The sequence below is a fragment of the Heterocephalus glaber genome, unplaced genomic scaffold (assembly GCF_053883595.1).
Source record: "Heterocephalus glaber isolate CG9 unplaced genomic scaffold, H.glaber_assembly_v1.0 deba00001561, whole genome shotgun sequence".
In the NCBI taxonomy this organism is placed as follows: domain Eukaryota; kingdom Metazoa; phylum Chordata; class Mammalia; order Rodentia; family Bathyergidae; genus Heterocephalus; species Heterocephalus glaber.
Genome location: NW_028258349.1, coordinates 9,650,502 through 9,707,960, shown reverse-complemented (window position 1 = coordinate 9,707,960; position 57,459 = coordinate 9,650,502). Strand labels below are relative to the sequence as shown.

General features: G+C 40.7%; 2 protein-coding genes and 1 pseudogene across 2 annotated transcripts; 1 reads left to right on the top strand and 2 right to left on the bottom strand.

The window, feature by feature from the left end:
- Nucleotides 1-2,828: 2,828 nt before the first annotated feature.
- Pdcd5 (programmed cell death 5) lies at nt 2,829-11,994 on the bottom strand. The gene is made up of 6 exons (XM_004858796.4): nt 11,802-11,994; nt 10,641-10,678; nt 5,299-5,360; nt 4,337-4,428; nt 3,308-3,379; nt 2,829-3,001 (listed from the first exon to the last, which is right to left on the bottom strand). Exons 1-6 carry the CDS (start codon nt 11,865-11,867, stop codon nt 2,954-2,956), a joined length of 378 nt encoding a protein of 125 aa, XP_004858853.1. The 5' UTR covers nt 11,868-11,994; the 3' UTR covers nt 2,829-2,953.
- A 21,108-nt stretch (nt 11,995-33,102) lies between these two features.
- LOC101716896 (UPF0547 protein C16orf87-like) lies at nt 33,103-35,182 on the top strand. The gene is made up of 2 exons (XM_087191369.1): nt 33,103-33,263; nt 34,594-35,182. Exons 1-2 carry the CDS (start codon nt 33,103-33,105, stop codon nt 34,712-34,714), a joined length of 282 nt encoding a protein of 93 aa, XP_087047495.1. The 3' UTR covers nt 34,715-35,182.
- Nucleotides 35,183-43,215: 8,033 nt separating this feature from the next.
- Nucleotides 43,216-47,485, bottom strand: LOC101712916 (small ribosomal subunit protein uS2 pseudogene; annotated as a pseudogene).
- Nucleotides 47,486-57,459: the final 9,974 nt, after the last annotated feature.

Here is a 57,459-nt window from a genome sequence, read left to right as displayed (position 1 = left end):
TATTTTTCTACAAGATAATTTATGATTTCTAATTTTCTAATGTGCCTTGGGTATGTGCCAAACGATGGAAACGAAACAGTAAACTTTATGATTCCTGACTGTGTCGTGGTTTGCTTTAATGTTTTCTTATGGAGATAGGCTTCTGTCTGCTGTGAACTGCTTTGGGTGTGGAAAACAGTCCCTAGTGGGTGGATGGGTGTCATACTTCCCAGGTATGGTGTGTGAAGATCACTGCACTCACCACTCAGCAGACCCTCTCCCAACAACCTAACCACACGGGATCACTGTAGGTGAATAAACAATAAATGAGTTTAACCACCAAGAACAATTGTTTTTAAGAAGCAAGACTGTTACAGAATAAAATTTGTTCAGGGATTTTGAAAAAAATCCCAATTACAGGTAAATTTTCCTTTTGGCTTTATTTATAGTGCTGAGGGCACAAAATTATTTGAGGGCTCCACAAAGAGGTTTTACTTTAAAACTATAAGGGTAACTATAATACAGCTTCTTAGCACAACCAGAAAATAAGCACTGTTGCTTTGCTAATTTCTTTTTTCTTTGTTCTAATTTCTTTTTCCTTTTTCTCATTTTATTAATTTGCAGTACTAGGTATTGAATCCAGGGCCTTTGTACTGAGCTACATCTCCAGCCCATTTTAAAAATTTTAACACAAGGTCCTCTTAAGTAACTAAGTTGCCAGGCTGGGCTTGAACTTTCAATCCTCCTGCCTCAGCCTCCCAGAGTGCTGAGTTTACAGGTATGCACCACCACACTGGGCTCTTTTCCTGCTTTTAAATAAAATAAACTTACTGACTTAAGTTGCTGAATTCTGTAGCATCTTAACTAAGGAACTATGTCCTATATAGTTTTTCAGGATAGATATTCTTAAGATGGAAATAGAAACATTTGATGTTACCTAACTATTTGGCTGGGCCAATATAATTTTGAAAATACTGTCAATGTGTCCCCATCACACTGGAGAGAACTGCCTCATGAGGAAACAGGTTCTGCAAATTAAAGGACTTATTTTCTTGAGATCTCAGAACCAAGGTCAAGGCCTGCTTGGCAGTGGCACTGAACTGGCACTTTCAAGCCTGGTGTGCTGTGCACAAGGGGACTGCCCATCTTTGGGGAAAGCTTCCTCTTGAGCTACTCTGCTAACTGTAGTGAAGGGATCTCAAGGGACTATCTCGACTGTTTTTTAAACTACTTAATGTGTTTTTCAGTTGCTTTCCCTACATGAAAGAAAAACCAAACTTGATTCAATAGTTCAAAAATTGGTGATACCAAAATTTCTATTATTATATAAAAAATGAGTTTGAATTCAAAGTATTGCCAGCCACTGAATTAGAAACTCTGGAATTACCATCCCTGGAGATTCCCTAACTGAGATGTCCTCCACCCTTTGTAGCCTTCAGAAACCTCTGTCCTTGTATATACAACCACTTTTCATTCTCAAGTACCTTTCAAAGAAAAGTCTGATAATACTGAAATATGTTAGTAGCTGGCATTGGAATAGTTTTTGGTTTTTCCTCTTTCCAGTATGTTGTTTGAACTTAGGGTCTCACACATGCTAGGCAACCATTCTACAACTAAGCTACATTCCCAGCCCTTTCTAAAAATTTTTGAGGCAAGTCTTGCTAAGTTGCCAAGAAAAACCATGCAAGAAAACCTGCTGAGAATTGTCTACTGTCCTAGCATTTTTATGTAAATAAAGCCAAAAGCAAAATTTACCTGTAACTGGGATTTTTTCAAAATCCCTGAACAAATTTTATTCTATGACAATCTTGTTTCTTAAAAAAGAAACTGCTGTTCTTAATGGTTATACTCATTCACTGGTTTATTGGGGGATGTTGAGGCGCTTGCTCTAAAAGTGACACTGCAGTGCTGGGTGGAACCCAGAGCCTCCCACATGCGAAGCAAAGGCACCGCCACTGGGCTGCACAGCACTCCCACCCCCTCCACTGACTTCCTTCACTGACTGTGCTGACAAATTTCAAGTACAGTAAAATCTCAAATAGTTTTAAACAAATGTCAGCTGTGCTGACCAAAGCAGAGATTAGAATTATAAACCACATGCCCATCGCTTTTCTGCTATACTAAGCCTATTTATCTTACTGTTACGGAATTGCTCCTGGGCTGAGTTTCACAGGACTAAAACATTTAAAAGTTTTAACAACAGACCACTTAGTTGGTACTTGTTTATGATTTAAATGTGTGAGCAAAGGTTTTCATAACCTGGTGGAAGGAAAGCCCAATATGAGATGACTTTTGCCGGAAGTCTCCTGCATCTCCATCACTGAAGAACCCAGAACTTTTCTACCAAAATATGTAACTGCTAAACTGTCACAAGCTGGATTGTAATCATTAGAAGCCACTTCTCTCACAAACATGTTTACCACTGAATACTACTGCCAGTATCTCCTTGTTGTTTTGATTTTATCAACAGAAATATCACACTAGTTATTTTGGATGGGAGTGATAACTTACTAGATAACCTAATCTCAGTACCTTTCAAAAACAGATTATGGGAGAAACCAAAGCTAGGAATTTTCTTCCATTATATACGAAAGCTTCTATTTTTCTTTATGATGTTTTCCCCTACCTAGTAAAATATCACACTTGCAAAGGACATATGTATTCAGACTGCTACATGTTTAAAAGTTATTGGTAGAAAGGGAAAACAATTTTTTTTTTTTTTGTACCAGGGATCGATCTCAGGACCTTGCGCTTGTGAGGCAGGCGCAGTGTCACTGAGCTAAATCCCCAGTGGGAAAACAATTTTAAAAGCAAATCTTCTGGTCACTTGGCTGTGATACTAAAACAACTTTATTTTGCATAACAAGTTTATTTTTTTAAAGGCATATAGACAAAACAAAGTAAACATTTAAACAGATTTTAACTTCTGCCCTAAAACTGTTCCATTAAGTGTCAGTCTCTAAACATTTTTAGTTCAGTAATCATCATCTTCATCAGAGTCCATTACTTTTCTTCTGTTGAACTAGGGGGGAAATAAATGAGTGTCACCACATGTTTAATAATGCAAACTCAGATTTTCTGAAAATTTTTATGTACTTAAGCAAGACTGTTTTTTGAACAACTTAGTGAGCAAAGTGGAGAACAGCTGGAGGGCAAAAACTTTATTATACCCCCTCACTGGATTCAGCCTTCCTTCCCAAACTTCTATGTGTTACAGCATGAAACTCGCCTGGGAGCTGCCCTGACACACAGCCGCAGATGTACAGTCAACACTTAACATTTAAAATAGCAACCTTTTCTTTTGCCACATGCATTTGGGGAAACTTACTTTAACTGTTGTTTTCTTTTCTGTTTGTTGGCTTACTTTTTCAAGGATTTCTATTAAACCTTGTTCTGAGACCTAGGACACCAGAAAGAACAAGGTTTTTAAGCAAACACTATGTCTTAGCAAAACAAATCATGTTCTAAGTCTTTCTAGGGTGTGGGAGAAGAGGTCAAGAGGGAGAGAAGTAGGGGAGGAGGTTCAAACTACTGGTTACAACTACTGGTGTAAGTTCCAAATAAAACTGACTTTGCTATTGGTCATTTGAGGAGGGGGGAAATATCTATTAAACATCTTTATCACCACTAGCAGACAATGAAAACCACAGCTGTTACTGTACTAAATGACAAGGGTAGATACCACTTCTGCCCATGAGACGCTTAAACAATACCTCAGCAGAGATGTCACCCTCAAAAGATCCAATGGTTGTGTCTCCCAGTGCAAGGGTTCTTAGTGTAAGGGATTCAGTGGGGCGCAGGGGGCTCTGCAGGACCGATGGGGCCTGTGATGTTTTTTGGGGTTTTTTGGTACTGGGGATCAAACTCGGGTCCTTCTGCTTGTGAGGCCGGCAACACAACCACTGAGCTAAATCCTCCACCCAGGCCTGATGTTAAAGGAAGGGTGAGCTTGCCAGAATACTACCCCCCTAAGGGCATTACACACCTAATAATGAAAGGATTTTAGTGCCTCATTTGCAAAACAAGCCTAATTTCTACTAGACTGGTAGAATTTTAATTGGTACTACTGGTAATCTTTGTTTCCAGTGCACGAACAATTTAAGCCATCTGATTGTAATACTGTAGTCACTGGGTCTGAGACACCAACGAGGTTTCACAGCAATGCCAGGACAGAACAGAGCATTTTAGGAAAGGCAATTATCCTGTAGAATTTATGGTACATTATAACTTTTTTCTCCTTTAAAAATTTCTTCAAAGAGACAACTATTGTGTAATGAGATATGATTTGGCCTGGTGAAGCCATGTCATGGTAAAAAGTAGGTAACAATGAAGTTCTCTCAAGGCAGCCCAAGCTTACCTTCCCACTTAGCTGTCCATACTTTGCCATCTGTATAAGGTAATTCTCTACTGCTTTCGTTTTTTCAGGCTTTACAAGTGCTAAGTTACTTACTAAAAAGAAAGAAAAAATACATGTGCAAAAAGGTATCAAAACTAAATGTGCTTATCCTTTAAAATTAAGCACTGGCATTTCCAAAGCACTTCTCAAGCTTGTTTGTCTACGGCTCTCAACCAGGATAGCGGGTAGGCCAGATGGTACTACCACCCCTCTTACAAATGAGAAAACCAAAATTGAGCCATCTCAGTGTCAGGCAGAGTTACACAGAAGTGTTGTTGAGCCCAGATTAAACTTGGGTTCTCAGGTTCTAAACCCCATACTTCCCTCTTTCTTAAAATGTATGATTGCCTTCTGAAAAGACTTTATCCACAGTGCATCTTCTCAACTCAAATGGGCTTCAAGTTACAAGAGAAGAGTTTATGCTGACTGGCTCATTTTAATATTTTTCTTTCTACACTTTGCCTTTTTAAATTTTTTTGGTACCGGAGATTGAACTCGGGACCTTGTGCTTGCAAGGAAGATGGTGGAACCACTGAGCTAAATCCCCGGCCCACTTTGCCTTTTTTTAAAATGGAAAACTGAACTCAACACTAAAACAATATAATCAATCCCCAAGTCCTCATCACCCATGTCAACTACCAGCAATGTAGTGACTCTCTTTTAAGAGTGGTTCCCTATAAATTTTACCGGAATGCCCTAGGGGAGAATATCTTGGTAAGAAGAGAACTAAGCTGGCAATTTTAATAATGACTTAAACATACTTCTCTGAGTTTATAAACTCCACATTTCTTACAGGTAATGTGTATCTCAAGTGTTTTTAGGTTAAACAAATATTTAATCTATAGATAGTAATAACTGTATTCTTCCCAACCAACTCAAGCCCATTTTATGGAAATAACTTAGAGGAATTTGAAGATGCTTACACCTGGCCCGGGCTGACTGATCCAGAACTTGCGCTAAGATACTGTTTCTCATTTCTGCTTCCCTACAACAAAAACATAGGGGAAGCAAAATTAGATCTAAGCTGTCAACATGCCTATTAAACACACACAAAAAAATAACTCATTCAATATGTTTCTTAAGAGATGCCTGTGCTACATCAGGTGCTTTTCCCTTCAAAGAGTCAGCTTTATATGATATGAGTGAAAACCTACCAGACTGGCAGGAAACCTTATCTTTGTCACTAGAGATTCAGTTCAACTACCATTACCAACATTTAAGTACCTAGTGTGCTATGTCCTAGAAATTTGTAGTGGGATTTCAAGCAACTAGAAGGACCAACCAATTCATCTGTGTAATTTCCTCAGTGGTGAACCTGAGTCCCAGGGAGGCTATGTTAAAGAAACAAAGTTAGTCGCCCTGCTATAACCAGATCCAATGTTTAAAAGATTCTCAGTTCTGCTTGTTGAGTGGGGAAGGGGAATTAAATTCTAACTCTGCAACTACCCTATTTATCCAAGTGGGAAACTAGTACATGTTCATAGGGTAGTGGTTTCAAACTTTTTTAAAGTAGATTTTTTTCTTCTTTTCAAATGAAGCCCGCTAGGTAGTAACCTAGTAACACAAAACACAACAGCAGAGATGCTTGGGTTGAATTAGAGGGAGTGCTGGGATGGGTTGTGCCCACGATCCATCCCAGCTTAGGAGCAGTTAGGGCTTATGGAATTACAACATAGAACTAAAGTCCATTTCCTTATAGAATCTGAGTACTTTACCTCTGCCACGAACTAATGAACTGCTGCTGTATTTAATAAATCTAAGATGCCCCATAGTTTTATATATGTCTGAGAATGAAAATAAACAACTCATAGACTGGGGACCTATTAAAAGAGACCCAAGTCAAAGCTGGGATATGTATCAAAGAGAAACAGCACAAGCCAAACAAAAAACAAGAAAGGAACAGTTGGGAGGCTTGCATGCATCTTCGAGGAAGAAAAAAACCAAAAAGTTTCTCTGAGAATTTGAACTTGAAGCTAATTTAGTTTTGCAGCATTGCTGTCTGAATTCACACTACTTGGAAGGAGGCAGGGGAAAATCTCAAGCAAAGAATTTTAAAAGATTTCAGATTCAAAATCTGCTCAAGAGATGGCAGAGGCTAAAGTAAGCCTTCTCTGGAAGGATCCAGGATAAGAGCAATTGATTATAAATGTATTCCAATTTCTGGTTTTAAATGTAAGAAAACGCACCTCTTAGAATCAATGAAACTCAAGTAGTTTTACTGTCTTTGTAGTGCTCCTCCAGGTTCTCACATCATGACCCTGCTCTGCCTTGCATAATTCTGTAGATCCAGTACAATGCCTGACCCAAAGCAGGTACTCAATGGAATAGAGTTAAAAGACAGCATGAGGGGGAGGGGGGAGATGGGGAGTTGGTCAATAAATGTAGCTTCTGTTTTGCAAAATAAAATTTAGAGCTGGCAAACAATGACATGAACGAAGTGAACACTACTGAACCATACACTTAAACATAGTTGTGACAGTACATTGTTATTTTTTTAACCACAATTTAAAAAAAGGGTAGTAGGACATAATCAGATACTCATTCAGTAAACCTGCTACTGGGTGTGGGGCGCTCTGCCATGTATATTCTGGGATAAAACAAGAAAAGTGTAAGTTAATATCTGTTGAACACTTACTGTGAGGTACCGCACCCATGTAACTCTCACAAAAGCCCTACAGTAGTTCCATTATTATGCTCATTTTAAGGCAATCACAGAGACAGAAATAAACGTTAACCAGTAACTGTAATTCAGGGAGTTAAGTGTGGCTCCACACATTTATTTAGCTAACAAAACCCAAAAATAACCTGATGACAACTCAGGGGGAGATCACTATGCCAAGAAAACCTTTAAGATTTGCACACTTAAGGAAACTTCCCCACCGCCATTCTAAGCTCCTAGGGCAGAGAAGCTGAGCCAGTCCCAGAACCCGGAAGGAAGCTCTCCCACTGCCATCCCAAGCTCCTAGGGCAGAGAAGGTGAGCTGCTGGGGGCGGGGGGCAGAAACACACCCACACACTGCCCCCCCACCCCCGGCCGTGGTAATGAGAAGACACATAACCAAGCCTCAAAAACAGACTTCTGGATTACCTACAGCAACCCCAAAGGGAAACGAGATGGAACAATCTGATACTCAACCACCTGGACTCTCTGAACTGGCAACAAAAGAGGATCTGAGAAAAATGAAATCAAAAATAATTACTCAGATAACAGAAAAGATTTTGCTCATGGTGCAAGACATGATTAATAAATCTAGAGAGGACACAGATAAAAAAATAAGGGATCTAAGGAACATGATGGAATCCCAACATAGGAAACAAATGGAATCCATAAAACAGATGCAAAGAGATTTCCAGGAGATTAAAAACTCCATTGAAAGTGCGCAGCAGAATGAACCAATGTGAGGACAGAATTTCAGATATAGAAGAAAATATTGCAATTAGTGACCAGGAAAAGAAAAATTGCTTTAAAATTGTAAAGGAACACAAGAAATCAATCCAGCAGCTGCTAGATGATGCAAAGAAGAATAACATAAAGACTGATTGGTGTCGATGAAAGAGGAGAGAGTGCAGATGACATAAAAAAACTGTTCACAGAAGTGATGGCAGAAAATTTCCCAAGGAGGGGAAAAGAACTTGACATACAGATAAGTGAGGCATATAGGACTCCAAATAACCTTGATCAAAATCTACACATAGGCATATAATAGGATTCCAGAAATCCAACAGAAGAACAAAATTCTACAAGCAGTGAGAGAAAAGAAACAAATCACATACAAAGGAAAGGCCATCAGAATCACAGCAGACTTCTCAATGCAAACCCTCAAGGCAAGAAGAGCTTGGAGTGATGTATTTCAAGTCCTAAAGGAAAACAGCCTCCAACCCAGATTGATGGACCCTGCAAAACTATCTTTCAAAATTGATGGAGAAATAAGATACTTTCATGATAAAGAGCACCTCAAGAACTTCATGAATACCACACCAGCACTCCAAAAAAGTTTGGACAGTACCCTAGGAAAAGACAATGAGGATCACAACCCCAGGAAACCCAGCAGAATGAATCCATTGGGCGTGACAAATTAAAGGCAAAGGGGGAGAATCCAACAAAAAGAAAAAGTCATGACAAGGCTTTTAAAACTTTTTAACTTCGTCTCCCTAATGAGTGTATAATTCAATCTTGTTATTGTACTGATTAGTATTTTTCTGATTCTACAGTTGCACACCTTTCCTTGTGCTGTACTGGCTATTTATCATCTTCTTATGTCTACTTTTTAATTGGGTTGTGTATTAATGAGCTCTAAGTATTCTTTATATATTCTGGTCATAGGTTATATGCATTGTAAATATGGTCTGTTTAAGGACTACTTTTCATTTTAATGATGTCATTTAAAGTTCTAAATTTTGATGGAATCTCATTTTTTTTTTTTTATACATGTTTTTTGTTTCCTAGGTAGTTCTTGCCTACCCTGAATTCATAAACATTTTCCCTTCTAATTTCTTCTTAAAGTTTTATACTTTTAGGCTTTCATATTTAGGTTCATAGATCCCTTCAAGTTATTTTTATGTATGGAAATAAAGGGTTGAGGTTAATTTTTTATATACGGATACCAGATGTTCTAGTGCTATTTGCTGAAAACACTATCTCTTCCTCGGCTTCTGAATTGAGTTTATATTCTATAAAATGCTAATGTTAAATAATCTTTCAAAACTCAGTGGACCATATATGTGTGGTTCTATTTCTAGATTCTGTTTTATTCCAATGATCTATATGTCTTTCCTTACACCAACAATGCCTTGATTACTGTAGCTTTAGAAGAAGTCTTAAAATTAGGTACTAAACGTCTTCCAGCACTGTTTTTTTTTTTTTAACTTTTCTAGGTCCTTTGTACTCCTACATAACTTTTAGATTTCAATATCCAATTCTTCATTTATAGCAAGTATACATAGACCTGAATTTTTATATATACCTTGTGTTTTCTAATCCTGCTAAATTCAAATACAAGTTCTAGGGGCTCCTAGAGATTTCTTAGTATTTTCTCTGTAGATGATCATTTCATCTACATATAAAGATTTTGCTTCTACCTTGCCAATCCTATCCTAATTGTGTCATTTTATTGCCAGACTCTTTTGGTGGGGCCTAGGTTTCAAAGTTTAAGGGACAGATAAAGAGTAAGCATATCTGCTCTTGTTCCCCACCTTAAGGAGAAAGCATTGTATCTTCTCCATTCATATAAGGCGTTCTCGCTGGAAGTATGGAGTACATGTCTTTAATCTGTTGAGAAGGTTCTGTTCTACTTCTGGTCTCCTGATAGCTCTTACCATGAACAGCTGTAGAATTTAGTCCAGTACTTTTTCTCCAACTAGTGACAGGATCATATGGCTTTTTCCTTTCCTCTGTTAAAATGATGACTTTTGGGGGGTAGATCTTCCAATGCTGAACCAACACTGCCATCCCTATAACAAAACCACTTTCTACATACTGCCAGATCTGACTTCTAATAGTTTGTTTTGTTAAACAAATTTCTATCTATGTTCATACTTTTTTCTTCTATTATCTTTATCCAGTTTTAGGATTAGTACAATGTTGATTTTCTAAAATGAGGGGAGAAGTGTTCCTTTTTTCTGCTTTGATATAATTTATCAGTTAAAATGTATATGAGCCTGCTGTTGTCATATAGGTAGGTTTTCAAGCTAGGAATATACTTTAATAGGTGCTATTCAAATTTTATATTTCCTCCAGAGTTAGTTTCATTAATTTGTCTTCCAAGGTACTTCTTAGAAGTTGTCAAATTTATTTCAAAACAGATTTTTGAAATATGCTTTCTATATCCTTTTAAATTCTGTAAAATCTGTGGTAATGTCTCCTAGGTCTTGATATTGTAATTTAAAAAATGTATAACTGATATTGTATAACAAGAAGAAAAGGTCTAAAGGTGCAGGGGAAGTGGGAGGGGTAGGGGAAAGGAAAAAAGGGAAAAGAAAAAATATGAGAAAAGGAAAAAAATGGAAACAAAGTCTTTGCAAATAGGGAAGGGTGGAGGAGGTGGAGGGCAGGGGAAGGGGAAAAAAATAAGAATCAAGATACTCATGTAATGGTACAAGATCCCAATGATGAATGTAACTGTATTTTATACCGAAAATGTACCAACAAACTTAATGAGAAAAAAAAAAAGATTTGCACACCTGTTAAAATTCCTAAAGAAAAAAAACTTTTAAAAATCCAACTGGTGAAACTGCCCTTCAAAAGGTTCAGATTTCCAGTCCATACCTGTGTTTCGCTTCCTGTTGTGCTGCATCATTAGGATCCTGAAAAAAAATTTTAAAAACCAAACTTTTAAATAGAGTATAATTTCACAGAGGGGGAATAAAATAGGACTATATTTTCTTTCTGATAATAGGTTCCTGAAGGGGTAGTGGGTTTATTTAATAATTAAAAACTGGGGCTTACAAACCAGTGAGATGGGTTTCGCTTTTTTGCATTGGGGATTGAACCCCAAATCTTCCTACTGAGCTAAATTCCCAGCCCTTTTTATTCAGAGACAGGGTCTAAGTCGCTCAGGCTGGGCTCAACTTTGAGATCCTCCTGGCTCAGCCTTCCAGAATGCTGGGATTACACCCCTGCACCATCATGCCCAGCTTTTTTTTTTTTTTTTTTTTTTTTTTGGCGATGCTGGTGATTAAAGCCAGGGTCTCATGCACTCTAGACAAGCGCTCTACTACTCACCCACATCCCTAGCCCACACTTGAAATGTTTTGGTGAATTTCTAAAAGTCACAACCTCATAGAGATTCTGGGACTACAAACTACCCTTGGGGACTAGGGATGTAGTTTAGTGGTCGAGCACTTGTTTATTAGCATGCTTAAGGTCCCAGGTTCAATTACTAGTATCGCATGCAAGCATGCAAACAAACAAAACCTGTGGAAGGAGAATCCCTGTACTACGAAATCGCATTTACATACAAAAATAACTTTTGGAAAATAAAATGTGCCCTATTTCCAAACGGTGCTTCCTTCCAGCCTGCTCCCCTCCCTCTGCCGTAAAAGCGTTACCCGAGCACTCCAGGATCACTGTTTACTTTTTGGAGCCCCAACTCCGACAGTAAACTCCGTCGGGGCGGAGGCTGCTCTGTCCCCGCGGTACCCACAGCACTTGGAACTCAGCAGATCCTAAAATAAATGCTGCCTGCTCGGGACAGAGCAGCTCAATTCTACACCTTGGCGGCCAGCTCCGAGATTTGGTGTAGGGGTGCGGCCGCCAGGCAGGCAGCCAGCAGAACCCCTGACCCAGCAAGGGCTCCGCAAGTGCCCGGCGCCCACTCGGACCCACGCGGCACGAAAGGCCCGGACTTCAGGCCAGGAGGCCGCGGGGGGGGGGCCTTCACGTGTGGGGCAGACACCAGACCCGGCTAGGCGGCAACCGCCAGCTCACCCCGTGTTTCGCCTGCAGCTCGGCCAACCTCTGCTTCCTCAGCGCCTCCAGCTCCTCATCTGCCATGGCGCGACCGTCGCGGAGTAGCAGCGGTAGCCACTGTCCGGCCCACTCGGAACTATCACACGCAGCCCCCACGGCGCGGGTCACAGCGCAGGCGCCCGCAGCGTCCAGGCCTCACTAATCCACCCCAGAGCCACTCCCCCTACCACGGCCAGGGCGCTGGGGAGAAGCCCGATCCTCGGATCGCACGTGGGGGCGGGGCGGAGGGCGGGGTGGGGGCGGGGGCGGGGCCGCAAGCGGAAACGCCCCCGCGGAGTCTTGAGGACCTGGCTCCGTTTGGGTCGGCCCCTTAGTGTGTGGATTTGGCAACTGCAGGGAAAAGATAATGATCTTGTAGATGGCATCAGCAAGGATAGGAATTCTAGGTAGTGGGTGTTAATGCCAGGCTCAGAGTATGGCCATTTCTAGATAAGAAACCAGGGACTCAGAAAGGCTAAATAGGGTGATGGAAATGTTCTAGAACTGGATTACGGCGATGGTTGCACAACTCTTCGTTTTTATTTTACTGAGTATGAGGATTGAGCCCACGGCTTTTCACTGAGCTACATGAATCCCCACCTCTTTAAAAATTTTTTTTTTTAAATTTGAAACAGCCTCTTTAAATCCCTAAATCACCCAAGCTGGCCTCAAATATACAGTCCTCCTACCTCAACTTCCCAGAATGCTGGGATTATAGGCGTGACCCTCCATACCTGCTGCACAGCTCTTAAATGTGCTAAAAACTGCATAACAAATTGTACCATTGAAATAGGTTAAGGCAGGTGTGGGGAGGAGAAAGTTGAAGAGACCATGGGAAGGTCTGTAGCCAATTGAGAGCTAGGTTAAAGCAATCTTGGAGGCTGAGTCAGGTGCAGACACCTCCTTAGGGAATGTATACTTTCCCCCATTGAATGGTTGTGGCAGCTTGTCAGAATTTATGTGATTATACTGTATGTGTCCCAGTTTATTTTTATATTTATATATTTATTCATTTATTGAGGCAGGGTCTCCCTTTGTAATTCAGGCTGTCCCTGAGCTCACTATGTAGCCCAGGCTGGCCTCGAACTTTCAGCGATCCTCCTGCCTCATCCTCCCGAGTCCTGGGATTGATTACAGCCATGCACCACCACTCCTGGCTCTGTCCGAGTTTATTTGCAGGCTCTCTGTTTGATTCTTTTGTTCATGATCATTATTCACAGTAGCCAAAAGATGGTATTTGGGGATTTAGCTCAGTGGATGCCTGCCTCTATTCCAAGTCCCTTGAGATTGCATACGAATTGGAAAATGGATTTTTTTTCCACTTTGGCAAAAAAAAAAAAATCATTGGGATTTTGATAAGGTTTGCATTAAATCTGTAGATCACTGGGTAATATTTGACATCTTAATGTTAAGTACATGAACATGGGCTTTCTTCCCATTTATTTACAACTTCATTAATTTCCTTCAGCAGTGTATTACAGTTTTCATTGTATGAGTCTGTCACCTTCCTGGTTAAGTTGATTCCTAAACGTTTTATTCTTTTTTATGTTATGGCAAATGGGTTGATTTCTTCTTTTTTTTCATACTACACATTGTTGGTAAATAGTGTTTTAGCTCTTGAGTAGCTAAGATTACAGGCCTATACCATCATGTCTAGCAAAGGAGTCTTTTTTAGTTTTTATTTGTTTTTTTGAAACAGGGTCTTACTATTAGTTCAGACTGGCCTTTAATTCACTATGTAACCCAGGCTGGACTCAAACTCTCGGTAATTCTCCTGCCTCAGCCTCCCAAGTGCTGGGATTAGAGGTATGCACCACCCCACCTGGCTAAAGGAGCATTTTTATTTTGTTTTGAACCTCGGGATTGAACCCAGATGGTAGGTAAGAGTAATTTGCTTGTATTAAAGTATTCTCCATTGATGTTCATAAGGTGTATTGGTCTGTATTTGTGTTAGTCAGCTTTCTGTCACAGTGACAAAATGCTTGAGAAAGTCATTTTAAAAAGAGGGAAGATTTATTTTGGCTCATGATTTCAGAGGTTTCAGTCCACGGTCAGTTGGCTCCATTGCTTCTGGGCCCATGTTGAGGCAGAACATTGTGGCAGAGAGTAGAGTAAAGGTGCTAATCTTATGGGGATCTAGAAGCACAGAGAGAGAGGAAGGGGCTAAGGACAAAATGTGTGGTCTAGAAGTAAAGAGAGAGAAAGGAAGGGGCTAAGGATGAAATACACCCTTCAAGGGTACACCCTACTTCCTCGAGCTAGGGCCCACCTCCTGAGTTCCTACCATCTTGTAATAGCCCATTAAAATATGCATCAATGGCTTTATCCACTGATAAGGTCAGAGCCCTCATATTCTACCATCTGCCAAAGACCCTGCCTCTGAACACTGATGTACTGGGGACCATGTCTTCAACACGTGAGCTTTTGAGTGGCATTTCGTGTCCAAATCCTTAGTGTAGTTTCGTCTGTTTTTTGGTATGGGGGTGGTGCTGACTTCATAGAGTGAAACAGGAAGTGTTTGAGAAGGATTGATGTTCATTCTTCTTTAGATGTTTGATAGATTTCAGCAGTGGAACCATCTGGTTTTAGACTTTTCTTTGTTGGAAGGTTTTTGATTACTGATTGGATTTCCTTACTGGTTATAGTTCTGTTCAAATTTTCTATTTCTTCATGATTTAGTCCTGGCAGTTTGTGTGCTTCTAGAAATTTGTCCATTTATTAAGTTATCCAGTTTGCTTTGCACAATTGTTCATAGCACTCTCTTATAGTCATTTTTATTTTTGTAAAATTGGTCATAATGCTTACTTTTCTGTTTTTATTCACACTCCACTCACTTCTCTCTGTGTCTCTTTTTTTTGGTATACTGGAGATCAAACTCGGGATCTTGCACTTGCGAGGCAGGTGGCGGAACCACCGAGCTAAATCCCCAGTCCCATGTGTCTCTCTTTTTCAGTGCTGTGGCTTGAACTCAAGGCTTTGAGCATATGCTAGGCAAACACATTACCACAGTACTGCACACCCAAGCCCATTCTCTCTTGTATTAATCCGTCTGGCTAAAGGGTCGTCACTTTTTATGACCTTTAAAAAAACAAGTATTTGTTTTGTTGACTTTCAAAATTGTTTTTCTATTTTCTCTTTGCTATAATCATTTCTTCTCCTAGAATTGGGTTTATTTTGTCCTTTTCTCAAATTTCTTTTCTCTTCTTTCTTTCTTTCTTTCTTTCTTTTTTTAAAGACTGAATCTTGCTAAGTCACTAAGTTGCCTAGGCTGGGCTCAAATTAGTGATCCTCCTGCCTCAGCTCCCCAGAGTGCTAGGATTGTGGGCACATACCACCATGCCCAGCTGTTTTTTCCTAGTTTTTAAAGATGTTATGGTCGGCTATTGATTTGAAATCTTTCTTAATGTAAATATTTACAACTCTAAATTCTCCCAGCACTGCTTTCATTGCATCCCATTAGTTTTGGTATGTTTTGTTTTCATCTTTATTTGTTTAGAGATATTTTCTAGGTGATTTTTTTTTTTTTTGTACCAGGGATCGAACTCAGGTCTTTACACTTGCACAGCAGGGAGTGAAACCACTGAGCTAATTCCCTGGCCTCTAGGTGAATTCTTGATAAACTGGCCTAATAAAATTCTAACAGATTTTAGCAGGCTAAAGGCTTAGCCGTTAAGGATGGAGATGAAGATCTTGATCAGATATCAAGGGTAGAGGGTGACTTAGTAGGATGCCTTGTTAAGAATGGGCTGGGAGGGCTAAAGATAGGACTGGCTCAAGGTTGAGACCTGTCAGGAAGAATGCTCAGAGGAGCCTGCCTAAAGTTTGCTGGAGGATCTCACTTACTCAGGGACTTGGCTTCTGTAGTTATCCTCTCTCCTGCATGTCAGTATTTACCTCTCCTAGGTTAATCCTATCAGCCCAAAGACCTTCTGTAATAGCCTTCCCCCCCGCCCCTGATTCTTTTTTGTATTGGGGATTGGATCCAGGGCCTTTGCACTGAGCAACATCCTCAGCCCTTTTTAAATTTTCTTTTGAAATGAGGTCTTGATAAACTGCCAAATTACACAGACTAAACTTGAACTTGTGTCCTCCTACTTCTCACAGTGCTGGAATCATAGCCATGTGCCACCATGCCCAGCTACAGGGGATCCTTGATTTACGAACTCATTTCATTTCTGAGGGCTGGCTGTAACTCAAGTTCAATTGAAGGCTCAGGCTCCTCTACACAGCCTCAAAGTCTCTCTCCTATACATAGGCAGATCTCAGTGTCCTTAGACATTGGCTGAGGATTTCTCAATTATAACCCCATACAAGAAAGGATGTTGTAATGTTCCTTCCTGAACTCTTTAAGGGTTAAATCTATATCTGAGACCACCTGGAAGCACAACTGGCCAGCATTCAGGTCGTAACTCAAGACTTTGTTTGTAAGTTAAAACTAAAATTCTGGTCACGACCCAAGTTGTTCATGTGTCAGGCTGGTCATAACTCAAAGGTCCACTGTATTTTCTTTTGTTAACAACAGGAACCAAACAACAATAATAACCTATCCTAACATTACATCATATATGAAGATTAATTCACAATGGGTCATATACCAATTCCTCACAAGGAATGTAAACATTATGTCCCACAAGCATGTACTAATAAAAAAATGAAAAAAAAGATCTAAATATAAGAGCGAAAATTATAAAACTCTTAGAAGAAAACATAGGGGGAAAGCCTCATGACACAGATTTGGCAATGATTTCTTAGATATAACACTGATATCACAGGCATTAAAAATAAAAATAGATAAATTGGACTTCATTGAAACTAAAAACTTCTACATCAAAGGACACAATCAACAGAATGAAAAGGCCACCTATGGCAAGGGAGAACATATTTGAAAATAATACATCCAAAGAGGGATTGATACCTATAATGTAGCAAAACTACCATTCAACAAGAACAAATCTGATTCAAAAATGGACAAAAGGGCGGGGATTTAGCTCAGTGGTTTCACCGCCTGCTGCGCAAGCACAAGGACCGGCGTTCGATCGTCAGTACCAAAAAAACCCAAAACAAACAAACAAAAATGGACAAAGAACTTGAATATATATTTCTCTGAAGAGGTACAAAGAGCCAACAAACACACAGAAGATGCTATAAAAAGATGCTTAATATCTTCTCATTAGAGAAATGCAAATCAAAAGTACAAAGAGTTATCAACTCAGACCCATTAGGATAGCTACTATGAAAAAGCCAAAATCTGAAAAAGCCCCAGAAAATAGAAAGTTTTGGTGAGAATGTGGAGAGACTGGAATCCACTGTTGGTGGGAGGGGAGAATGGTGTGGCTGCTCTGGAAAACAGTGCAATGGTGTCTCAGAAAGAAAAACAAAGACACACTCTTACTGCCTGTTTCTAGATGTCCCCCCAAAGCCTCATGCAACCATAGGTGGGGCTGCTTTGGAAGTGGCTGAGTCTAGAGTGTGTGATGCTGGAATTGATTCCTGGTGCAATGCTAGGATGGAGCGCACAAGGATTAAGGGTGAGAGCGCTACTGGTTTAAGTAGTCTGGATAAGATATAAGGGATAGAAAGAGCTGTAGTTGTTCCTTGTTGCTTTGCTACCTTCTGCCTGTCATGAGCTGTTTCTCCTCTGCAGTGCCTGTCTGCTGTGCCACCCTGCCTTGGAGCCAGCTGACTATGGACTGAAACCTCTACAGACTGTGAGCTAAATAAACCTTTCCCCCTCTAACTTTGGGTGTTGGATATTTTGTCTCACTAACAAGAAAAGTAACTAAGACACACACAAACCCATAGAATCACCATGGATCCTATAATTCCACTTATCAATATATGCCCCAAATGATTGAAAGTAGAGTCTCAAAGAGTCTTTTGTACATTCATAGCAGCACTATTGACAATAGCTAAAAGGTGGAAATAATATTTATGAATGACTGGAGAAATAAAATGTGGCATGTATATACAGTAGAATATATTTAGCCTTAGAAAGGTATGTAGTTCTGACACATGCTATAACTTGGGTAAACCTTGAAGACGTACACTAAGTGAAGTAAGCCAATCATAGAAGGAAAAATTTGGTATAATTCCACTTACAAGAGATAAGTACTGTGGACTGAACTGTGTCTCCCCAAAAATTGTATGTTGATACCCTGATCTCTAACATGACTGTGTTTAGAGTTAGGGCCTTTAAAGAGGTAGTTAAAGCTAGGTGTGGTGACACAAGCCTATAATCCCAGTACTTCTGTGGCTGAGGCAGGAGGATTGTGAATTCAAGCCCAGCCTGGGAAACTTGATGACTTAGTGAAAACCTGTCTCAAAATAAAAACTAAGATAGGGGGAGGATGTAGCTCAGAGCTAAGGCCCTGGATTCAATCGCCAGTACTGGGAGGGGGGGGAAGAGGCAGTTAATGTTCAATAAATTTAGAATATTGGGGCACTAATTTAATATGACTAGGCCTCACAATAGGAGGAAGAGACTCCTGGGTACATAGAGAGGACCATGTAAGGAAACTGCAAGCCGAGGGCAGAGCCTCTGAAGAAACCTGCAAGCAGCTTGCTCTTGACAGGGATTTAGCTCAATGGCATCATGCCTGCCTTGCAAGTGCAAGGTCCTAAATTCAATCCCTGGTACCAAAAAAAAGCAACATCAAAACTAAAACCAAACCAAACCCAAACAAAACAAAAAACACCTTGCTTTTGGACTTTGAGCTTCTGGAATTATGAGAAAATAAATTCTGTTATTTAGGTCATCAAGCCTATGGTAATTTGTTGTGTAGTTAGAGCAAATAATACATTAAAATATAGTCATGCCCTGCATAATGATGTTCAGGTTAACAATAGGCCACATATATGATGGTTAACGTGGAGCTGCATGATTCTTGTTGCCCAGTGACATCATAGCTGTTGTAATGTCATAGCACTACCACCACTCATGTGTTTGGTATTAACAAACCTGTTTTGGGAAATGGTATAAAAGTGTAGCACATACAGTTAACGTGCAGTATATAATACTTGCTAGTGATGATACCTATGTTATTGCTTTATGTATTTACTCTATTATACTTTTGTTATTATTTTAGTGTACTACTCACAAAAATTTACATAAAACTGTGTGCTCCACTAATGCACAATGAAAATGAGAACCTGTTTTGATGCTACAAACCCCTCCTGTCACTGCCTGATTTTTCTGCCCCCCTTTTTTATTTTTACTTTTAAAATTTTATTTATTTATTTTTGTACCAGGGAGTGAATTCGGGTCCTTGCACAGCAGGTGGCAAAACCACTGAGCTAAATCCCCAGCATGCCCCCCTTTTTTAGCAAAATTGAAAAGCATAGTTTATACCACCTTTTTACCTCCCTCCCTCCCTCTCTCTCTCTCTCTCTCTCTCTCTCATTGTGTTGCATGCAGTCCAATCAGGATTTTCCACAACTGCTTTAAGGTCACTGATGATTCCCACCTGTCCACAGCAATTTTGATCCCTCCTCCTCAAAAACACTTAGCCTCTTGTCTTCCAGGTTTTTCTTTTACAGAAGCAGCTTTTCTTTTTTTGGATCCAGCTGGCTGCAGCACCTGACCTGACTGTGGGGCGTCCCCAGGATCCTGCCGCAGGCTCTCTATCCTTCTTCCTCTGCCAACTTCCCCCACTATCATCTATGCACTAATGCATCTCAGGACTCACCTCAAGCCCCATCCTTCCTTGGAACTCAATCTTTCCCTGTCTTCTCAGCCTCTCCCTGCTGTCTAACAGGCATCTGAAACTCAACATGCTCGAAACCAAGCCTTGACTTCCCCTCCACACTTGTCCCTCCATTGTTCACCATCTCCATAAAAGATAGCACTTTGTGACCAGGTCAAAATACAGGTGTCCTGTATCCACAGACCAAAGTTCCTGAAGTCACCTTGACTCTTCTTTCTGCCTCTGCTCACATCCAACCCACCCGAGTCTCTCTCTCAGCTCTCTCTAGGTTCTGTCTCCTCTGCACCCCTTCCTCCAGCTCCTGGTTTGGCCACACCACTTTCCCCTCTCATCTGGATGACCATGGTGGTTTCCTAGCTGAATGAACAAATGAAAAAATGCCATGAGCATTGAAAGTAAAGGTATGAAATAAAAACACATATTGCTAAGCACACCATCAGAAATGTAATTAAACATTTTTCTATGCAGGTTGCAGTTGATAATAAGTGATCATATATCAGCGTACTTGTCTACTACCCAGGGAACTGGCAATTACCCCATTTTCCTCTCACCTGGCATCTGATAAATACCCAGTAAAATAGTGCAGGCATTACCAGGAAGTCACACGTACTCTTTTGACTGACTGAAAGTATGGCCGTTAACACTTAAGAGAGAAATTAGAGAGTTTGAGATACTGATCATAAAAAGAGCAAATTTATCAAAGAAAAAGCTAGATGTTTTGCTTAAGATGATTCATGATGGTTCTCTATAACAGGAGCAAGGGTGTTCCCAGTTTCAAAGAATATGATGTGTGAGCTGGGCATTGTGGTACATGCCTGTAATCCCAGCCCTTTGGGAGGCTGAGGCAGGCAGATCATGAGTTCAAGCCTAGCCTGGGAAACTTAGTGACTTAATAAGATCCTGTCTCAAGATTTTAAAAAAATGGAAGATGGACTAAGGATGTAGCTCAGTGTGAAGGCCCCCCCCAAAAAGAAGAAGTATGGAAGTATGGTATCTCATCTGCACCCCTGACCTCAGCCACTCCTATGCCCCAGTCCATTTCTAGGGAATAGAGTTTATTTTCTCTCCTTTATATCTTGGGAATAGAAGCAGCTGGAGTTTAGGGTTGATGGGGGGGGGAGGTGTTGGCTAAATGGACACATCAAAGTTGTGGCATCAAATATTTCTGATTTCAGAATGGCTACATCAAAATATCCTTTTGCAGTAAAAGGACTGTCGGAGGAGAACTGGTGGTGGGAGTCTGGGCACGGACTGGGGTGAGATTGATTAAGAGCCATTGCCCCCAATATGGGGAGACTTCCTGAGACTCCCTGTTTGGCACTGCTCTGAGTGGCTAGTGGAATTCCTGGCCAGGGCAGAACCCAGCACACTAGCAAAATTGTTGGCACAGTTCTGGAGCTTCCACAGCAGCTGTGTGGAGGACAAGAAGAGGAGAGAGAAGGGAGGAAAGGGGGGAAAGAGGAAAGGAAGAGGAAGGACAAACATTACCATACTCTGTAACTGAGCCAAGGAAGGAGGGAAGGCCTGGGCACTCTGGGCAGGTGCCTTTTAGCATGGCTTCTGTGATGCATTTCAGTCCACATGCAGGTGATGCAATAGCACCTTAGGGATCCTGTGTGCTTTTCCATTACTCTCAGTTCTTGCTGCCTCTTGTAGCAGCAGCACTGCACAGTGGTCACACAATCCCACAGGGCCAGTGCCTACAGAACGAGTTGGTCCCTCTGCCCTCCCCCTGCCTCCCTCATCAGCACCACCTGCACCTTCCCAGGAAGGGTCACCTTCTCTGCTCCAGTGTCCACGGAGTCCCAAGTGTCTGGAGTCTCCTGCTAGCAGCAGAGGGAGCCCACACTCTACCAAAAGGGATCGCCTTTCTCCTAATACAAAGCAGAAAATACCATAGTTGTTGTTTTTTGCCATGCAGTATGTCCTTACAGATGAAGCTTTAATCTCCCTCGTACATCTCTGATGCTGTAAATTCATGCTCCATTATTGTACCATATGCTCGGTTTTGCTTCAAGAAAGCCACAACCAGGTTGGCAGTGAGTGGGGGCTTCAGTACTTTGTGTGCCACACGTTGAATTGCACGTTGTCCCCTCACACTTAAAGGTTATGTCTCAATTAGTGGTTTTCTACCAATTTATTAGCCATGGTCCTGTAGCTGATCAGTTGTTATGTCATGGAAAGTTATCAGTGACCTCAATGACAATGACAATAAGATTTAAGGAACAAAAGAAGAATTTGGCCCATTTAAAAAAATATCTGGAAGCACAAAACACAATGGAGTGGAATTGTGTCTTATTGTGGTCTAGCAGCTGCTGATTCTCCTTCTCATCTGTTTCTAAGTAATAGATATTGATGTTTCTTTGCTCCAAGCAAGATTATTTTATTTACAATTGCAGTACACAGGATAGTTTTCTTCAACATTCTTTTGGGGCTCACTGTTAAAGCTCAGCATGGTGTCAGACTATCAGGACCCAGGGTTATTAATGTGGTGAAGTCATACCACAATTGTTCCTCACTCTGTGCTCTTTCTGGGAAAAAAAATGTTTTTCTTTCTCTAAAATGCTCCCAATTCTTTATTTTCCACTCAAAGCAGTTGGCCAAGTTTTAAAACACTTGCAGGAGAAAATCCTTCTGCTCTTCATAATGACCTCAGATAGGATGTCATCTATGCCTAACAGAAAAAGAGTATCTTAGTTATTTTTCTCATTGCTAAGACAAAATGCCTGACACCCAAAGTTAAAGGAGGAAAGGTTTATTTAGCTCACAATTTGCAGAGATTTCAGTTCAAAGTTGTTTGTAGTTGGCTGGCGCCAAAGGAGGGTGCCATGGCAGAGAGGCATGGAAGAGGAAAAACAGTTCATGGTGAGCAGAAGGCAGCAAAGCAACAAAGTAGTGAAGAAGCAACAAGTGACAAACAACTACAGCAGCCCTGTTTCGGTCCTGTATATTGTATCCAAGCTACATGCCTTATGGTAGGTAGCACTCACACCCCATGGTGGGCCTTCACATTATTCGCTCCCAGAACTGTGCCAAACCAATCAGTGGACTAATTTAGTAATCACACATCTTTGATCCCAGCATCACAAACTTAATCCCAGCATCACATACCCTAGATCTAGCTACCTCTGAGAAGCCCCACCTATGTCTGCATGAGGCTTTAGGGAGGGGGGACATCTAGACACAAGCCATAACAAGGGATCAAACAGGAAACATTTAGAAAATATGCTTCTACTAAACCAGCCACAGAGTCTGACTCCAGAAGCATCTGGGTATAAGCTTTCATGGCCACTTGCTGGGATGGCAGCTTCTCTCTTATGCTGAGATCTCAGTGAGGAGAAAGAGGGTGTGGTAAGTGACCTGCCCATGACTTTCTTCTTGTGGAGAGAAAGTGAACAGGCAGAGCCCAATCTAAAAGCTTCCCAGCCCCTTTTGCTTTCAGAGCCTTCCCTACATAAATGTCAAACATAACAGAAATGCACCCCATTCCACATCAGGTATTATATGTTAGTAAATAATAAATGACGACAAAGGACTAAGATACTCACTGACCTATGTTTCATTAAATTGACAGGTGGCCTCAGAGGTGCTGATCACTGCAAGAAAACAAATATGGCTATAAAACTGATTGCATGAATGGTTTGATTTCCAGGGCACAAAAAAGCTATGTTTACACCATGCTGTAGTCTATTAAGTGTGCAGTAGCATTATGTCTGAAACAGCAACACATATAACTTAATTAAAATACTATATTGCTAAAAAATGTTAACTATCATGTGAGCTGTTGGAAAAATGATGCCAGTAGTCTTACTGGATGCAAGGTTGTCACAAAGAGGTCTCAATTTGTGAAAAACAGCAGTATCTGTGAAGGACAATAAAGTGAAGTATATTTAGGATTTTCAGTCACCCTCCCTGTCTCTGGGGATGGACTATTAGTTTTCTCCAAACTCTTAAATCACATGATATAGACAACTTCCATTTATGGTTTGGACATGAGGAAAATGTCTTTGTTCACTGAAGAGCTTTTTTTCCCTCCTGTGATTATGACTTAGAATATAAAGGTCAAAATAAATCAAAGAATGAAAATATGAAAAAATAAAAAAATTTAAAAATGAGGAATGACTTTGCATTTTTTCTCTATAGTTTGGTGCTGATGCTCCTTGCCCCCTTTTTTCAGGTTGCTTGGGTCTTTGGAGATCTCCTGATTTGGGGGAACTTGGTCTTGTATGGTTGGGGACCAAGATGAAGTTTGGTCCTAGCCCCTATTTGCCTGCACCTAAAAGAACCAGTGTCCTTGAATAAAACCAGGAGGACTCTTATCTGTCCTTTAAGAAAGTCCTAAGAAGAAAATTTTTTCCCCTTTTCTAGCAACATGTCACTCACTGATTCATTCAAAAATATTTTATTGAACCTGGAATGGTGGCCCATGCCCAATGATATGGCTTGTATCTAGATGTCCCCACAGAGCCTCATGTGCTCATAGGTGGGGCCTTTTGGACATGGCTGGATCTAGGGTGTGTGAATAGGGATTAAGGGTGTGTAACAACTAAATTAATCCACCAATTGGTTTAGCATAGTTCTGGGTGTGGAAAATGGGAAGACCCACCTTGTTGTGTATGGCACCATCCAATAGGTTTTTAACCTTGATGGGATAAAAGGGAAAGGAAGGCTAGCTGCTTGCTGCTTCCTGTCTACCCTGCCATGGGCTGTTTCTCCTCTGCCATGTCCCTGTGCCATGTCACCCTGCCTTGGAATCAGCCAACTACAGACTGTAACTTCTATAAACTGTGAGCTAAAATAAACCTTTCTTCCTCTAACATGTGAGTGTCATGTATTTTGTCCCAGAACAAGAAAGTAACTGAGACACCTTGTGATCCCAGCTACTCTGGAAGCTGAGGCAGGAGAATCACAGATTGGAGGTCAGCTTGGACAATTTAGTGAGACCTTGTTTCAAAATAAATTAAATAAATAAAAGGGGATGAGGATATAGCTCAGTGCTCCTGAGTTTAATCCCTAGTCTTACAAAAAAAAGATAGAGAGATTACCATTTACAAGCCAAGAAGAAACCAACCCTACTGACACCTTGATTTCAGACTTGTGGCCTCCAGAGTGGGAGAAGATAGTCTCTGTGGTTTAAGTCTCCCCACCCCCAGTCAATGGTACATTGCTGTGGCAGCCCTAGGAGGCCCTGAAAACTCATTTGGATCTTTCTGAAAGCACTGACTGGAGATGAAGTGGGGGTGGGGCTGGGATGAGAGAAGAAAGAGAAGACCCTGGGCCAGACCCTCCCTCATCTGGTGGGGGCTTCTGCTGAAGGAACCCTATTATCATTTACCTATAATTCTTCTCAATGTGCTTCCTTCAGGTAAAGACAGATCAGAGACGAGGGTTTTGCTGGGGGTGAGGGTTAAGGTTAGGGAAACCTTTTCCTCAGCCAGAGTTATTTTTTTCTCAAGAGCTTCCTATTTGTTGTTTCTAGGGTTGGATGAGGAAGTGGGTTTGAGCAAAAAAAAAAAAAAGTGGCAGAATAAGATCGGCAGCAAAATATAGCCTAAGACACAAGATCAAGATACTGGAAAACAACAACTTGATGAAGAAATAAAAAAGAAGTAGATCTCTGAAAATCAGGGGAAAGCTGACATGAAAACTGACTGATGGGATAAGCAGTTTGTTCCACCATATGATCCTGCCATGATGTGCTGCCATTCCAGAGCACTAAGTGTGGGACCATTTGATTTTGGAACCTCCAGGACCATGAGCCAAAATAAACCTTTTTTCTATATACATTAATTGTCTCAGGTATTTCATTATAGTAATGGAAAGCTGACTAATACAACTTCCAAGCATCTGTGCAGTACATCCACTCTCCTGGGAGTATCTTCTGCTAATCACCAGCGTATTACTTTTCAGCCTGTTCTAATCTCAAAAGGGGGGTGCCTGTATCCAGCAGTGGGTTGATAAAAGTGTAACAAAACCTCTTGGAACAAGCAAAATAAAACAAAAGAAACTCTGATTTGTTGTGTTTGCTACTTCCTATGATGTAAATACTTCTACCAAGGTCAACTTCAGGCTATCCATATGAGGCCACTGAAGAGGCAGATGAGTTCAGAAGGGGCAACCTGTAGCACACTGTATTCCCATCACTGGGTACACTGGACCTAAATAAGCCCAAGGGCACACACAAGAGTAAAAAACAGTGATATAATTGGCAATCATGTTCAGAGTATTTATTACTTTTGTATTTTAGTACAGTTTATTTAACTGCAAACTCACATAATTTAATTTTAATAATGATTATATTTAAAAACCAGCTTGCACATTTTCAGAAGATTTAACATTTGATTCTGTAAGCTAGTAGGAGCTGACTGCAGCACACAGCCAAGGTGAAACTCCTTTCTGTGGAATAGGATCGTGTGTGATACAACAAAAGTGGTGTAAGTGGTGAGCAAATAACCCTGCTCTGCGAGACAGTGGGGGCTGTGAATAAACACACCAACCAGCTGGAGTCTTCCAGTGGGTATGTGTGAGCATGAATGTTCTGCTGCATTCTGAGACCCTGTTGCTGCACCTTAAACCTCAGATAATCCCAAAGCATTGTCTCCATGCCTTGACTATTCATCTTCTTGACTGGTTCTAGACAGCTCTCTTGGTGCACAGCTATGTGCAGTGGTTATGGCCCGGTTCATGGGCTATGGCATCCTGAGGTGCCCAAGTGACTTTCTTGGCCCAAGAAGCATATGGGCCACTGTGACGAGTGGTGGCCTTATTTTTAGAAATTTATTTTTAATTAATTAACAAATTAATTTTTTTCAGTACTGGGGACTGAATTCAGGGCCTTCTCACTGAGCTATGTCACTAGCCCTTTTTAAAAAATTTGAGACAAAAGTTTTGCTAGATTGCTGAGTTGCCTAGGCTGGGTTTGAACCTGCAATCCTCCTACCTCAGCCTCCCAGAATGTTAGGATTACAGGCATGCAACACCACATCCAGCCCTGAGATGACATAAGCAGAGTAAAAACTCTGGGGTCCACTCCTCTCCTGTGTGAGGGGACTGAGCAGGGTAACTTCTGATGCTTAATGGTTTTCCCTGCAGCTCATTTAGGTGTATCTCTTCCAGAGGTTATGTTGAGATGTAATGACTCATGAGAAATTTATCCCATATTCCTTAAATGATAGTATATTTCCTATTATTAGATAATATTGTAAAATCACTCAATTTCATCACTAATAGAAAATTTATTAATTACATTATTAATTTAAAGATTCTCTGTGTGATCAAGTCATTTTAGGGTAAAAACCCAAGGTGAACTGGTAATGGAGAGATATCAAACAAAACATTCCTGGCCAGTCTCTGTTAATGTCAATAGAGTGACAATGTCAAGGCATACTCTCTCTGCTGGGTCAACGAGAGTATGATGGAAACTGAAATGAGATCACCCAGAGTGATTAAGGAAACACAAAGTAATGAATGTCAGTCTTTTCAGGAAGTCACCATTGTTGAGGTCCCAGCTGAGAATCTCAATCTCCTGCAAGTCAATATGACACAAGGTGAAAGAAAGAAAGACAGAGAAGCAAGACTTAACTAGATAGCAGGGAACGGGGATGGGCCACGCTGAACATGTGGAGATTAATATGTGGCAATTGAGGCTGGCCATGTGGCGAGGACCACAAGCAACCAGATCCGTTGGTATTTATTGATTATATAGGTGTGGGTAAGAATAGGGTAGAAGGACTCATGTGGCATTCGGTGATATCAGCTGACACAGGCACGGCTTTTTGAAAGGAGGACCAGACATACATGCAGAAGGAGAGGAACTGATCAAAGTCGGTTATGGTTAACTAGTAGGTTACTGGAAACAATTAAGGGATGGGCAGCTCTGGGGATGGAATGTGGTTGGAGACACAGTCCTCGGTCCTTGGCTACAATGTTAGCCCTGCAGCTACACAGATCAAGACTTAGATCTCCATAGCAGCCATTGGTGTGGAAGCTGTACAGCCTGTAGCACCATCTGACATGGTTCTGTGAGGCACGTAGGCTTCAGTCCAGCTCCAGGTACATTATAGCCAATTGTGGGGGAAAATGCCTGCTCCATATTACAGCCTGCTCTGATTTTGGTCAGGGTAGTCTGCCACACACCATGAATATGTGATCACTACTTCATAATTGCTTGTTGATTGATCACTGTTACTAAACTCTGAGCCACCTGGGTTAGGGTGCTGAAGACAAGAGTTGGAGTAGGATTTTAACTCACAAAAATAATAAGTGAAACCAATTATTTTACAAGTATTTATCTTGAAATAAAAGCTTATTCATGTTTATGCACATTCATAGGCACATATTTCTACCTGACACGTTTGGCTTAATTGTGAATGAGAGCATAGATAAAACTTGTGAAAAGTGTTCTTGTGCCAATTTAGACCAATCCCAGTCTTTGTTAAATACATTTTTAAACAGTCCTAATTTTAGAACTTATTTCTAACTAGATCAAAATAAATATGTTGTGAAATTTGAATATCATGGATATGCTCTAAATTTAAAATTTAAGAGGCAATACCATTGGAATTATGTGGATTACAATTTATTTTAACAAGGCAAAGTGACCTGCATAAGATCACTCGAATGGCATGTTTCTAGACTCTACTTATAGATTTTCCATAAAAGTTTTATAAAATACGGTAGTTAAAAAAAGATTTGTATCAAAATGTTTGCAAAATTAGAAACTTCCTAATGTTTATTGATTTTGACTTGAATTAATTATTTTCTAATTAAGAGACATTTCTACTCGTAAGTCTTTTCACATATTATTTAAGCTTTTGTTTGTATTATTATAATTGTTTATAGCTTAGTTATTGCAAATGATAATTTTTCTATATAAAGATGCCACCACACAGGCACATGCCTGTAATCCCAGCACACTGGGGGGTTAAGGCAGGAGGATTATAAATTCAAGCCCAGCATGACCAGTTTAGTGAGACCATGTTTCAAAATAAAAAATGTAGCTCAGTGCAAAGACCCTGGGTTCAATCCTCAGTACCTCCAGTAGTGGGGAAAAAAAGCCATCAATGTGCAAGTGTATGCTTAGATGAAAGTAAAAATAATCTTTCATTTTCAAACATAAAAATCTTGTGTATATGATATATGTGATAGAGGATTATGTGACTGTGAAATGTATGGATGAAAAAAATTTTTGGTACCGAGGATCGAACTTGGGTCCTTGCGCTTGCGCAGCAGGTGGCGAAACCACTGAGCTAAATTCCTGGCCCAAAAATGCAAGTTTTAATGGGCTGAAACAAAGCCAGTTTGACCTGACTGTTTTCCAAAGACTGACTATGGAGCTTCACTAAGGCAGAGCATGGAGACCTGTGACTGTTCCCTCCTATTGGCTACCTAGTGTTCAGACTTGGTTTTCCTATCTCATCAGAGGCATCTGTTCCTGTTTGCCTCCTGCACTGAACTGTGCTGGGGACTGCAGCGCTTCTCTGCGGGGAATTCGTCAAACACTCGGATCAAAGAGGCTTTCAAAATCACAAGTCATACACTTTTGTTCTCCTAGTTGATAGTTATGCCAGAGGCCATTAGTCTCAGATATTATTGTAACAGACAAATGCTCTCCTGGATATTTTCAGAGAGTGAGAGATAAATGTGTCTGGCCCCAGGACCAAGGACCCCAAGTTCCAGTGATGCGTAGGCAATTGAGCTGGCTGGCTGGTTGTTAGAGGAGGATTTGTGATTTTTGCCTCCTCTGGGCTTAAGTGAAATTCATAATAATGAAAAACCAACAAACAGAACTTTGAGGATCTGTGATTCTGCAAAGCATTTTGAAACTACTGTGGCATTCACTGAAGTCTTCATTCACTTATCAGTTATGCCCAATGTTATGTTTCTTTTAAAAAATCAGATTTATTGAGGCATAAAATAAGATGCCTACATCTAAGTAGATGGTTTCATGAGTTTTAACAAATAAATACACTTGTGAAACCGTCATTCCAACTAAAATATCGAGCATTTCAGCTGCGTGTTATGGCACAGGCCTGTCTGTAACGCTAGCCCTCTGGGAGGGTGGGGCAGGAGGATCACAAGTTGGAGCCCACACTGGGGAATTTAGCAATTCAGTGAGAGCCTCTCTCAAAATAAAAAGTAAAAGAAAGGGCTGGGGATGGAGCTCAGTGTGAAGGGCCTTGGTTCAATCCCCAGTGCCACCAAAAAGAAATCATTTTCATCACCCAAAATGTCTCTTGTATCTAGTACATATTTATCAGCAGGCTCTTGGGAAAAATGTTACATATTAACATATATGTATAAATATACATATTTGTATATTTAACATATTAATGACTTCCCATATTAAAATAGTATAATTTTTACTGGTATAATGGATTGGTTATATAATTTATAAATAATAACAGAGCATACAACATTCTTGATTGTAAATTCTGTATAGCCATTGATTTTTGCCATACTTTTGTATCTATAGCCATCCAATGCTTGCAATTAGCTAGTGGAATTCGGCCATATATGTTAACTACTATTTTCACTTATGAGGTAAGAAAAAAACAGGACATGTTGGAACATCACTTGCTTATTAATGACATTACCAACTTCTTTGCTGAATCAGAAAATGGTTTTTGAATACCCCAAGAATATTTTATCAAGTTATTTCTAGCTATTTACAATTTTACAGCTGTCAAAATTACATTTTACCAAATAGTTTCTCTAGTGTGAGAAACTGAAAGTGTAAATAAGGATGAAAATGATTAAAATGAATAAATGATAATATGAAATCGGAAAAGGTCCAAGGGTTTTAGGGTGGCTGGAGGGGAAGGGGAAAGGGAAGAAGGGAAAGGAAAAATTATGAGAAAGAAAAAAAATGGAATCAAAGTCTGTGTAAATAGGGAAGGGTGGAGGGGGTGAAGGGTGCACAGGTAATGGGAGAAAAAATAAGAACCAAGATACATCATGTTCAGGTACAAGCACCCAGTGATAAATGTAAATGTACTGTATACCTAAAATGTACCAATAAATATATAAATAAAAAAATTACTCACATTTAAATTTAATGCGCATGATAAATATTTTTTCACTATGTCTGGACAATAAAAAGTAATAAATCAAGGCCTGATTTATAGTATTTACCAACTTCCACTACTCCTACATGGACAATTTCAAGATGCAAGGCGATTCAAACTAACATGGAGTTGGGAAGAGATGTGTACAATGAATAGTAGTATGTCCACCATACAGACATTATAGCTGTAAATGACTTCAATAGCACAGGTAGTAGTAAAACATAGTGAAATGACTGGGAAGAAAATATTGGAGTTTTTGTTATGTTTGTTTTCATACCATTTACTGTAAATTTAATTTTTAATAGTGGTTGTGTTTAATAACTAGCTTGCTAAATTCCTGAGCTCTCCTCTGAGCCAGTGGGACCTGGCTCCAGGACATACTGCATAGCCCCCTCCCAGTCCACCCACCCCTTGCCTAGCTCTAGACAACTGCTAGTTTGATTTCTATCACTACTGATGAATACCAGTTCCTTTTTTAATGTGGATTTTATTTTTATAGCACATTTATTGGTACATTGTAGACATTGCATACTGATAACACTCATTATAGGGAATTAGCACTTGTACATGGTACATTCCACCCCCTTTTCCTATGCCCCCCAACCCCCTCCCTTCCCTATATACAAAAGCTTTGTTTCCATTTTTCTTGCTATTTTCACTTTTTTTCTTGTCCCTTCTTTCCTTTTTCCCTCCTACCTCCCTTGTTCCCCTTCCCATTTGAACATTTTCTTCCCTTTTCCCAATATCTATTATACATTTTAGTCCTTATTTCCACTTTCGGTTTCTCACACCAGAGAAATAATGCAGTAGGTAAACATGTGTGTCCGATTTATTTTACTTAAGAGTATGGTCTCAAGGTCTATCCATTTAGCTATACCTGTCTCAAACTCATCCTTTATGGCAGAGACATACTCCACTGTATATAAAAAAATCACATCTTCTTTATCCATTCATAGTTTGATGAACATTTGGGCTGTTTCCAAGATTTAGCTATTACAAACTGTGCTGCTATAAATGTGGGTGTGCATGTATCACTGTGCAATGATGTTTTTAATTCCTTCAGGAAGATACCAAGAAGGGGGATAGCTCAGTCAAATGGAATATCTAGTTTTGGTTCTTTGAGAAATCTCCACACTGATTTCCACAGTGGTTGCTCCAGTCTACTCTTCCACCAACAGTGGAGATGGGATCCTTTTTCCCCACAGCCCCTCCAGCATTTGTTATTGGTTGATTTCTTGATAGCAGCCATTCTTTCTGGTGTGAGATGGAATCTTAGCATTGTTTAAATTTGCACATCACAAATGGTCAGTGATATTGAACATTTTTTCATATATTTATTTGCTGTTTCTTCTCCTTCATCTGAGATGTGTCTTTTCATTTCAGATGCCCATTTTTGGATTGAGTCTTTAAATTTGGAGAGGTCTGATTTTTTCAGTTCTTTATATATTCTAGATAATACTTCTTTGTCTGATGAATAGCTGGTAAAACTTTTTCCCCACACTGTGGGTTGTCTCTTTACTCTGTTGGTGGTTTCTCTTGCTGCACAAAATTTTTTAATAAGCTGAGATCCCAGTTGTTGATTCTTTGTAGTATTTCCCCTGTGGTCTGGGTTTTGTTCATGAAGTCTTTGCCTACTCCTATGTCCTCAAGCATTCTACCTGTTCTCTCTTCCAGCAGATTTAGTGTTTTTATTTTAATATTTAGATCTTTGATGCATTTCAATTGTAGATTAGTGTATGGTGAAAGATAATGGGCCTAGTTTCAATCTTTGGCATGTGGAAAGCCAGTTTTTCCAGCACCATTTATTAAAGAGGCTATTTTTCTTCCAGTGAAGGTGTTCGGCTCCTTTTATTAGGTGGCTGAGTATATCTGGAGTTGTTTCTGCATCCTCTAGTCTGTTCCGTTGATTCTCAGGTCTGTACTTTTTCCAGTACCATGCTGTTTTTTATCACAGCAGCTTTGTAGTATAATTTCAGGTCAGGGATTGTGATACCCCCTGCCTTGCCTTTGTTGCCCAGAATTGCCTTTGCTAGTCTAGGTCTCTTCTAGTACCATCAGTTCTTGAACTTCATATAAATAGAATTATACTGTATGAGCTCTTTGGTCAATGAATTATTTTTCTTTTCATAATGTTAATCAGTAGCTGTTTATTTTATTGCTGAAAACAATTCCATTATATGGATTTCCAAAGTGTATTTATCCATTCATCTGTTGATGAACATCTGGACATTATTTCCAGTTTTTGTTATTTCAGGTAAAGATGTAATGAACCATTGGTGATAAGTCTTTGTGTGGATATGTTTTTATTCCTCTTTGCTAAATACTCAGGAATAAAATTGTGGATCATTTTATAAGTACGTTTTACATTTTATAAGAAATTAGTGACTTAGGTCGATCAGGCCTAGGGAGGGAGCAGGACTGGGACGAGGACGGGCCAAGGCAGGCAGAGGCCCGGTGCTGAGGTGCACGGGAAGGAGCCCGGGCCGGGCCGTGTTGCCCAAGGACAGCAATATGTCCGCAACTAGAGCCAAGAAAGTGAAGATGGCCACCAAGTCCTGCCCTGAGTGCGACCAACAGGTCCCTGCTGCGTGTAAATCATGTCCCTGTGGTTACATATTTATTAGCAGGAAACTTTTCAATGCAAAGCACTCAGAGAAATCACCATCTTCTTCTTTTTTTTCTTAAATTCTTTTATTGGTACATTTTAGGTGTACAACACAATTAGATTTTTCATTGGGAACTTGTTCCTTTACATGATGCATCTTGGTTCTTATTTTTTACCCATTCCTAGCCCTCCCTTCATGCCCTCCACCCTTCCCTATTTACAAAGACTTTGTTTCCATTTTTTCCATTTCTCATCATTTTTCCTTTCCCTTCTTTCCTTTCCCCCGCCCCTCCCACTACCCTTACCCCTTTGGACCTTTTCTTCCTATTTTGCATTATCAATTATTCATTCTAATCATTGGTACAATTTAGGTATACAATATAATGACATTCATCGTTGGAAATTTGCACCTTTACATAATCTCTCTTGGTTCTTATTTTTCACCCTTGTCCAGCCCTCCCTTCAACCCCTCCTTTCCTCCCTATTTACAAAGATTTTGTTCCTATTTTTCCATTTTCTCATATTAATTCCATTCCCTTCTTTCCTTTCCCCTACCCCTCCCACTTCCTTCCCCTTTGCCCCTTTTCTTCCTATTTCACATTACCTATTATACATTTTAGTCCTTATATACACTTTCAGTTTCTCACACCAGAGAAACTATTTGGTATTTATACATGTGTGTCCTATTTATTTCACTTAAGAGTATTGCCTCAATGTGCATCCACTTAGTTATAAATGTCTCTAATTTCTCATTTTTTATGGCTGAGTAGTACTCCATTTTATTAAAAAAAACACATTTTCTTTATCCAGTCTCCAGTTGATGGGCATTTGGGCTGTTTCCAAGTTTTAGCTATTATGAACTGTGCTGCTATGAACATGGGTACACATATATCACTGTGGTATGATTCTTTTAATTCTTTGGGGAAGATACCCAGCAGGGGAATAGCGGGGTCAAATGGGACTTCCAGTCCTAGTTCTTTGAGGTATCTCCATGCTGATTTCCACAGTGGTTGCACCAGTCTACACTCCCACCAGCAGTGGAGCAGGGTTCCTCTTTCCCCACAGCCCCGCCAGCATTTCTTATTGGTGGATTTCATGATAGCAGCCATTCTTTCTGGAGTGAAGTGGAATCTCAGCGTTGTTTTCATCTGCATCTCTCGAATGACCAGTGATGTTGAACATTTTTTCATGTATTTGAAATCACCATCTTCTACAGAAAACAAGCATGAGGCCAAGAGGAGGTGAACAGAGAGAGTTAGGAGAGAGAAGATAAATTCTACAGTAAATAAAGATTTAGAAAACAGAAAGAGGTTTCAAAGTAACAGCCATTCAGATCATATCAGATGAGAAAGAGGAAGACCTAAAAGTGCATCTGCCAAATAACATGAGGAAGAAAGAGAGAAACAGGAAAAGGAAATTGACATCTATGTTAACCTCTCTGATGAAAAGGCTTTCGTGTTTTCAATCGCCTTGGCAGAAATAAATAGAAAAATTATCAATCAAAGACTTATTCTCTGATCCTTGTCTGAAGAATCTGTTGAAACTTCTTCAGGATTACATCAGCAAATTCTCAAAGTTATGGACTTTCAGGAACATTCTGACTGCATCAATAAGGGGCATTGATTGTTTTTATTTATCGTTTAGCCTGTGGCACACTTTGGGAGTAAAGCTGTATGTTCAGACTGTTCTGGGATTTCCTTGTTTACCAAGGTATATTGTCAATGTTTTGTGTTGGGATATAAGTAAGGGTATTTACAAAACCAAACAAAACAAAGTGTTGGATGAATGGATATTAAAGATAAAAAGGGGTAGCAGTAGGTTGGAAGTATGAAAACTAGGGAAATGAAATGTTTGATAGTTTTCAGATTTGCCACCAGAGATGTAATATTTTAAATACTATCAGAAGGAGTGATGTTTAAATATACATGTATATGTCAGATTTTCAGCACTAACAGTTTGCATATATACAGTTCCTTTACCTTTAATAAATTGGGAATTGATATTTTATTGAATGGGGAATTAAGAATATAAGCTGTAAATTTTGTCCTGAATTGATTTTTTTCCTTGGCCATTTTTATGACAAGGTATGAGTTATATTTAAAGAGATACTTTCTAAACAGTTTGGAAGTTTGGGTGCTATATGAAGAAAAACATTAAGAATATATCACATTTCAGATGTAGACACCTTGTTTTATTGAATGTAGTTTATTTATTGGTTACAAAAACTTGTCTCCTCTCAAGATGGTGCCTGTTAACCTAAACCTTAGAATATATTTATTACATGCAAGATATTTCTTAGATAGCCACTTTTAAGCAGTGATGTTTTATCTGAGTGGATGTTCATTTATACATTCTATAATAATTTAAATTGTTACTTAACCTCACTCTGAAAGAAAAAAAATAAAGCTTAATATTGAAACTAAAAAAAAAAGGGGAAATTAGTGACTTCTGGTTGGTTGATATCCTCATCAATACTTTTAATTGTTCACCTTTAAAAAATTCTAACCATGTATGTATCTCATTGTGCATTTCCGTAATGATGAATAATGTTAAACACCTTTTGTGTGCTTGTGGATTTTTTTTCTGTGATGTGTCTGTCCAACTCCCAAGCATATTTTTCAAAAGGGGGTTCTAGAAACAACCTAAATGTCATATATATCATGTGATGGATGGATAAACAAAATGTGGTATATCCATAAAATGGAGTAGTATTGAGGAGTAAAAGAAATGAAATATTACAACATGCTACAAAATGGATGAGGCTTGAAATATTTTGTTAAGTGAAAGAATGTAAGCATGAAAGGTCTTGTATTTATGATTCCATTTATGTGAAAGGTGGGGATAGGCAAATATTTAGAAATAGGAAATAGTTTCATGGTTGCCTAGGGCTGGAGTTACTGCCTTAGGTGAGGGCAATGCATGGTTTCTTTGGGGTAATAAAAAAGCCCTAACATTTATTGTGATGATAGATGTCTAATTTTTTGAGTATTTTAGTGGGTGAATTGTATAGCATGTGAATTATGTCTCAATAAATCTGTTAAAAATGTGAGTGACCTTTTTGTTACTGATTTGTGGAAGTTCTTTAGGTATTCTGGATATAAGTAGTTTGACACTGATTTTTTTAAAGGATAAGCTTTTAATTTTGATGAAGTCCAGTTTGTCAATTTAAAAAATTTTTAGTGCTTTTTAAATGTTTAATAAATCTCCACCTGACCCAAGGTTACAAAGCTTCTACCTACATTTTCTTCTAGGAATTTAACATTTCAGCTTTTATATTTAGGTCTTTGCATTTCCAGTTAATTTTTGGGAATGTACAGTGTGAGGTAAGGATTGAGGTACATTTTTCTGCATACAGATATCAAGTTGTTCCAACATCATTTGTTGAAAAGATTGTTTATTCTTTCTTTGAATTATCTTTGTGCTTTTGCAGAAAAATCAATGACTCATGCATGAGTGGGTCTATTCTTGGGTTTCTAATATGTTTTATGTATATATCAGCCTTAATGTCAATACTACAGCTTATAGTAAATCTTCAAAATCAAGATTGTTAGCCTTCCAGCTTTGCTCTTCTTCCAAATTATTTTGACTACCCTAAATCTTTTGAATTTCCTAATAAATTTTAGAATCAGCTTGACAGTTTCTACAAAGTGCCTGATGGCACTTTGACTCAGTTTGCATTGACTATATCAATCCATTCAAGTAGAATGGACATTATGACAAAGGTGGAGTTTCCCATCCACTAACATTGTGTATTTCTCTGTATACAGTATTTAGAATTTCCTTATTTCCTCTCAGGAAAGTTGTAGTTTTCAGTATAAATGTCTAGCACTTATTTAATTAAATATATTCCTAAGCATTGCACACTTTTAAAAATCTGATTTCTATCACTATAGGTTCTCTTTGATATTTAAATGCTATTTTAAAATTTGTTTTATAATTATTTATTGCTATAGAATGAGACATCATCTATAGAAAGAAAACAGTAACATTCATCTTTGTGTAGTATCATTAACACAGTATCTTAGCTTATGGCAATAATGTTTATAGAGCATTCTGCTAAGATTTTCTTGAGTTCAAGAATTTTGTTTAAGAGAGTTTTTTTATAAAGAGCTGACTTTCCAGAAAAATAGTTCATCTTTCTTTTCAGTCCACTGTTTCCCGAAAGAAATTTTTTGTTGTTATTGTGTTGGTGGTGATGGTCCTAGGGATTGAACCCAGGGCCTTTGCACTGAGCTACATCCCCAACCCTTGTTTTTAATTAAAATTCTTTCTCTCTCTTCCTTCCTTTCTCTTTCTTTTTCTCTTTCTCTCTCTTTTTCTCTCCCTCCTCCTCCTCCTCCTCCCCCCAATCCTCCTCCTCCCCCTTCCCCCTCCCCCCCCCTTCTCCCAGATTCTGGCTAACTTGCCTAGGCTGGGACCCAGGGTGCTGGGATTATAGGCGTATGCCACTACACTCAGATTTCAACTCTTTTGTCTCTTTATCTGTTTCTGGGAAAAATGAATGCTAATAGAACATCATAATGAAAAACCAGACTATTCTCAGATAAACCAGGACTGAGAACATCCACAGACTTTTCTGACTTTCTCCTATATTTTTTTCTGGTAGACTCAGAGTCTTATTTCAGAAATCCCCCTATTTGAACACTCTATCTGGTAAAATCTGCCAGGACAGATGCGTCACAGCCATTAGCTACAAGCCTTTTGAGTCTGCCACAGTGGAAGATACAGAATGCACCTGACCTTCATACAGTTTCCATCAGGTGGCGGTGTGCTGCTGGTCTCAGCATACCCATCTGGAAGATCCTGGAGAGAGGCATCCTTGGCTGTGGCTCACTAAGATGCTAGAAGTGGTGCTAAGATAGGCATCTCTGAAATACATCAGAAATCTGGTGGCCACTTAGCTCAGGTTTGTGCCCTCTGCTCTTCTTACAACTGGCAATGTGCAAATTGGTCTTGAAGTGGTGAGCATTCACCTGTTGCCTGGGTAGCCTCCTATTCCACTGCCAGCTGGGGTGCCCCACAGGTGATAAAAGCCTCTAAGGCCAAACTGAGAAGCTTGCTATGCCCATTTTATTGAGTCCATCGAACAGCAAGAAACAAAGGAGACTAGAAAAGCAGCCGGGAGAATCGGAGGTGACTGGGGCCAGTGTGTTCTTGTCCTGTCAGAAGAAGGCACGGCCACAGCTCTGGCTCATGAGTGCCCTGCAGGCTGCTGTGACTTCTACCTGCATGTCCACACAGGGGACTCATGGAGCCAGAATGGCTCCCACCAATGGGCGTAAGAGGTAAAAATAACAGATACCAAGACGGAGTGGACATATCTGTGCCTCATGAATGAGTAAGTGCTCTAGCTTTGATGTGGTTTGCTTTCCCTAAGAGCTTATGTTTAAACTTAATTCTTCAACTGGGCAGTGTCAAGAGGTGGAGTGCTTGGGGTGTGATTAGGGCATGAGTGACTAATGCCTTATGTTGGTATGTGTCATTGGGGATTGAACCCAGGGCCTTTGCACTGAGTTATGTCCTCAGCCATGCATTTATTTTTTATTTTGAGACAGTGTCTCGCCAAGTCACCAAGTTGCTCAGGCTAGGCTGGAACTTGCAGTCTTCCTACCTAAGCCTGTCTTAGTGCTGGGATTATAGGTATGCCTTCCCACCTTTCCTGTGTGAAGTAATGTTGTGGTTTGTTCCATTCTTTCCTTCTATGTTCTCTGTACTGGGGTTGTGTTTATCCCTCTGACATCGCTCACAGGTGCTGACTCACCCTCTATACCTAACATATCTTATGGATGTTCTTCCTGCTCTGCAGTTTGTTTCTCTTGATCTATACATCAATATTTTCAATAATTCAACCACCCCCCCTTTACAATCCACCTCCAAGTCTTCAGTTCTCTGATTCTAACACATCTTCCTGATAAGTATAAGGTTATACTAAGTCACTATGATTACAGTTCACACCTGTACCAGGGCTCCTTTAAACAACACCCAAAGCTCGGGTCCATACAATCTTAAGGCAAGGTTCATGTTGGTGTCTCCAGGCATGAGGCCACGTGGTCTGAGACATCGTGTCTCTTTTTCATTGGCTCTGGTTGCATCTTCATGCTAAAGCCCCCCTTTGGTGTCAGCCTGTGTCCAGTGAACTTCTGTGCTTTGTGTTGAAAGGATGGTCCTTTATTAGCGAGGCCACATTACTGAAGTTGGGCTCATCTCCCTACCCCCATACCTTGGTGACTCATTCTGGCCACACAAGTCCTCTGCTCACGACCTTCCGATCAAAGCAACAGCTGCTCAGCAGATTGGTGACTAATCACGCCTCAGCCCAGGTGTCGCCGACCCTGAAGCTCCACACCAGCAGATGTGGGCAGACCCCAAGCACCTGCTGCCTACCTGCTTGCTCACAGTCACTTTGTTCTCCAACAGCACAGAAGCCTGCCATTCCTGAGCCTGAGCCAGAACAGGGAAACATTGCATAACCAGGCATTCGGGAAGGCTGGACTCTCTCCTACTGCCTGCCTTCTCTAAGTTTGCAGACCTGACACTCTCTTTCCCTTCTGCTTGCTCTGTTTTCCAAACCTCTATTCCAGCATCTTCTGTGGTCTGTGAGCCTCTCTGTTCTGTCACCTCCGGATAAGCTGCCTGGAAGTGGAGTGGGAGGCTGTCACTACCTCAGGGAAGCTCTCACCACAGTTCCGCCCCGCAGAGGTAGGCAGAGGCAGGAATAGAAACCCGAAACCCTCTGTTCACAGGCTGATCTAAGGCGAGTCCTTGACATTTAGGGCGAGCAGCGCAGCACAGCCAGGCTGCGCCTGTCACAGCTCAGCTGGGGCTCCGCTGCATCCGGAGCCTGCTCCACCAGGATCAAATGAATAATTGACAACCTACATTTTAACCACTACAGTGACCCTCTAAAGGAGTTATGCAGTTTAGAAGCGGGCATGGAATGATTTCCATATTTTAAGATTTTTATTTGAAATTCAAATTATGGTGGTGTGGAGGGGCACTGGCTCAGGGTGCCCGTGTCCTTGGTCTGACAGTGGCCTCTGGGGTAGGCCCCTCTTGTTCTTTTCTCCGGGCCCCAGGGTCTGTCTCCTTGCCTGAAGACCCCGTATCTCATTCCCCATCGCCTCCCACCCTTCTCAGGCACAGAAGAACTAGGAGAGCCACAGAGACTTTCAGATTCTTGGCCCATGTTCCTGGGCAGTGGACAGGGAAGCCCCGAGTGCGCCAGGCTAAGGACCCTGCTGGGGGTGTTTGTGGCGAGGACCCCCGTGCACCCCTGTGTGACTTGTCTCCTGCACCCGGCTGGCAGGTGTCCTCTTTGGGTGTCCCCACGACTCTGCCCAGTGTACATGGTGACGTCCTTGAAACCCTGGGGGCCCTGACAAGCCTTGGAAAGGGAGAGGAGCCCAGGTCCCTGGTCAGGTGTGGGGAACCCAACAACCTGAGGGTGCCCATTGGATTCGCGCTGGGTTGAACCCAGAGCCTTCATACTGAGCTACATCCTCAGCGTGGTTCCTCTGCGGATTTCACTTGGAGTCACTGATGGGGCTGGATTCAGCTGGTGGGTTGGCTGGGCTGGAGGGTAGAAGACACCTCACTGGCATGTGGAGCACTTAGCGCTAGTCCCCTGAGACTCTGAGTGGGATTCTCTCATCCTCTGTGGGCTGCTCCTGCTTCAAGTGGCAGTGTTGGGCCAACACTCCAGGAGCGCAAAACCAAACTGTTGGGGTCAGGAACTTGTGCAATATCTCCCCACACACTCTGTTTGTCAAAGCAAGTGAGGATAGCTCAGGTTCAAGGGCTGAGGAAACAAACTATCCTTTAATGGGCAGAGCTACAGACATTGTGGCTTTTTCAGTAGAGACAACTCTTCTGAGTACAGCTTTGAGCCCATCAGACAAGTTTTATCAAACTGTCATTTATTTATAGCTATGACTTGTTGATTTCCAGTTTGTCACTCATTGGATTTCTTTTATTTAACTGATTATTTTACTATTTTTTTCACGGTGTTAAGTGTTATGCATTGTTATTTTGGAAATTAATGTATAGTTTTTATAGCTTAATATATGATTACTTTTTATAAATATTGGCATTTAAAAAGATTGGTTTTTCTGTTTAAAAGACACAGAAATTGATAGCTGTGTTAGTTTGCATTTTTCAGATATTCTCTATATATCAACATCTACTGTTTTTTCTACTTCTCTAGTGTACAAATTTAATATCCCTTATCTGAAATGTTTGGGACCAGAAGTGTTCTGGATTTTAAAATTTATTTTGGAATATTTGAACTTACATAATGAGATGTCTTAGGGATGGGGCCCAAGTCTTTTTTCTTATGTTTTATTTTTATTACTACATATTTGCAGTATATAATGATTCGTTCACCATGGGGAGTTGGTACATGTACATGACACATCTGCATCCTTTTTTCCATTCTTTTCCTTCCTCCTTCCCGCCCCCTTCTCTTCATCTCTTGGTCCCTTTCTGGACCCATGTCTTAACACAAAATCAGTATATGTTTTATATATACCTTATACACATGGCCTGAAGGCAACTTTATACATTTTTAATGTGCTTACATTTTGATGACAGTCTGTCTTCTGAAGTCAGGTGTGGAATTTTCCACTTCTTGGTATCATGTTGGTACTCAAAAATTTTTGGATTTTGGAGCATTTTGGATTTTGGATTATGGTGCTTTCCTACAGGATCCTCCTGGCAGTCAGAGCTAGAGGTCATTATATTGGGTCAGCGAAGAGAAGTTAAAATAAATCAAGAAATTACGATCTCACATAGTAACCATAGTGGACCTCAGAGGGAAAAAAAATAACTGGAGGACATGAGAGAGAAAATCCCAAACATGCATCTTCTGTTTTTTGTTTGTTTGTTTGTTCTTGTTTTTAGACGGTCTTGCTAAGTAGTTCAGGCTGGCCTTGAACTCACTATGTAGCCCATGCTGGCCTCCAACTCACAGCAATCCTCCTGCCTCAGCCTCCCAAGTGCTGGGATAAGAGGTATGTGCCACCACACCTAGCTGCTTTCTGTATTTTTGTTTATAACAACCGCAGGAAGAGTGCTCACTTTCCAAAGAATGACTTAGAAATACTGAAGACAATACAAGGTGCTTATTTGTTGGAGGATGGACTTTTGTAATTGACTTGGTAGCATAGCAAAACATAGGGAAAAATGAGGAAAGTGGCAAAAGGCTGTGACCGAGGAAAATGATAGAGCTGAAGAGAGCTATGAGGGGGCTTCAGGAGGGGAATCCTCTGGGCTGAACTGGGGGTTGGGGCTTACAGAGCTTCTTGAAGCCCTGCCACTTTTCTTTGGCCTGAGGGAAAGAGTTGCTCCTTCAGTTCTCACAGTGAGTGTCTTTTTTTCTCTTCCCAAGAAATCTGAAATAAGTGTAAAAATGATGACTGTCCACAGGGCAATAATCACTTGCATTCCACCAAGTGAAATTCATTTGCAGTTCTATGGAAAAGAATCATTTGCATTACTACCAGTTTTCAACAGTTAACTGAGTTATAAAACAACTCAAAGGCAAGGAAAAGTGCAGATAACCCAAATGGTTTCCTCCACAGCACATTCTAAACTATTGGAGCCTTTTCCAAATCATTAACATTTTTTTCTGACAGTGTCTTTCTTCTTGTGATCATAACAGCAAAGATTATTTATCAAAAAAAGACAGATCATTTACCTAAGTGTATAGAATGTGTTGTTTAACTATATAAGATGCCTTGAGTTTGTTTTGCAAACCAAATCCACATAGTGTTTTTTGATTTGCAGATATTGTTATGTTATTACTATGTAAATTACACATAGATAGATTGAATTGCCTATCAGTTTCCCAGTGAACCAGAAGGTGTACACTTTTGGTTAAGACATTTTGCTTTGAGTTTTTGGTGGCTGCTGATATACTTTAACTACTTTTGTAGTATGACAAAATTTTAAACCAAAGTAAGTACACATTTTAAAATGTTTAACTTCCATGCAGTCATGAAGAATTTAGAGACATTCTGCAAAACATGTTAATCTCAAGAGTGACCAAAATAGGTTTGGGAAACTGCTTTGGGTTAAAAGAGATTAAAAGACACCTAAAAACTAAATGTACCTGTGATTGTGGCCTAGACTTTGGGCCATAAAAACACATAAATAAAGGGCATATTTGGAAATTTTAAATACAGGCTGTTTATTAGTTAAAAAGTAAAATTTAAAAAATTTATTAGTACATGTTTGCAGTAAATAAGGATTAGATTTATTGTGGGGAGTTGGTACATATACATAACACATCCTAATTCTTTTTTTGTCTCCTACCTCTCCCATCCCTCCCTGTACCTTCCAACTCTTGGTCACATTCACATTTGCATAAGCTCTATTTCCATGTTTTGGTACCAGGGATTGAACTTGGGTCCTTGTGCTTGTGAGGCAGGCACCGGAACCACTGAGCTAAATCCCCAGCCCTCTTTTTCCATTTTTTTCTTTAGTTTTCTTTTCTTTCTTCTTTCTTTCTTTCTTTCTTTCTTTCTTTCTTTCTTTCTTTCTTTCTTTCTTTCTTTCTTTCTCTTTCTTTCTTTCCTTCCTTCTTTCTTTCTTTCCTTCCTTCTTTCTTTCTTTCCTTCCTTTCTTTCTCTTCCTTCCCTTCTCTCCCTCCCTCCTGTTTCCTTTTCTTTTTCCTTCCTTCCTTCCTTCCTATTGAAACCTGTACAGTCACATGAGCTATATCCCACCCTTTTTTTTTTGAGGTAAGGTCTAAGTCCCTAAATTTCCTAGGCTGGGCTTGAACTAGTGATCCTTCTGCCTCAGCCTCCCAGAGGGCTGGGGTTATGGGTGTGCACCACCATACCAGCCTATTATTGATTTCTTATATGCTCTTCTAGATTATCTATGCATACATAAATAAATATAAAGTATATACTATAGTTTTTTTCTTCCTTTGCTTCACAACATGGCATAATCTATGCATAGATCTCCCCCCTTTCCTTTTCACATAACAATGTCTTAGGTATCTTTCCATCTAAATATGTGAAGAACCTTCTCATTTACCTTCATCTGCATACTGTTCCACTATATGAACATATCACAGGGTAATCAGTTTCAGGGTTCCCTGGAGTTCAGTGTTCAGTGGGAGTTCAGATAGGGAATTTGTAACAACATTTTAAAAATATAAACACACACTGTATTTTTATTACAATATCTATATATTTTTTCTAGATTATATATTTCTAGATATATATATTTCTAGAATCTTCCTAGACAATAGTTAATATTTGCTGAAAGTTCTGAGAGCCAGGGACTGGGCTTTGTGTGTGTTTTAATTTTTTAGAAATTGATGTTTTATTTCCATCAACCTTATTTCCATTTTGCTGCAGAACAGCTCAAGGCCACTCAGTGGTGGTTCCTACCCACTAAATGGCCTGAGCAGTGGGGACTGCAGACCCGTCTTCTGTGACAGGCTGAGCATTGCAGTCTTTGCTAGGGGACTGCTGAATGGGCACATAGGGAACCTGCATGCCCTCAGACCAGTCTGCAACTTCAGGGTGAGCAGCAGTGAACTCAGGAGCTGGTGCAGTACATTCGCCCTGAAATTCCTCCTTGGGCACTGCCCTTTCAACAGCAGCCTGCTCTTCCTTTCAGCTGTTCACAGGAGATGGTGCCACGCATGCTCAAAATCTCCCGGGCCCAGCATACGCCACATCAGACCAACATTATACACAGTGGGTCTCCCTTGTTGAGCCCCCTTGTTATGGCACAGGATGGCTACGTCCACAAAGCACAGAGGAGAATCTCTGTTACATAGACCAGTATTAAACAGCTTGACATAGAACACCTCTGTGAGGTGCTGGTGGTCAACCCTGGGATCAGTAACCACCAGAAGACGCAGCTCTTGGCAGGCTGCCTGGATCTGGTTAGTGAAGGTCCCAGGAGTGAATCGGCCAGGATAGGAGCAGCTGCAGTGGCAGCAGCAAACTTCAGCACAGCCTGCTGGCCTGAGTTCCTAGAGGATAGGGCACTGACATCAGCAGGATTTTTAGTGGCAACTATGTCTCAAGCTTCCAGCAGAGGTCTTCTTTAGATTTCTGATGTAGAGTCCATCACTTTTCCTTTTGTAGATAGACTGTTCCATCTGGAAATCCAGGTTGGTGCCACCTAAGTGGGCTCTTGCTACAAGGAATTTGAGCACATCTTCCTCCTTCATTTGCAAAAAATCAAGGGCCCTGGAAATTGTGAACGTTTCCCTTTAAGTTACAACAGGAATTAAGAACAATGCCATATGAACCCTTCCCTTAGCAGTGAGGAAAATGCTTTGTGCATTTTGGGCACTATTTATTTTAATCCTACTTCAGTTCCATTTTATAGATGAGGAAGTGGATTAAGAGAGGTAAAGCCACTGGTAATTGGAGGAGCTGGTAGTGTAGCTCCTAAGTCTGAGCTGGTAGCAGCTGCTCTGGAAAGGGACCCATGACTGATGTTTCACAAGGTTTTTTGGCCTTTTGGGGCACCTTGACAATTCTATCATGTCTGATGCTGATGCATGAGGAGTGAGTGATTCACCCAGTGCCTGTGGGGTCTTCAGTTCCTGCTGCTGCCTGTTTTGTGGGCATTCGTAGTCCGAAAGGTGCGGACCATGGAGCAAATAGTAGGATGGTCAGTGCACAGATTATGGACCTTCCCTCTGCCCCCAGCTTTGTTAAGATGTAACTGACAAATGAAATTGTGTAAATTTAAGATGTATGATGTGATAATTTGATATCCATATATATTGTGAAATGATTATTGTAAGTATCTTAGTTACTTTCTTCTTGCTAGGACAAAATACCCTACACCCACAAGTTAAAGGAGGAAAGGTTTATTTTGGCTCATAGCCTGTAGAGGTTTCTGTCCATAGTTGGCTGGCCTCAAGGCAGGGCGGCATGGCAGAGGGGCATTGGAAAGGAGAAAGAGTCCATGGCATGGCAGGCAGGAAGCAGGGCAGAGATCAAGAAAGGAGGAGAGATATATACTCTTTCAGGCCATCCCCACAGTGAGCCACTTCTTCCCACTGGGCTTCATCTTCCAACAACATCACACCCAGCTGTAAATGCATCAGTGGACTAATCCAGTATCACATACCCATGATCTAGTCACCTCCCGGAAGCCCCACCAATGAGGTCATGAAGCTTTAGGGTACATTTAGATATAAGCCATAATAAGTTAACATATCTATCACCTCACTAGCTATCAATTTTATATGTGTGAATATTTAAAAACTACAGTCCTCTCTTGGCCAGGCATAGTGGCACACACCTGTAGTCCCAGCACTCAAGAGGCTGAGGCAGGAGGATTGCTGCAAGTTTGAGGCCAGCCTGGGCTACATAGTGAGTTCAAGGCCAACCTGAAGTGTATATCGAGACCCTGTCTCAAAAGACAAAACATAACAAAAATAAAAACAAAAAAAACTACTCTCTTAGCAAATGTTAAGTGTAAATTATTATTACTTAGAGTCACTATACCATAGAATAGATCTCCAGAATGTATTCCTCTTATACATGAATTTGTAGCTTTTCACACACATCTCCCCATTTCTCCTGATTCTTCAGCCTCTGGATAACACTTTTCTTTAATGTTTATGACTTTAATTCTTTAAGATTCCTCATATGAGCGAGGTCATTTACTACTGTGGCTCTTAGTCAAGTATTAGCCTTTTTGGTTATCAGATCTACTGTTGTGGTATTGAAGTGCTTCTATATGGAGTTTGCTGAAATGAGGGGGTCTGGAACGTGTCCCATGCAGGTAAGGGGGGACTACTGTAATTATAACTGTAATTTGATGAACATTTTAAAATAAGGTGCTGAATCTGGTGTGAGACATAACATTCATCTGCTCAGGAGCTTCTGATTAGAGTCCTTTACCTATCTACTGAGGACTCAGTTCTTGTAGGGAGCTGGAAGCTATGTCTTTTCATTCCAATAAAACACCCAAATTAAGAAACTGGACCTAAAGTCACTAGAGAACTTTATAAGATTTTAATGTCTAAGAATCCAAATGAGCACATTTCTGTCCAAAGGGTATGAAAAACTAATGTGAGTATAATTATCATATAATGCCATACCAGGGGCAGGGACCAGAGCTGCTGCCTCTGGAGGTGAGTTATTAATGGGCTGGGGGGAGGCATGGACCATTAACAGACTCCATCAGTCAGGGCCTGACTTCAGCAGCTTACCGGAGAGGCTCGCATGATGACCCTTGACGGTCTGAGAGCGATTGGCTGTCACTAAAGGTTGACATCCTCAGAGGGGGGCCATGCAGAGCCATTGTCTGCTTGGAGTCCTGAATGAAAATCCACATTTAAAATTCAGACTTCAGAAGATCTCAGGGGAAAATGCTTGTGCAATGAGTACTGTGACCCGGACAACAGGAGGGAGGAGGCCTGGGAGCTGTTGATTGATGCTGCCATACCCTCACTGCGTGTGACCTGCCTGGGCCTCCTCCGGGGAGGTGGCCTGCCTCTCTGATTAGAAGGGGTGGGACCACTTCTAACAGGGCATCAATAAGGCTTCAGGATAATTAAGTGCCTAATTGAGTGTCTAAATTCAGCTGAAGCAATTTATATGGAATCTTGCCATGTCTGCGATGCCTTCTCCACTTATGTTTAAGTCATATTTTTGAAACATGTTTTGTTTCTTACATTTTTTTGACTTAGTATTACGGTGGCCTTTTGCATGTGTATGACACTGGGTAGGTTGCAGTGGCCACACTATGCCAATCAACAAATAACCATACTAGAGAAATAATATGGAACCCTAAAAAGGTAAATACTTGAATTTTGAGAAGAATCAATAAAAATCCTCAGGCACTTTTTAGCAAAAATAACCCTCAAAGGATCACCAGAAAATTTGCATTGTGGGCAACTTATTGTTGCTAGGACATTCTCGGATTTTGTTTGAACTTTGTCTTAGTCTTTTCAGAGTGCTACACCACAATACCACGAATTGGTGGTCATAAAGAACAGACATTTTTTTTTCACAGTCCCGGAGGGTGGGAAGTCCAAGACTGAGATGGAGGCTGGGTCAGTATGTGGTGAGGGCTGTTTCCTCATAGCTGATGCTTCTAGCTATGCCTGCACATGGTGGAAGAGGCTGTCTGTCTAATAAGGTCCCTAATCTCACTGAATGTTCCACTGTCATGATCTAATCACCATCCAAGGGCCCCCACTTCCTGATACTACCTTCCTCCTGAGGGTTAAGATTTCAACATGTGGATTTGGAGGAAGATACAAACATTCAGACCACAGTAAAAATCATATAGTTTTTTTTTATTATGGACTTTATCAACAGATCTCCCCTATCCCTGGGAAAACGTTACTTTTTTCAGTTCCTGTGCTTTGATTCCCATCTATTCAGTTAAGTAGTTATTAGATGTCCACTGTATGCATGGCTCTAGCTGACAGTCTGGTTCTCAGTCGCAAATCTTGGTCCCCTCTCGAGCCAAATTGGGATCTGGGCCTGGCATGCACTGCAAGGCAGCAAGCTAAGTGTAGACCAGGTTTTGATGTAGACAGGGCTCAGGACTAGTTCAGGAGATCCCTAGAGTTCTGCGGAGAACCACGAAAGGTCCCGTCTTGTGTGCTGCCAGCTTCTCTCAGGTCTGCATCACCCAAGGGTCAGAGTGACTCCCATTGTGCCTACATTCCAACCCTTTAGGTCAGAAATTTATGTTCAGATCCCTTAGAAGAGGACAATCTGCCCAAATTAGAAATTTACACAGAACAACATACATTTGACTTAAAAATAAGAAGTAAAAATGTAATGTTGTTGCCACTTAATGTATACATCCACTTAATGTATACATTCCTGGCTTTAATACAGGAAATTTCAGACATATACATGAATTGAGAAAATAGTATGATAAATCCCACATGTCTTGCCATTTAGGTTTCATCCATACCCCCTCCCACTGGATAATTTGGAAGCAATCCCAGACGTCATCTCATCTCATCTGTAAATATTGCTCTTTGTATTTCTAAAAAATAAGGAAAATAAGAACCATTATCTTACTCATCCCTTTCTCCTTTTTGTTAGTCAGCTTTCCACTGATGTGATAAATACCTGACATAAACAACATGAGGGAAGAAAGTGAGCCAAGGTGAGACAAAGCACGATGGTGGAGAGGGTGTGTTGGAGCAGAGCTGCTCCCCCACAAGGCAGCAGGGAAGCAGAGAGGATGAGAGCCAGAGATCCAGGAAGGGGTCAGGGACCACATATACCCTTCACAAGCATAACCCCAGTGACCCACTTCCTTCAACTAGGCCCCGCCTCCTAATAGCGCATTCAGCTGTGAACTTATCCATGAATTAATCTATCGATGAAGTTAGGGTCCTCATGATCCAGTTACCTCTGTAGGGCCCACCTTTGACCATTGCTGCCTTGAGGATCAAGTCTTCAATATATGAGTCTTTGGGGCCACCTTGTATTTAAACCATAACATCCCTGCAAGCTGGGCATTGTGGCAAGGCTTGTAATCCTAGCACTCTGGGAGGTTGAGGTAGGAGGATCACAAGTTTAAACCCAGCCTGGGCTACTTAGTGACTTAGTGAGATCTTGTCTCAAAAAAAGCAAAGAATAAAAAAGGACTGAGGAGTAGCTCAGCATGAGGGCCCCAAGTTCAATCCCCAGAAATCCCTCCAACTTATTTACAATTCCTTAATATGAACTAACTTCTCCATAAGTGCTCTTCAGTTTACCTGCTATGATTAGTTTCTAGATAAGATCCAAACATGGTGACTGACTGAGAAGTTGTCAAGTTTGTCAATCTATATGTCACTCTCATTTTCCAGATAATGATCAAGTCTTTCTTAAAGTGGCAAAGCCATCTGTTGAATATTATCAAGGAGACATTTAGATGTTATATTAGTTAGCTTTCTGTCACTATAAAACAGTACCTGAGATCATCACTTTATAAAGAGAAAAGGTTTATTTTGGATTCTAGTTTTGGAGGTTCTACTCTATGACTGAACCAGCACCATTGCTTTGGGTCTAGATGGGCACATCATGGTAGGTATACATGGTGTAGCAAAATTGCTTATATCATGAACCAGGGAGCAAAAATAAAATAGAAAGTGACAGACTGGTATTTCACAGTCTCATTTGAGGGCACACCCCCCAATGACCTAAAGACTTCTCACTAGGCCCCACCTCCTAAAGCTTCTACTACCTCCAAGTAGCTCTACCCTGCAGTCCAAATCTTTAACACCTGGGTCTTTGTGGCACCATGAAGATTCAAACTATAGCAGATATCATGAAGTTATCATCAGTAAAAAATTTAAATTATTAAATTTAATAATTTAATAATTCTCTAAAAGAGAATGGCTTCTAATGGCTGCCTCTTGATCTTCTGCTTTCAGTCACATTACACCATTTTTCATTTAGCTTTTCTAGTGTTCATGTCCCCTGCTATAATTAATATACCTGTATTTCTACTCCATAGACATTACAGACTGACTCCTCAGCATGACCAAAGAGGATTCGGTGTGTTCACCCCAACCCCTTTCCTTTTCTTATTTACATTTTGTTGTCGGCCATGATGGTTACCTTTGTAACATTAAATAGCTCACTTAAACATCTGTGCCTTGTTTCATCAATTTTCACTGGTATCCTCAGCTTGTCATCAGGGGGATCGAGGCAATCGATTTCTGTAATGTGCTTTTCCTCTCTTTGTGCCTAATTTTCCAGCTTCTGTTACGTGTATCCCCTGCCCTGTATATTCAAGGTAACAACATTTACCTTTAACATAAACCCTTTTAACCATTTTTCCTCATCTGTCTAGAGACTAATTCAAAAAGCATAATTCAAAATAGAATTGATGTTATCGCAAGAAAATATTTTTGATCATACAAATAGTATTCACATCCCCCCCCCCCCAAGACTAGGGATCAAACTGAGTACCTTTCACTTACCAGAAGGGTGTAGTGCCACTGATCTACATCCTCAGCTATAGAGTGTCTTGTTATTGGTTGATTACATCCAGGCTCAGAAAGAGTGGCTGAGGGTAAATTTTCTAAATCCTTACATATTTAAAAACCCTTGAGGGATAGATGGGTTAGAAGTTCTAGGGTCAACTTTACCCACATAATTTACACAGCTAATTTCCTTAACTATTTTTTACTAAGGTGCCAATGTTTGAGGACCTAGTATTTAAACAGTGCCAAGCACTGTCCCAAGGGTTTTTATGACCAACTCTTAGCCCTTTGACGTTGGTAATATTATTATCTGCACTTTATGGACAAGGACATCAAAGCATGTAATGCTCTCAGGTAGGATTTAAACTGTAGAACCGAGATATGGTAGAAGAAATAAAGGTAGAAAGAAGATGGGGAAAATTATAATTTTAAAATTGTAGTTTTAAGAAAACTGCAGCTTCAGGACCGTTATGGCTTGTGTCTAGATGTCCCCCCAATGACTCAAGCAGTGGTAGGTGGGACTTTTTTAGAAGTGGTGGAATTTAGAGTGTGTGATTGATTTGTGGTCCAATGCTAGGCTCAAGGGCACTAGGATTAAGGGTATGAGTGCTATGCTCTAAGTAGTCTGGCCCCTAAATGCGTCTCCTCCCTCTGTAGGTTCCCATAACTCAGTCCTCACCTCTGTATGTAGTTTTTTCTTAAACCTGCTGTCCCTTAAACCTTTTGTACACTCACCAGGGACTGTCAGCCTGGGTCTGTCAGACTCCAGGTACCGGGGACTCAAAAACAGGTTGGAGACACCAAAAGATAATAGTTTAGAACCTACAGATGATGAGGATGGAGAAAGTTTAGGTTCTTGTCTTTTAATTTAGCATTGAATAGCCCCATATTGTACCCAAACTTGTCATAAAATTGCTGTAATTATCACACTATTCATTTTGTCATATTTGACAGATTCTCCAAGTTGGACCCCCGCCCAAGCAGACCCGATACCCGCATCCACAGGAGCACAAAGATAAAAAGAAGCTGGCAGCCACCCTGCTGCTCTCCCCACCACCCTGTTTATCAGCCAGCCCCAGGCCCATCACCCACGGGACTCTAAAATTTTCCACCCTCTTGAGCAGCGCCCCTGCCCACCTAAAATGCCCATACCAACCATGGGCGCCCTCCTCTCAGTGCCAATGGCCTTCTTGCCCTTGGCCCATCTGCACACAGATGGCAATAAACTCATCCATCGCATGTTGCTTAGACTTTGCCCGCCTGAGTGGTCTCAATTGTGCCTCTGTCTGATCTTACTATTCATATCCATGTAGTAAAACAGTTGATCTATGCAAGACTTGATTTAGCTTTTTAAATACCCTTAAGTCCTTGTGTTAGGATTTTTGAAGTGTTCTGAAATCCAGTGAAAGGCCTTCCTGTGGTTCAGACTGGTGCTGTTGGGTTTGGCCTGCCTGTTGGGCTTTAATTGTCATCACAGAAGCAAAGATTGTTCTCCAGAGTTGAAACAATTGGTCTCTGGTGAAGACCTTGTCTCTGAAAGGGTTGCCATGACAACCTCTCTCTCCAAGGTAAGCATCTGAGTTTTATCACAACAAAGGACTTGGCTTTGTATTTGGTTGATCACCATGGAAGTGTTCCTTTGCTCCCTAGGCACTTTTCTGAGATTTGGAGGCTCTGCTAAGGTCTCAGTGGCCACCTTCTTGCATCTTGGACTCAAACCAGAAACTTGTCTCCATGAAATGAGATCTGTCTTCCTTAAACACAGCGAGCTCTCTGTTGGCGGAATATGCTCTTCACCATCTAATTGTGGCTGCTTCTTAGATTACAGGCGCTAAAATTTGGGAAGCAAATTTTATGCACTGGCACACACTTACTTGTGTTTGTTCTCTGCCCAGAATCCCCTTTTCTACCCCTTTCTCTGGTAATAGTAATTTACTTTTGGTGAACTGTTAAACTGATTAGTCCATAAACGCTGCCAGGACATTAACTCTCCACTTGGGGAGAAATTCCACCTCTGTTTCCATGTTATTCACAAATGTCTGGATGGATTAAAAATCTGAATGTAAAAGAATTGCTAAGGTAGCAGAAGAAAATATAGAAGCATGTTTTTTCTTATCTGAGAGGTGAAAACAAAATAAAAAACGATAGAAGAAAAAGAGAAAGGACCCTAATTAAAAATATATATGTATATACATACTACATCATCAATAAAGTTAAACAACAAATAACAAAACTCAAACTTATTTGTGATGTATGACAAAGTGTTAACATCTAAAATGTATACAGGGCTTCTAAAAATAGGTAAGACAAATATATGGTTAAAAGTGCTCAGGTGTATGAATCAAAGAAAAATAAGTAAATTAGCAAAAATATCGCTGTCACCATCTATTGGACTGGTTTAAATCTAAACATCTCAAAAAGATACTGTTTGTTTAAGGATGTGGTAGAGAAGCATTTCTCACCATTGGTGGGAGTATAAAATTGTCAAGTCTTTGGAGAGAGGGCATGGGGCAAATTCGGTCAATTTAAAATGTCCACAACTTTTAGTGCCCAAATTCTTTACCAAAAAATCCACCCTACAGGAATGTTGTTACAGGGCACAAATGAGTGTGAGAATGTGTGTGAGTGTCTTAAGTGTGCTCGTGTGTGGAAGTGTGTGTGAGGGTGTATGTGTGTGTATATGTGAGACTGTGTGAATGTGAGGGTGTGCATATGTGTGTGAGATTGTGTGCCTGGGAGTCTAGCATGGTTGGCAAATTACAGCATGGTCTCCACAAAGATTGGTGCAGGCCTTGTTTGTTCCATTCACCATTTTTCTTTTTGTACTGGGGATCAAACTCAGGACCTTGAGCTTGCGAGGTAGGCTCGGTGCTACTGAGCCAAATCCCTGGCCCTCCATTCACCATTTTGTCCTCAGCACCTTACAGTGCCTGGCACCTGGTGGATGCTCATGAATGAATAAATGAATGAATATCAGGCAATGTAGGTAAAAAAAAACCCTGAAGCTATGTCATTAGTATGTGATACAGATTTGGGCTAAAATATTAACAGCACAGGAGATATGCATCATGCCTGGCCTAAACAAACAGGAAAAAGCAAACAGGCTGCTTTCAGCAAACAATAGCAGCTTCTCAGTAAATAGGACAAACGGACACAAAATGAAGTATACAATGCCCCTGGTGCTGCGAAGTCCAGTGACTATCTACACACCCTATCAGACTGTCCTTGGGCATCCAGGTCATAAACATTCCTTATGATAATAGCCCCTCCCCCCAAAACTATATAAGCATAGTTTTCCTTCCCTGCTAATGGCTAGAACCTCTCCCTGATTTTAGTACCTGATTTTAGTCTCTGTTCACTGACATAAACTTTTCTTTTCCCCACAACAAAAAGCCCTGTTTAAAAGAGTGGATTCATGTGTGCCATCCATAACAATGTGATTCACAATAAAGATGGTCAGATCACTAACACAGGTGTGGCAAATTACTGAATTTGAAATATATAAAGCAAAAGTAGAAGAAATACAAGAATGAATGGTCACGAGAAAAATCGTAGTAAGACACATTAACACGCTATTCTCAATCTTTGACAGCTCAAGTAGGAAAAACAAGAGAGAGGCTTGGTAATAAGTTTGTCTTAGGTGTCCATGGGACCTGGGGCTTGTGTGTAATCATGTTAAGCTCACAGTTTATGAAGCTGTCACAAGAAGAAAATCTCCACCGCCATAGCAGGATGTGCTGCAGGGGATTTTTTGGACAACAATGTAATAAAAACTACAAATCAATTACAAAAGGTTAATTTAAAAAATTCAAAATCTGGAAGTTAAACAAGACTTTAAGTAACCCTTCTGTGAAGGAGGAACCCAGAACAGCAATCATGGGCTTCTTAGAAGATGGGAACATGGAAGACAGGGAGCATCTTGGCTTATGAAGGATGCAGGCAAAGCTTTGCACAGAGAATGAGGATGAACTGTTCTTGTTATTAGGGAAGAGAGATGCACATACTTGAAGTCAGTATGCCATGAAAAGCTAGAACACCCAAAGTAATGCCAAGCAAAAAATTAAAATGAATGAAGACAAAAATAAAGAACAACAAATTAGAAAAAAGAACCAGAGTAGATTTTTTTTTGGTGGTGGTATGGGGGAATTGAAGGATTGAACCCAGAGCCTTTGCACTGAGCTGCTTCTTTTTTTATTTTTGCCCTTTGCTAACTTGCCCAGGATGGGCTCAAACTTGCCATCCTACTACCTCAGCTTTCCAGAATGCTGGGATTACAGGTGTGCACCACTGCGCCTGGCTCAGAGTACAATTTTGGACATCCAAATTTAAAATGACTTACATTTTGGTAACATTAATCAAGAACAAGACAGAGAAAGCATTGCTGAGTGGTAAAGGGTACACAGTTATAGAGATAGGAGGGGAGGCTAACGCCATTCAAATACAACTGTTCTCTTTCTCATCTTCCATCCTCCAGACAGCCTCAGCTCTCTCGGGGGCATCAAGAAGCAGTGAGACCATGAGAGCTGCTACTGCAGGTAACATTTTATACCTTTCTTCTTCCCATGGTCGAGGGGAAGATGCTAGAATGAAACTGGAATGACCTCAGTCTCAATGATTGCAGCCTCTCTCTCTCTCTCTCATGACTCTGGTCATTCTACGCTATTCTTCTAAATTAAGAGTACACATACCTGAGAGCTGTAGCTTGGCCATTTTCCCTAAAGGTGTGGTAAGACAGCAGGAGCAGGCACGGGGATCAATAGAGAGAGAGAGAGAAGAGGAAGAGGGGAGGGGAGGGGAGGGAAGATGAGTGTGGCCCAGGGGCAGAGCTTGGCAGTGGCTGCCTTGGGAGACAGAGTGGTTCCTTCAGACCTTGGGTTGTCTGAGAGCCCCCTCTTTTTTTTTTTTTTGCCTCTGTTATGGTACAATTCACAAAAGAGTAAATAACATGACTCAACAGTAAAAAGAACAACTACCAAATACTTGTATTCACTCATTCATTAATATGGAGACCAGGAAAATGTTAAAATTGCAAAACTACATTTGAAGAGGGACTAGATATTTTAGGCAATTTAATTTTTAAAAAAGTTAGGATAGGATTACCAAGTCAGACAGTGAACTGGTTAATCTCCTTCAGGACCAAAAACCACATGCAATCTGGGGCTCTCTTTTCCACTGGTCTTATTTGTACATCTACAAAGAAAAATAATTGCTAGAGTCACCTCTGCCCCTGCCCAGCTGTAAAACAGAACGAAAGAGCAGCACTGCCCTGAAAATTGACAGGCCTTGGATCTATTTTTGGCTGGCACTTACAGAGGGTCCCCCTTTAGCCCAACCAGAAAGGGGTTTCGGTGCTCAGAGACCAGACACTTGCCCAAGTAAGGACAGCAGCCCTCACTGGATTGGGGAACCAGCCCTGGAGCACACAAGCTCCCATGGGAGCTTCACCTCTCTGCACTTCTAAACTGTACTATGTCACAGAACAATATCTGAAGCTGGGTGTGGAGGCTCACGCCTGTAAATCCCAACACTCTGGGAGGCTGAGGCAGGAGGATTTCAAGTTCAACCCCAGCCTGGGTAACTTAGTGACTTAACAAGACTCTCTCTCTCTCAAAAAAAAGATAAAATATAGATATAAATCTATATATAGATATAAATCTGTATATAGATATAGATTATTTTTGAGGGCTGAGGATATAGCTCATTGTGAAGACCCTGGATCCAAACCCCAGTAAAACACACACACACACACACACACACACACACACACACACAATGTTTGAATAAACATCGTAGGTTTATTACATTATAAACTAACCAGTCAAACAGCCATCCATGTGTGTATTTGAGAATCCGCTCTAGATGCCACCCAGGTTGGGAGTACACACGTGTGGAGACCACTCTGTGACTTCAGTGAGTCCACACATTGACATCAGTTCTGCGTGTTACCTTACGTACGCTGGGGTTTTTTCCTACAAATCTTTTTTTTTTTTTCCTTTGATACCGGGGATCGAACCCCTTGCACTTGACCTTGCACTTGCGGGGCAGGCGGTGGAACCACTGAGCTAAATCTCCGCCCTCCCCCCTCCCCAAATCTTTTTTAATCCTAGATGCTACTGTGATCGATGGAGAAAAGAGGACCAGTTCATCTAAACTAGTGGCAATAATTACTAGTGAAAGAAACGGACAGGGAAAAAACGGGCACATTCTTGTTTTGGAGATTGTTCTTGACACCATGGCTCCTCATATCATGGAGGTTCCCTCCTGGGAAACCGGGGGCCCATGCAGTTAGCTAGGGCATCCAAACTTGGATGATTTATAACTCTCGCAATTC

Bases quoted from the DNA above. Each gene is read 5' to 3' on its own strand.
- Pdcd5 (XM_004858796.4), bottom strand. From the start codon at position 11,867: ATGGCAGATGAGGAGCTGGAGGCGCTGAGGAAGCAGAGGTTGGCCGAG. The intron at 5,361-10,640 runs GTATGGACTGGA...TTTTTGTTGTAG, and splicing joins CAACAGGAAGCGAAACACAG to GGAAGCAGAAATGAGAAACA. The intron at 3,002-3,307 runs GTAAGTTTCCCC...TTTCCCCCCTAG, and splicing joins AAAAGAAAACAACAGTTAAA to TTCAACAGAAGAAAAGTAAT.
- LOC101716896 (XM_087191369.1), top strand. From the start codon at position 33,103: ATGTCCGCAACTAGAGCCAAGAAAGTGAAGATGGCCACCAAGTCCTGC. The intron at 33,264-34,593 runs TTTTTTTTCTTA...TGAGGAAGAAAG, and splicing joins GAGAAATCACCATCTTCTTC to AGAGAAACAGGAAAAGGAAA.